We start from the raw sequence: 72,089 nt of genomic DNA, 5'->3' as shown, positions 1-72,089 counted from the left end.
GAAAAAATGATTCCGGCACCCCTACAAGACCGTAGGTAATTCACTAGAATGTCACAATAAATGGAACTGCAACAACACACATTGACTCTAAACAGCGTAGAATGTTATAATTTGATTTATTCCTCTCCAATCTTACATAAAAAGTTGTGTAAGAGTTGAGCAAAAATCAGATTCTTAAAGGTTATCAAATATTTCTCGGCATCCTTGAGCATTATAAATGGCACCACGGGGTTTCGCGGCATCCCGGTTGAGAACCACTGGAATAGGCTATTGTTATGTACTTAAAAAAGTTTTACCTATTACGCGGAAAAAATACTTTTCGCTAAAAAAAACAAAAAAAACACAATTGTCAAACTTTGAATGAAACGTGAGATCTTCTTTCAGAAACTTGCATTTAGAAGTGAGGAACAGTCAGCGACAAAATGCAGTAAGTTACAGACAAGCGAGGCAAGTGCTTTCAACCAAACCAACACACCAATGGTAAAGTCTCCTGTCGCCAAAAATCGCAATGATGTTGAAAGCTCACTTTCCGATAAAAAACAAGCTGGCGAATATCTAAATAAGGAAGAAACCCCAATATCTGATGAAGAGACAAAACTTATTGAAGAACCGAAGGTGACAGATCAGTCAAAATCTGCCGAACCCATCCAAATTACCGAACAGACGGAAATTGCCAACGGCCATGCAGACAATGAACTGGTACATCAACCCTTATTAAACGAGGTAAACGCTAGTGTAGTTTTCAACAGTTGCCTGAAACTGAAAGCAATCTATTACAGTTACAAAGTATACCAATTTGGGAACTTAAAGTAATAAATTTGATAGTTTTAAAAGAATAGAACTATTGCAACTTTCTGTTTGCTAGAAAAATCCTTAATAAAGCTTTTTTGTAGGTTTCCAAAACGCAACTCACCGAAGAACCCCTGGCACCATTGACCACCCAGGTAGCTAACTGTTAGCGTATTTGTTAAATTTTGAGTAAAGCAACAAAATATATTTAATTTGTTTTTTAGGCTTTTCACAAGCGACTTACTGACGAACCCCTGCCACCATTGCCCACTAAGGTGTTTACCAATGAAAGTTTTATTTATTGTGTGAAGTAATAATATATTGATCTAAGGGTGTATTGTACTATACTGCATATATTTAATGTGTTTTTGTGTTCAGGCTTCTTACAAGCGACTTACTGACGAACCCCTTCCGCCATTGCGAATTCAGGTGGTTATTATAAAAAAAGAAACTGGAAATTTTCACCAATATACGAAAAACATTTTTAATAGTAAAAATAGAATTTAAAAATCCGTATAACGAAAAACCTGTTTAAAAACGATAAACACTATTTTAAAACTAACACCACTTAGCGTTGCTAAAAAACAATTCTATTTGTTATTAGAATTCCATTATGGCATCTTCATCAAAGACCGAAATGCGGAAATTACCTCCAATTCAACAGGTAAACGTTAGGCCACATATAATTCGTTATATCTTACAAGATACCAAAATTCCTCATGATTAGTTCGTCGACTTTGTCGGTTTTTCAAGGAATTTTGCGCAAACTTTTCTAATCAAATTGGTATTAATTGTTTTTGTAGAAAAATGTTGTCAGTTTGAATGAGTTAAAGCGCGTGGAAACTGAAAAATGCATGAGCGGAAAAAAAGTTAAAAAGGTAAAATAATACTTGTTGTAATATTGATAAAAAGGGTTAACGAAGAACTTGATAAGGGTTAACGGATAATAACTATTTATCGATAATAAGGGTTGACGAAAAACTTCTAGAAATTCTTGTTCTCTGAATTCTAGTTTGGTGTTTTTTTTATGCAAGCGATTTTACGATGTGCCTCAGTCATATAGATATCCAGAAATATACTTAAATATACATTTTTTGATTGTTGATCTACGAATGTTTATGAAAACAGTCTTAGATCATCTGATACGAAAACAAGAATCTTTTTTTTACATTATATTGTCTGTGGGAGATTCCTTACTTCCTAAAGTTTTTCAGCTTTCCTGATTGTTGATTTAATTAAATTCAATATCGCAATACCATGTCTGAACTGTATAATTAGCCTATATTCAGACTGTAATAAAACTGATGCGACATTTTCTACATTTGGCAAACCTCATATTTAAAACTCACCGCCATCCGTAATAGGGATAAAATGTATTTAAATTGTATTTTCCCAGGGTTTGCCATCGAAACGAGTCTTTCCTAAAGTGGTTAACAAACAGCGAAATAAGGTAGGCCTTTATTTTTTAACAAGGTTGGCTATACAGTACTTTTTGACAACAAGTAAATGAATTCAAACGACTTACTGCCTTAACCAATAACGTTTTTCAATTTTCTTTTTTTAAGATTGCACCTTTCAATTCGCCATCTCCAGTCAAAGAAGAATTAGCTGTACTTGATGTAAGTTGAAATCAGTGTTTGATTTACGCAAACGACTTGACTTGGAATTCAGTCATTTTAAATTGATTTTACCGTTTTAAATTAAGTTTTTGACCTGAAAGGATATTTTGATTTTTTGTAAAAAGGCAGAGCAAACTAAATGTAAATAACCCAATTATCCAACTGCATTTTTTAACTTTTCTCATGAAAGTTGTTTTGTACAGATTGATGAAGCGATTCATGAACCGCAACATAAAATTTGCGAGGAGCCAGAAGAAATAAATGCACAGGTAAACAGAAATCACAACGTTGTATACATATATATGTGAATATATATCGTTTTGGCACCCTTTTTAACACGAAGACAGCCTTTTTAATGGAACAGCAATCGACCAATAATTTAATATTTGTTTTCAGAAGCCTTGGTGGCGAAAATGTCTTTCTTTTGGAAAGAGACAATTATTTGGCTGCTGCCTTCCCTCCAATGACAACGAGGTGCGTTTTAATTAAAATAAATATGCTTAGAATATCTATTTGCACTCGCTAAATATATTTCTTTTATATTAAATTTTCATCAGCTAACTAATATAGGAATTTATGTTTTCCAGATGATTGTCATCGAGGAAAGCAAGGCAACAAAACAATAATGATTGCTTGTGTGATGTGTTTTCTTCATATTTTTATCGCCTAAAAATTAAATGAAAATATATGAAATCGATTGTGTTTTTAAAATGTACATTTTTAATTCTGTCTTTCTCTTAAGGGATGAAACCTCAAAGTAAGGACGTTTAATTTTGTTCTCAAAGGTTTTTTTTTTAATTTCAAATCTATAATGTTACCTATTGAAAGAGAAATAGAGTGAAATCTTAAAAAAACTGTGCAACCTCTTACTTTTCTAACTATATGTTCAATTTGTTTTTGTTCATTTTTGCTATATGGTTAAGCAAAGCGTATTACCTACTATAGGCAAATGACAAAAAGAGCATTTATTTTGTCCTATAACATTTTGGACAGCTATATGCTAGTAGCATCCTGGCACTATATTAGAAAGCCAACATATATGACGTTCAAGCATTTAATTCATTACATATAAAATATCAGATAAGCATTGAAGTAAAGGGATAGACATAAGGTTGAAGTATATTTTGTGATCTACGCATGCTGAAGTGGAATTGGTCAACGCTCCTGACAAATCATTCACAATGGTCGGTAACCCTCGTTTGGCGCGCAGTGTTGTAAACTAGTCATGTAGGACGTGTGTCAGTGTGGAAATTGTCAAACGTATAATACTGACGACAGACCCACAAGAAGGTGCTTTATATGCGATAAGATAGAGCATCTAGCCAAGGATTGCAATAGGAGCGCAATGCCGCCGAAAATCTCAAACTTGATCGCATGCGCACCAAGGAGTGTTGTTCAGTCGGATATAACTTGCCTCTGTCGAAAGGTTTAGTTGGCGATAAAACGGTGAATGTATCAAGAGACCCGGTTGAACAGGTATTCTGATTGATAGAATTTTTTTGTTCGAGATGACCAAATGATTGACAGGCTAGGCCTCTTCAAGCTGGCCAACAGCTCTGTCGTTTCTGCCGAGGTGGCAAAGATAAAGGTCAATACACTATTTTGGACAGGCGAGGTAGAAGCTTCATGTCTATCCGATCGTTTGCATGATCTGTAAATCGGAAACATTCAGGGCGCTAGAGGAGCGGAAGACCCCCGATCCATTGTGGGAAGAAGCGAATGATGTCCAAACGCGTTTTTAATAGAGACCTAAAAAAGATAAAGAGAAACCGCTAGTGGTGCCGAAATGTGATGAATGGCCTGTGACGGACAAGGCTGAATTCGAAAGGGCACAGATAGAAGACACGTCAATTGATAAACTAAAGGAGGCAGCGGACGTAGTGATTAAGAGGGAACAAGCAACAAAATTTGTAGAAGACGGACTACTATACGAATATTTCAATACTATTTGTTTCATGTATGACGTAGTCGTAAAGCCTTCTATTCGTTTGAAGTAATCATAAAAATCAGCTAAGCCCACAAACACAACCGGGTCAACGTATAAACATGTTTGTAAGACGAAACGCAAAACCAGAAAAAACATTAACACCAATTAGAAGTAAAGCACAATTACAAAATGTCAAACAGACAAGATTTGGCCTGTGTCGTCTGTGATAAGAGCAATCTAACATAGGCAGAATACTGGGTAAAATGTATAGTTGAGGTAAATAATGGAAACAGGGCTAATGTGCCAAGAAAAGACATAACAAAGGTGTTAAATACTCATAATATGCCGTTTATAATCAGCAAACAGATATTAAATACAAAACAGTTTGCTAATATATGTAATACAATATAATATTACAAATAATAAACAACGTCTGTTTAAAGCTATTTCACAAGGAATTGTGATGGATAACTAGATGTACATATAAAACAAACAAAAACATGGTCCAAATACTAATTCTTCCTAAACGTTCCAGGACACTGACCTAGAAGTTTGTCCAAGGCTAGCGCCATTTCTGGTAATATGAAAATTTGAAAACTTAACGCATATAAGGAAATGGCGAAATACCTGTGCCTGGCATTACTACACGTTAGTCTGTCACACAATTACATTTGATAGACACACAGTTTTGATCAGATAAAGGTTATCTGCAAGTAATGAAAAAATGATTAGGGCGCACTGCACGGCTACATTGAAAGTAAATGCTATATAATAGATCGCAGCAGTTCACAACTAGTAAATGCTATATAATGGATCACAGTACGAATATCTAGGCCAAAATTGAATTTTAACTATTTATGCGGCCCGAAAAAAACTAATTTTTTTTTTGGACACATGTTGTTTTTGTCTGAATTATTTTTTTATTTTTCCGGTCAATTTTTTTGTGGCTCACTTTTGACACGGAAAAAAACATAGTTGGAACATAAAATTTTCACAACTGATGAATACCCTCCCAAAGTTGTTTCTATTTTTACAATAGAAGGAAATGATATAAAAATCTGAAAATTTTACAAATGTTAGAGAACCATTTAAAGCTGATGTTAAAATAAACATTTTACCTCTTGAAAAAAGGGGGGTATCGTAGGGGGGCAAAATTAAAATTCGGCCGTTTTTGTGTTTAGAGGCGTGTAAAAAACTAAAGAAAACATTGTTAAATAGTTTTCAATTGTAAAAACAAATGATAGGTTGCTTCACAGCAAAATTTTGACCTTCAACTCAAAATAATTAACCCATGGGGGAAAATAATTAACCACAAACATAGAAATTAAAGTGATTTTTTGATAAAATAAAAATTGCAAACAGAGTGGTGTACACTGCCTGGCAGATTTTTCATTTAAACTTGCGGCGGTAAAATATGTTGTTTTGTAAGAGCAATAAGTTAATTTCCTAAGAGAACCCTCTTTCTAAAAGGCAAGTCGCACGCGCTTAGTTTCAAAAAGACAAGACACTTTACACAATAAATGTTGCACGCGCTGGACAAAAAAAGCACAGCAGGCCGCTTCGAGGCCAGAATAAAGCAAACGATATGAACGAATTCTGTATTGAAGGTTTTCTGCTGCTAGATTGGAGTAGATAGCTGTAAATAAATAAATCGAATACATCACACTATTGGCTTTTGTCCCCAATTAGAGGCGTATAGATGTGCAGGAAAAAATTGTCAAATATTTTTTAATTATAAAGACAAGTTATAGGTTTGCTTCGCAGCAAAATTTAATTAAGACCACGGGCAATCAATCTTGTAAAAGTGCACCATGTCCAACCTATAACACGCAACTTCGGGCTCATCCACTTTTGCCTGCTAAAGCACCGAAACTGGAAGCACAACATTGGGAGTATATGGGCACTGACAAATAAGACCCGTTGAAAGAATATAGAATAACACCCTGGTAAAGTATAGTGGAACTGCGCTATACCCCCCTGGTATAATATAGTAGAACCGCACCATACCCCCTGATATAATATAGTAGAACCGCGCTAAACCCCATGGAAAAATATACAAAAACCGCACACCCTGTCTAGTTTTTTTGTTTTTAAGTGCCTAAAAAAATTAAAAATAAATATATTTATTTATATATATTTTGAATGAACTTGTCCACTGGCAACCTAGTTTGTGGCACAACACCATGCCCAAAAATGACACGCAACTTCGGACAACGTTCGTTTTTGCCTGCTAAGCATCGAAACGGAAAATAAGATTGTGAGGCAATGGAAAGCGACAAACAAGACCCGTTGGAGGAATATAGTTAACTACCTAATACCACTCTGACAAAATTTAGCAGCACTGCGCTATTGTAAAATACAGTAGTACCGCACTATACCCCCCAGGCAAAATATACAACAACCGCATAATCAGTCTAAATTTACAACTGTTTTTTTGCTCATATTAGGCCGGGCAACTGATAAAATAGCTATCAACCGACCAAAAAATCATGCATTACTTTTCAGGCCAATTGTAAACATAGGTTATAGAGATTGTGACACGTGCTTCAGCAAACCTACACAGGGATTGTATAACATAATATTTAAAAGTGCCTAAAGGGGCGACAGTTAAAGGCTTCTTACATTTTGTTTAACCACGCTAAATTGGGGTAAAACCTTCCGCGCTCATGATAATTAATTAATTAGTGTGGTTGCCTTATTTGTGTTTTCAACAGAAATCGTCTGATGCTGCTTTTGCATTTACATTTTACGCCGAAATTGTTTCCCAATCTTCCGGACTTTTGTTTACCGACGTAAGTTAAGCCGCATGCTACATTATAAATATATCTTGCGCGTATTAGTAAATTTGGCTTGAATGAAAAATATTTTAGCCTATAAGGAAACGTGATGCATAGCCACAGTAATTTACGCTAGAGATTCTCAGCATTTTATGAGTGGTAGCCTCCTTAAATGTGCTTTTGTTATTTTACGACCACTCTATTCACGGTTTAACAAACTCTCCCTACGGAGGCGCACATTACTGAATAATTTTTTGTCGTTCTGTAAAAAACACATCTGCCTTAATATGATTCGATCTTTTACATTCTTTAAAACCTTTTATAAACTTCATTGAACAGAAAGCTGATGGTGATTTAGCGTCAACTCTATCTGTCGAGACAACAATCCACCCTATACCAGAGACTCCTCTCCCGAGGTGAGCAAGGTTCGTTGACGACACAGCCGGTGACGTAGCATATTAAGATTATCAAATTATTTTTTGCATCGATCTTTTTTGGCAAGTGACGTTGTTAACAAGTATTGAAAAATACGGTTGGTGAACCCTTATAAACCTAAAAACTGACATACGCGGCCGTTTGTCTTGCAGAGCCCTTGTTTCTACCTTCAAAAGATCGAAGAGAAAAACTCGGGTTCTTCAAACGAAGTAAGACGTTAAGTTACCACACATCAACTGTGCAATTATATATTTCATAAATTACTGCGTTACTTTCTATAAAGAATGCTATTTTGTTGTTTTACGCGTTAAACTTATGCATTAAATCGTATATCATATTTAAATTTTAACACCTCATGCCAGAAAGGTTGTTCGGAAAAATTCCCGACCGATGGTGCCTGGTGAATTAGCAAATGTTTTTCCAGGCAACACTTTTGCACCCTACAGTGTTCCTCAGACAAGTTAATGTTCATTTTAATATGCAAATCTGGTTTTGTTTGTTTGTAATATGCCGTTGGTTTTCATACAATAGGACCCTTATTATCTACAAATAATATAATAAACAAGTAATATCTATATATTATTTATGCCCGTACTCCAACGCTTGGCTTAAACGCCGTGCTAAAATTTCGTCCAGTCCCTATTTGAACTGTGCGAACTACAGGTGTTTAAAGATTATCGCGATCGGTTATAAGTATGAATTTCGGATATCGCCAATTTAAACCAGAGGTTCCCAACGTGGGCGGTACCGCCCCCTTGTGGGCGTTGGCGAGTTACAAGGGGTCGTTTTGGGTCTGTTTCTAATTTGGGGGGGCGCTGAGCTTTACATAAAATAAATATTATAAAAACGGCCCACAGAGACCTTTCTAAGTTTGATTGTTACCCGTGACAAGAAAACGTTGCCGACCCCTGATTTAAAGTATTGGTGCAGAAAGTTGAATTTTTCCTGGTGACATAACCTGGTGAATTAATTAATCCATAAATTCCCATAGTGAATGTATGTTAGACAACCTAAAATTAGATTGACGGCTTATCGAAACGAATGTGAAGACAATATGATGTTATACAACGATCAATATAATACTTTACTGTAAAGCAAGGTGAAGGGGGCGTTATGAAATAATATTAAGCCCAAGGGGACAGTAGTGTCAAAAAGGTTGTGAAACACTGATTTAAACCCTTAACCACATAATCAGTGACATCAAGTGTAGCATCGCTACAAAGGTGAGATCAAGGCCTATCCCAATTTGTTGGTTAAACGGTTGGCAAATGTTTTTATCTTGTAATATTTGGCGAATAATAATATTCAATATTGATATTCTTTTAAGTTTTTATTTATAAAATATAGAACTGTCTTAGTGTGGTGGTAAAATATTTTTTCTTAAATTTTGAATAAATATGTTTTTTTATGCCATTGAAATTTTAGTATGAGATAGGGCGAGATTTTGTAGGTTCGCTAGCTCTTGGCTCACGAATCACATCATCAGAGAGGTATAAAAGGCTTGTAAAGTTAACATTATTGAATTCATTGAGGTGAACTCAAAAACAAAAATTGTCGACCGTCCAAAACTAATAAAACACGTGTTTTACTCGGCTTTGAATCGCTGATGGTATCCAACTCAACATTGAAAGTTGAGGTAAGTAGGTCGCCTGAAACACAACAATCATCGGGCCTCACTTCGCTTGCTGTTGCTTCAACTTGGTACACAGACGACTCCGCATCATTTTGTATAATCGGAAATAACTGAAAGCAAAAAAAGTAAGGTAAGCCCATGGACAAACATGTGTATGCGGCAGAACTGAATTGCCTGCTCCACGAACGTCGAACCGATATCAATTACGTCAACATTATCTTGCACTAAAGCCATGTGGCTACGTTTCTGTGTCGATTTATATAATGAAGTAAACATTTAACTTACCTCCGAACTACTGTATGATGCAAAAGAGTTGTCATGAAAAACAACTGTCAGTTTACCAGACACCAACGTTCAAACGAGTCGAGGTTTTTCCGACCAACCTTAGTAGAATGGGATGCTTCATCGCCTAGGAAAATTTGCTTAGATTTAAACAGGAAATTTTGCCATTATTGGCTGTTTTTCCTCAATTTTATGCGTAAAATATAAAAATAAACTTTGATATAGCAATGAACGCAATAATTTATAGTATGAAAAATAAAATTACAGAGTTGCCATGTGTTAGTTTAACGTCTTACTTGGTTTGAAAAACCCGAGTTTTTCTCTTCGATCTTTGAAAGGTTAAAACATTGCATTTATCATAACATGTTTGCTGAATTTTAGGCCATTTTCATGATAACCTGTATGGGGCGATGTAAGGCTTAAATGTTACAATATTCCAGCCTATATAATGGGTCAAAAACGATGGTTTAAAACTTTTTGGAAAACTTAAAGACGGCAACGCAAGCTGATCGGGTAAAACGTAGCAACTATAAAAACTAATGCTTTACTAATGGTTGTTTTTTCGAATCTCAAAAGACAACTTTACAATGAAATGAAAAAGGTCTTATTTTAAATTCGGAACAAAACTTTCGGAAGTCTTTATAGCTGGGTTAGTTGGAAGAACAGTACCAGCACTTATTTAGAAACCAACGTAACCTGAATGCACCTGCTATGAATGGATAATTTTGTTTAAATGTTTAATTGGGTGCTTTTAAAAAAACAGATAAGCAAAGAGTAAAAATGCATTTCGTATGAGTTCAATAAAATTTATCTAAAAATAAAATTTAAATGCGTTTTGTTTAGCCTGTAGATTGCATTTCACGAATTCCGTTGCAGGATTGCGTTAGCAGGTTGCCCTACAATCTTATGAAATATGTACCCATATGTCTCAGCAATAAGTATTTTCCTAAGAAACTGCGCTTACTTATTATAATGTGCCCGCTGCGAAAGTTTTACGACAGTCTACAATATCCCTTTCAGCAGATCCATTTCTTGCTGAAAAATTATTAACTGGAGCTGTTTTCAACAAAAAGCTTTGAACCGTAAACGTAAACATTAGTCGCATTTGAAAAACTTCAACAGAAAGAGTAAATCCGAACACGACCTTGTCGCCTCCCGATCGGACAAAAGCTAGGTTTTCTGTTTTCGTTCCATGTTTACGTTTCCAATGATACGAAGGAACATCGCTCTCTTTTGGCCACAGGCTAAGCCTGCGTTTTGAATTCTGAAGCGCAACAAGTGCTTTGATAAATCTGCGGTTTTTCACAGTTAAACACAAAAAAAATTGTTCACATCGAGGGTAGTCGACGGTTGTCATAAAAGGTTAAATTGTTTGATCTCTTTTGACAGTTAGACGTCAACCTAAATAATTAACTCTTCTTCCTTTATGAAAAAGAAATTAAGCCGGAATGATGTTTAATGAGAACAAAATACCCTCCTTAATGGGAATAAAGTAAACCAGAATGAGGGGCTATGTTTGTAAAAATCTGCCGAAAGGTAACAAAACATTGTAAATGCGCAACAATATGTGCGATCCGTTTGTCCAAATCCGATTTCTGTGTAAGTTTAAGGGTTGCCAAACGTCCAGATTTGGACGTGGCATTTCGTGAACAACATTTAACGATAAAATCTGTTTTAAAAACGTGTAACGGGTTGTTAGAACGTACAATAAGAATCATTTTAAAGCAGTGGTTCAACGTTTTCACATTGCGGACCCCTTTTAGGTTTTCTTGAAATATTGGCTGACCACTTGAATGTTTTTCAGAACAATGTTTAACAGCTGTTAAAAAAATATTTTTAATAGATTTTGAAAAGAGATCTATTGTCGCACCAATACAACTTTTCAGCCTATAAAAAGGAATGTTCTGCCGACGCCCCTTTCCCATGGACCTCTAATTTGAAAATCTCAGCTTTTAAGTTCAAATTCTAAAGCTAGAGAAAATTTGCAAAAACTACGTCGAAGCATTCTACTTTAATTTTGCAGCATCACCACATATTTTAGTTTTGTTTATTGCTGTAATCTCCATTATTGTCCAAAGTATTTCCCAAGATCAGTAACTGTTGTAACTGTGGTGTTAATGCCATCCAGAATAAACTACAAGTTTTTGTTTCCCTTTTAAACAATCGCTCTCCAAATCAGAAATCCATATATATTTCTGCTTTTGGCCTATAGAGGGATGACCGACAATATCGGTTTAAAGTTAATACCTGACGGAGTAATGTTATCGGAACTGGTCCAATACTAGGGTTGTATTGTTGTAATCCAATACAAAATTAATCCAAATATTTCAGCTGTATTTTGCGACGGTTTAAACCCTTGGTCGTCACTGGAGGTAATTAAAACCTCTTATCAAAAAGCAAATAGTGACAAAATAATAACTACGAAATCTTATTTAATTGTCAACTATGTCGCTTGTTTGATCATGGTAATGACGTTATTCAGTATCAAACGGCATCGCGGTACATTTTCTCCAAAGTTTCGAGTCGTAAAACTTGTAAATTAATTATCGGATATCTCTAGTTGGGCCTAAATAGTTACTGGAGTGAGCGGCAAGAAAAAGTAAACTTCGCAAGCCGTTGGATCCTTTTTGGAGGACAGTTGCGTGCCTCGATACTTGAGAGTGTAGTTTTGAAGAAAAACCGAGCCTTCGAACGTCTCAAACAAGCCACGGACGTGTGTGTTGAATTCGGAGATCACCTGTAATATTGACAAGTCGTCCAGACGAAATAGGTAAAGGTTAAGACTACATTGGCTAAATGATGAAATTCAATAGAAAACAGGTTTTGCTCACCTTTATTGAGTACTGTTGAGGACCAGATTTTTCATTTAGAAGAAAAAATGCTGTAAACAATTTTTTATTGCAAAACTAAGGCATAGATTATCCGGTGGTAATCAACAACTAACAATCTATATTCTGTCAATACATTTAAAATGTTCTGCTAAAAATCATCCAAATAAAGGACCATGCCACTTTTCTAAACAAACCCCAAATTAATTGTAGTTAACTCATCATATACACAATGAACTTTTCCTTCCGGAGAGATTGTTTTTTCTTCAAGATTATTTAATTATTAACGCTACATCTAATTGGCCAACATTTTACTGACCTGTGAGTTTTGTTGTGCACAACAAGTTGTCTAGGCTCGTCACCAATTTTGAAGTACAATTGAAATGCAGAAGAGTAACGTCTTAAGCAATGGTAAGCAAAACATCTATCTAAATTGCGTTGACTTTATTCATATCGTTTCATGACTAACTTCGCTTTTTGACACTGTAAATTACCATTAGCCTTCCGCGTTGATGATGACATTTTTTTGGCACTTATAACGTGACTCGTTTGTGTACCACACAAAATGTAGGGCACTTGTTAAAATCCTAGCAATCCGTTTTATTTCGCCTTGCATACTTTACATATACATATATATTTTTTGTTAATTTAGTTAAAATTGAATAAACATATTTGTGCAGCGTTCCGACGGCAGTTAAGTTTACATGATCTAAAAATGTGTTAGTAAACAAAAAAGGGCTTTAAAGTCGCAATATTTCGTGATGGTATTGCATCATACAAGGAAATGAAAATGAAAAGTTAATTAAATTAAAACTAAATATTGAAAATATCCGTTTTTCACCATTCAATTTAGCCTGTAGATTTCTGGGTGAAATTAGCTATAAATGTTATAACCAGCTGGTGTACATTTACCAAGGGATCAATAAAAAAAGAGAACATGCACACTTTCAAAAAAACAAAACACGTGAGCTACTTTGATCTCAAAAATCGGTGTATCAGATAAGAGCAAAAATTCATTGAAGGTAACCAGTAATGCTACCCGGTTCGCTGATCTCATAAAATGTTGTGAGAAGGTTCTACACAACCAGTGAGAACCGACTGAATCGCCACCACTGGTTAAAGCTATAGCAGAAACGACTTTAAAATTAAGACCGCTTTCGCTACTTGCCAACATACAATCAAGCCTGTGGGCTATAATGACGAAGCGCTAACAGGAAAATCCATAATGACTGTTTCGCTTAGGAATGTTATACAGCGCTACAGAGGACAAACATGTTTTTCAGTCATTTCTTTAGGCACAATGTATAGGAAGGATACAGTTTTCGTGGAAATACTGCTCTTGATTTGTGTTTTCGCAACTGGAACAAGCAAAGGTATATATTTGCGATTTTGAAAATTCATAGAAACCTATAGCCACTTTGTATTTACTCAGTTTACTAATGGCAAAAATTAGTTTTTTAATAAAAAATAATGTAGGATAGCCCATTTAATGTTTTTTAGTCGCGCAACATACCTTCAAGATTAAAAGAGTAGGTATAGCCTATACCTTATCAAAATGAATAACAATATGCTATTTTTAAAAAGTACAACAGAAAAGTATAGGATGTTGTTTATTATACAATTTGTTCGTATGTATCTAGTTATCGTTTTAAAAGAACTCCAGCCATAGGACCGAAATAAGAACAACGCAACGTTGGAATGAGACCAAAATAGAGCATATACCTTATTGTTGTATTGCCGTTTAAATCGTAAAAATGTCCCAAATCCGACGGAATAAGACCTAAATGGCCAGAATCAGGCCTCCACTACATTTTACCTCACCCCAAACCCCACCCCCAAGTAGGCTATATGACCAATTTCCCTGATAATTTGAAACCTAACCTATTTTCTCACCCTACCCATTACCCACCAATATTCCTAAACAGGGCCGAAAAATCCACTGCAAAACAGCGGCGCTTCAAATTAGCCATTCAAACTATAGGTCGCCCAAACGTCCCATAATCTCTTCCTTCAATTTCAGGCGTTGTTTTGGCATTTCACCTTTATTTCGATGAATTTAGGATTTAATCCGACAAGTTTTTTTGTCTTATTCAAACGATTTAGACCATATTCTCTCATGAATAATACTGGGTATGGATTTTTTATGTCGTTGATCTTAATACTACGGTTTTATAGATTTTTCTGCTTTAGATTTTGTTGCTTTTTAGGTTTTATTGTGTGTCCCCCTTGAAACAATGAAATTGTGCGGCGCATCTTAAGTAAAAGTAAAAAAAATTGGACAAAATGTGTTGGTCACCGCGGAACTAAACAACTAATAACTTATTCTGTACCGGTCCACACTTTGTCGATTGTCTAGAACTGACGCAGGTGTATATGAGTCCGTGTTTATGTGTTTGTGTGTTAGTGTGTGTGTGTTAGTGTGTTTGTGTTTGTGTGTGTGTGTGTGTGTGTGTGTGTGCTAGTGTGTTTGTATGTAAGTGGTGTATGTGTATACGCGTACGGCACGTGCATACCACTTTTGTATTTGGTACCAACCTACTTCGTATTTTGTCAATCAAATAATTTGAGTGAACGTTCATACAAACCTTAACATTTATGGTAATTTGACAGAAAAATACAGTTGAGAATACAGTTGAGAAGCACGCAGAATACAGTTGAGAACCACGCAAAATAAGCCACTTTGAACGATAGTCCCGCAAATGATTCAACATAATTAAACTCAGCGAAATACATTTTTCATACACCCGAGGCCACATTTATAACGTGCGTCGGTTATCGAATGGTTATATTTTGAAAAGTGTGCCCTGACGTGTTTTCTGTTTTCATGAAGACTTCTTTTCGCGTCTTTGTGTTACTGTATTGCGTAAAATTTCAAATAAGTAATGGTTTTCGTTACAGCAACAAAAATAAGACGAGCTAAATCCAGCAAAGTGGCCATTTGGTGGAACGTTACTGGTTTACAACACTATAAAATACAACGTCTACAGGTATTAAGTGACCGCTCGGTTACAAAACAGCCAAACACCCTATGACAATTGTTTTGAACTTTTTTGCGCAGTGCGCACCTTTTACGCAGTATACCGGTAGTTATCGTAAATTTCATGCTCGTTTTTATTGTATTATAGGCTTTATCGTTTTGTTACTGCGCACTCAGCAAAGTAAGCCGAAATAGAAAGGAATAAATATAAATATATTTCGAATATTTTTTCGACGGGCTTGGGCGCAGAATACAACCTTCTGGCGCACCAATTGAGAAATGCAGCTTATACCATAGTTTTGTATTTCAAGTCATCTTTTCTTAATTGTCAATTTGATTTCTTCATGCGTGGCAATTATGCAGAAAAAATAATTGTTTCTGTCATGATTGCCACTAGGAAAACGCCTACAGCGGCTAACAGGCTAATAATAGACATCTTTACGCGTCGCCATAAAACACATGTAAACATATTCGCGGTTTGTCTTAATAAGAAAAACACCTCTACGAAGAATACATTGCATCGTTGACTAAACATTTTTCATAATGTCTGTTCAATAGCGTTATCACATATTAAATTGTTTGATCTTTATTTTTCGTTTCTAGCATTTGCGTCAGAGACCACTGCAACATTCGCGAATGGTGAGTATAACGTTCATAAAACCTTTTCTGAACTGTAAGGTGAACATGAGGCCAAGTTACGCTATAAACAATTTATACATTATGGCCTCGTGAGTTTTTATATAAACAAATTTTGTTATAATTATTTTATGTTTGAATGAAGTGGTGGACAATTATTTTACCTTCCTCCCAAATATAGATAAACATACTTTCTGTACTTCCACACCCTAATACATATCGTGTGACCACACATAATACCTTTATGCCTTTGAATTCCTAAAAAAGACGCCCAGGATAAACTAACCTTTCAAAACGTGAATTTGTCATTTTTTAATCCAAATAAATCTTATACAAATAAAAAAAAAAACACCAGGGTCTGAAGTTGAAACTGTTAAAAGCAATCACTAATTGTCCCACGTTACAGCCGAATTAAAATTTATACTCACATGTGTTTGTTCGTAACTGGCATCATTCACTTCTTTGTATTATCAGTATTCCAAATTTAGGTTTAAAACCTCATTTTGTTATCATAAAACAAAACGAGAATGTTATAGTTGCGTTTTTTTGTTAAACAGTTTTATTTTTTATTTTGCTTGGTAACATGTTTCTGCAAATATGAAATGGTTACCCGCGCGAAACCGTTCAAAAGTTTGAATAACCCATCGCGATATTTACGGGTTAAATGTGTGAACAATTTGTGCAATTAAGACTAAAATTATACACACAATACAATGGGGTTTAGTAGCATCTGCTTTGACTATACTGTGATCAATTACTTCGGTGGCAGTGGTGCTTAAACTTTTGTAACGGGGACTACTAAAATTTTATTTTGGTTTGCGTAGAACATGGTCGGCAGGATTTTCTAGTAGTAGTAAACATGGCAAAACTGCCGTTTGCGTTCCAAATTTTTTGCAATTGAAATGTAGTGTAATAACATTTAAGGAGAAGGTTCCAAGAGTTTTGTTTTAGTTAATATATTTTCTTCAAAAAAAACTTTAAATCATTCGTTTTTAAAATAATACACTAATATTTCAGTTAGGCCTACGTGGACGCCTTAAACTAGTCCACGTACCCTCAACGGATCCTCGGGCCCCTGGCTTAATCGGTTCAAAACTCCAATTTAATTACAAACAAAATGTATAACATATATTTCAACAGATGTCGTCGAGCGCCTTCGAAGCAACTCTGCTAATCTGACAGGGAACGTGGAAAACTTTTTCTTCTACAAGTTACCCTCATCCCCGGGAGTTTACCAAATAAGCAAGGGCGGGCGAAGAGATGGAAACCATGTGAGCACAAATCCCAGACGCTTATTTATTTCGGCTATCTAATAGTAAACCATAAGATTGAATTTTAAACAAAATTTTGATTATTTATGTCTGTGGTGTTCAAATGGCGGATCTCGATCTGCCATTTGTCAACTTCTTGTGCGCATCGTCCAATTTAGTCTCAAAAAAAACTTTTTGCATTATTTCAGATTCAATGCTGTTGTGAGTAGATCTAAACCAACTCATTATAAATATTTTTCTCACTGAAACAATCTTGCATACTTCACTTTTAACTGTTACAAGGTTATTAATATGTTGTACGGTACTATAATAAAGCACACTGAAAATACCATGTCCAATATATTTGCTATTGCGTTTAGCGGATCATCATGTTGTCAGGTTTGACTGTTGCGGACAGAAACCATTTCAACACATCTGATCTATGTTATTGGTTCTTAACTTTCTTTATATCGTTACCTCAAACAATTTTTTTTTTGAAATACTCTTTTCAGTGATTGAACAACACTAGAATGGCCTACTAATTTGTATTCCTTACCCAAAAATGTTAAACAATCCCATAGGTTGGATACTACATTTTGCTTAACAGCCTTAACATATAGCCATATTACTCCATTGTCAAACTTCTATTTTTTATCTTTAAATTATGTTGTATTTGAATAAACATTAAATAAATTAAAACTGAAAAGCTGTTTACCATATACTTTTTGAAATTTGAACTGCGGTTAAAAACAAACATTTTCACATAATGGATTACTTACTCCTTTGGTAAATTAAACCCCATTAGTCGTAACTCGTAATTATACCCCTATAGGATTAGGTTAACAAGAGCTGCCCGAACTAACGCTAAAGAAAGTGTTTCATTAACCCATCGAACGCGTTTTTTCAGGTATCTTTCGAAGGAAAGAAAGGACCAAAACGTGCAATTTACAACAAAACTTACACGTGAGTTCAAAGGGAACGTCAGTATTTCGGTTGGCGCATCTGCCACAAATTAATTATCCCATGAGCGTGGCAAGTTCGGAAGAATCATGGAGGATAGTTAAACTGTGCCAATCTTGCCTATTTCTAATATAGCAATTATAGTGAGTTTATTCAGTCGTTTAAAAAGCGGTCGGATTCCATTGACTCTATAAGCTTGTTCTATTTATTTATACTTTCACCAGATTAGTAGGACGCTTTTAAAGGATGCCCCAAGTTTGGTTAATATATCGGAACCCGGCCTTTACATCAAAATGATCTGCAACATTTTTTATAGCCACTGGTCAATATTTGTGCGACCCTGAAGTAGCTTATATTCTTTATATTGCCTGACGTAATCAAAGTCAGGGATTTTGTAAGATTGAACGAGAAATGTATTTCGCTAATCTTTCTTTTATTTGTTGCCAAATATATCTCTCTGTAAGCGTAAATACAAACTGACTTTCATTTCTTATCACTTATCTTAATTATGTCACTTGCCGTACCTGTAATACCTGTATTGGACATAACCACTTATCGCTTGGCTTGGAAATGGTTCGTTCCATATTATCTGGTTAGGACGTTGTATAAAACCGCATATATAACATTTTTTAATTGGCTGTAGTAGATTATGAAAAGCATCGTTTAATCCAGTTCATTTCAGGGAACCTTTATTCACATTTACATCGTATGGTGTCACACCATTCACAGCACTCTTTCTTCTCGGTGAAAAATCTGGTCCGGAAAAGTACGAAATAAAGGTCAGTGTTTATACTATTATGAAACATTGCTTCATGATTATTTTACGAAATTAGATTACGCATGCCATCACTGAAATAGTCCACTTAAACGCAATTTTGTGACCAGGTGCAGAGTTTCCCTACTTACATTAGCGTCGAAGAAGTCAAATTTGAGACTTTTGCGGGCTTGGTTTCAACGCGAAACTATACAATGCAATATGGAGGCGTGCAGGATTTCGCGCCCCAAGAACCAACGTTTTGCGAAGTTTACTTTTTTCTACCACTTTTTCCGGTAGGTATATGTGACAACTCGGATAACTTACTTTGACGGTTGTTGAAAATAGCAAATACATTAATTAATTGCAAGTGTAAAACATAGAAAAAAAGACTCGTTATTCCATGTACATTTTATTCAACATTTTTTTCGCATTTATTAAGCTACACAAAAGATTATTTTAATAATACTTTAATTATTACTGCGGCGAAACGTCTGTCCAAATTTGTACCTAACGAATGCAGAGGGAACTCAAATACCATCTGGAACCACACCTTTTGATATAATTGTTTAATTGTTGAAGGTTTCATTCAAGAAAAAATAAATCTTTTGATATTTTCAACAGAACTCGAACCGTACTTTTGTTGTGTCGACGTCATACCACGATACTGGACGTCGTCCTCGTTATAAAGATTATTCGAGAAACAGGGCTACGGTGAAGTCTGGTGGTGGTCAAGCTGTTCTTGGTTACATACTCTTGTCAAAGTAAGATAGCATTTAATAAATCTCGCAAAATACTAAAATTATAGTTTCTAAGCTCACGTAAAACTCGTTTGGTCAAAAAAGTGTCTAAGTCAGGTGGAAATGCGAAAGTATTCGTTTGCAAAATTAAAATAACCTAAATAGAGCTATTAGCTTTTCTAAATTTTTCTATTTATAATTTCTACTTTCTTTTGCAGACCAACTGGTGAAACAATTTCGCAAAAAGAAATCAACGCAACAATGATGACGATGATGCATATCATATTGGATGGCGATCGAAGCGGTATGTTACGCATTGAGTGTTGCGAGTCGTAAGAAAGTTATCTCCCAGTGATGATCGTAGTTTAACCAATCTTTTACTCACACATGAGATATTTCAGTGGTTGCATGTCGATTTTTTGTTTAGTTTTACTTCTATACAGTGTAATTTATATGTCGACATATTCTAGAGCAGGGGTCGGCAGCCTTTTTCTAGTCGCGGGCCAAAACCAAACTTAGAAAGGTCTCCGCGGGCCGCACAAATGTTAATTAAGAATTGTGGTATTAAAATGTTAGAGCAACTGTCAATCAGGCGGGCCTTGGACATTTTTTGCACTTAAAAACGTTTAATCACATTTACAGTGGCAGTAAATTGTTGACGCAAAGCGCGAAAAAAAAGCGTTCGTTTGGTTAAAAATTCAAGTTCACACGTCGTCATCCGTGCTACTAATGAAGAGTGTAATAAAACTACTTTGAGGGAACGCGATAACATTTAAAGTTAATCTAGCTCAGTGTTTGTTAACCGTTTTAAGTCAAGGCGCACCAGGTGAGCGAAGCGAGCGCGATTTTTTTTTGGGGGGCATACAGATATTTCTTTTAATGTTTTTGCAAGTTTTGTTACATTGCCGAAAATAAAAAAATGTTAAAAAATATATGTCCAATAATTTTGAATACGTTTTCCGTTTGTTTGCGACGCACTTGGCAGCCTTTTACGGCGCAACGGTAAAGAATCGCTGACCTAGTTAAAAAGGTAGCTTCCATGCGTATACAAACCAAACATATAATGAACATTCGCGCGAAGCGCGAACATTTTTCGCAATTACATAGTTAAATTAATCAAAAAGTATGTCAAATAGACTCGTGTCTGGTTTGTCTAGGAGACGGCGGGCCGAATGGATTTCATCGGCGGGCCTCATCCGGCCCGCGGGCCGTAGGTTGCCGACCCCTGTTCTAGGGCGTCCACAAAGTTAAGCCAGGGTTGACTTTTTAAGATTAATCGGTTACGAATGACGTTTCAATTCTTTTTTTAACTTCCTTGTCAAATCATCGCACGTAGTCATTTGGCCGACTTGCGACTTCACATTGTATCATTTGCATATAACAGGTAACGCAATACCAGTAAGTTAACTGCCCTGTTTAACGTGATCTCTTATGTTCCGTCACTGATGTCGCTCAAGTGTGACCAATGCGCATGAGCTGGATGGGTAAAACGCATCACCACTCTAATATGTTATTCTAATGTGTTGTGGTCCCGCTTCGTTTACTGTCCTTAAGGCAGTAATCGCGTACGCGCATTTTACAGTCACGTGTTTCGTTCATTGTACCGCATTTCTTTACTGTTTTGCCTGTGGTGATTACCACTCGTGTGTGCTATGTAAATTGCCAATTATCCAAGCTTTATAAGCTTCTGCCTTTTTATTCTTACGCCTTTTTCAATTCTACTCTTCGAGCGAACAATACAAGAATACAACAGAGTTATTGGTGGCCAGTACTAAACTCGAAGGGGATTCTACCAACTGAACGAGTTCTACGCAGTTTGGTATCGAAGATATTCTTTTCAACGATGGAAAAAGTTGCAAAGCTGATGCAAGAACAACTACAAGAGCAGCAAAGGCGCCATGATGAACAAATGAAGTTAAATTCTTGCCCTAGTCGAGAAAGCCGGTTCAAGTCAAAACGCTGCACCTTCCGTTGCTACACCAAGCTTTACCTCATTCGACTCCACGTCGAAGCTGTGGGACGACTACTGGTCCAGGTTTACAACGTTTATACAGGCACATGCTGTACCAGAAACGAGGGTGGCTCAAGTTTTTCTTACCAATCAAACCCCTACGACGTACAAGCAAAAGGAAAACTTCTTCAACGGCTTAACGACAAAGGTCTACGCTGTCGTTTGGAAAAATGTAAATTCGCGCTAGCACAAGTGGAATACTTGGGACACATTTTGTCAAAAGATGGTATTTCCAAAGGATCAAAGGTGGATGCCGTTATTAAAATGTCATCACCAAAAGATGTGTTAAGCTTACGTTATTTTCTTGGTTCGGTCCAATTCTACTGCAAGTTTCTGCCTTCACAATTTTCAAGCGTGGCAGAGCCACTGTATCGACTTCCCCGGTCAAACATCGCATGGGAATGGGGTCATAACGAGCAAGCTGCATTTTGCAGATTAAAAGAATTCCTGACAGCTGATACAGTTCTGATACATTTTGACCCAATGTTACCTATTGGGATTTCCTGCGATGCATCAAACGTTGGTGGTGCAGTTTTTCCGCTATCATGATGGAAGCGAGAGACCAATTGCCAACGTATCCAAATCACTAACTAAAAGCCAGCGCAACTACAGCCAAATTCAGAAGGAGGCTCTTGCTATCATCTTTGCGCCGAAGAAATTCTACCAATATATATATGGTAGGAAATTTATTCTACTGACAGACCACAAGCCACTATTGGCATTGTTCTGTCCTACTAAAGCTACGCCTGCTCTAGCTGCAAATCGCTTAGCACGGTGGGCACTTTTTCTTCGACATAGAGGAAAGTGCACATGACACCGACACGGTTTGTGCAATCACCAGTCTTAGTTTGCAAGTGCAACCCACCGATTCGGCGTTACTCCGAAAGGAAAGTGGAAAAGATCCAACCTTATCCAAAGTCATGCGTTTTACGAGAGAAGGTTGGCCATCTACTATTGAATACAACGATCCAGTTGCAAAGTTTCGCAAGGTTGTGGATTCGTTGAGTACAAGTTTTGGGTGTCTACTGTATGGTTCACGGTTAGTTATACCGGAATCACTTCGTTCTGCAGTTCTACAGATCCTTCATCAAGGACATTTTGGGATTCAACGAATGAAGCAACTAGCAAGAACTGCAGTCTATTGGCCAAATATCGATGACGACATTACTGTTCTTTGTCACAAGTGCCAAACTTGTGCTGAACATCAAAACGCTCCACCAAAGGCGCCTGTACATCCATGGATGATGCCGGAAAAGCCATGGAGTCGATTACACATTGATCATGCAGTTAACTTTCTGGGAAGTAATTGGCTTGTGATGATAGATGCTCACTCAAAATACCCATGTGTACATCAAACGCAATCTATGTCATCGAGAACAACTATGGAGTTGTTGGAACAAGATTTTGCCCATTTCGGTTACCCCCATACTATTGTTTCCGACAATGCGCAAGCTTTTATGTCCGCCGAGTTTTAAGACTTCTTCAAACAAAGGGGCATCGTTCATCTGACCGGAGCTCCATACTTTCGTGCTACAAATGGTGCGGCAGAACGATTAATGCAAACTTTTAAAAAGGCACTTAAGAAGTCTTCTAAACCTCCCAAAGAGGCATATTTTAAGAGTTTCTACTGCAATACAGGCGTATTCCGAACGCCAGTGGATTTTCACCAAGTGAACTACTTAACGGCAGACAGATTCGGGCCAAAATAGATACTCTGTTGCCTTCGCCAGCACACCTGATGCAACGTAAACAAACACAGGGAACACGAAAACCCGTGAAGATCACTTCTTTTAACATTGAAGACCCATGTTACGCTTTGTATCTTGGTCCAAGACGTACCGAGGATGCTCGCTGGGTTCCTGCCACCATTATTAAACGATGTGGCAGCCGTACTTTTCATGTTAAGGTTCTTCCACGTGGTCCAATTTGGAGACGTCATATCGACCAGCTACGCGCTCGATACGCGTCCGATGAGGATTTGGAACCGGGAGCGGAAGCAAGTATTCCGCAGGGCCTTACTGCTAGTGCAGATTCAGACATGTCACTGAATCACAGCTCTCCTTCATTCGGTCCCGACAATCCTCGACGAACGAACAGATCGCGTAAACTTCCTGAGCGATTTCACTTCTGATGAGGGGATTTCGATCTTCGAAGGGGAGATATTGTGGTCCCGCTTCGTTTACTGTCCTTGTGACTGTAAAATGCGCGTGTTTCGTTCATTGTACCGCATTTCTTTACTGTTTTGCCTGTGGTGATTACCACTCGTGTGTGCTATGTAAATTGCCAATTATCCAAGCTATATAAGCTTGTGCCCTTTTATTCTTACGCCTTTTTCAATTCTACTCTTCGAGCGAACAATACAAAAATACAACATAATGTATGCTTTGTTGACCGGAGTCGTTGAAAAATATCGTTTATGCTGTTGTATTCTGAGTATTTCGGATAGGGTTGTAATTGTAATTGCATTAAAGTGAGAATTAAATAAGTAAAGTGACGTTGCGTAGATCTCACTAAGTCGTTTCTGTACGGAATCCAAAACCCGATTTTTTAAGAGCCAGATGTATACGACGACCAGCCTTACCTCGTGTAAGAGACTTCAAGTTCCAATTGCCACATTAAGGGTCCAATTGCCACATTTAAGTTTCGATTGCCACAGATTCGCTAAACGCTACAATATAAAGGTATTTCTTTAAATAGACATTTGAGTTTCCGAATGTTACGCCCTGCCGCGCCCTAGTATATTAGAATCTACCGCCTAACCTATACTTGTCCGACAGGACGCAACCGCAATGAGTTCTTAAAAAGATAATGGGGAGTTAATTTGCCTCAATGCTTAAGTTTATTCTACAGACCACACAACTTAACCCAAGCAACTTAAATGTATTAGATGAGCCAAAATGTCAAACACCACACCAACGCTTATAATACGTGAGCAAAGATTACTTACAAGACAGAACACTACACAAAACGTGCTGACCTCTAAACGCAATGGCCCACTTCCCAAATACTGGACAAAAGAGACGTTCAGACGCCGATTAATATAGACACCTTCTAAACAGCAGTTACGTAAGAACTGAAAATGCCGACAAGGGCGTCGACGGAATAAAACCCAGTTATTGGAAAGTACGCGATTTAATAAAGTTAGTAAAAATAACGATGGCACGCGATGCAGAAAAACAAATTAACTGTCCGAGGACGGCTGGCGCCAGCGAACAGATTAGATCAGAACAAGGTGACCATTATTTGCGAGATTGGCAGTCATTAAATTTAAAAGTCCAGTGGAAAATCGCCAGAGGTCAGATTAGAAAGATAGCTTCACGAGAAAAACACCATTAAATGTCCCGTGTGCAGAGAATGTTAAGCTGGCTTAAAAGGGCCGTGTGCACAAACAGATTACTCTTAAAAACACATACCAACCAAAATAAGAATCAATGTTACAGTTTAATACATTTCGAAATATGAACCCAAGTCCCTATAGACCCTATTTTAAAGTAAGGCGCAAATTAATAATTAAAGTTAGAATTCGCAGTTGACAAAATGACAAGAAAAACACGCTACACCGAAAAGCACAATATTGGTTGTATTTTGGTAAAAATGTTTCAAATAACTGGGCGAAATATTTTTCTTTATTAATCTACAGAATTTTGCTGTGGCTCTAGTTATTAAATGCTATTGACGAGGCTATTTTTATGTATATGTTTTCAGAAATCTTCCAGCGTATTCGGTCTAACATTAGCAATCTTACAAGGAAGGTCGACAACTTTTATTCCTACCCGATAGCAGATCCTCCCGATGTATATAGTTTTCCTGGTGGAAATCAAGTGAGAGCGTTTAGCACGTGTAATCTTTTTACCTTAAAAGAATGGTTAAAGTTGGGGTCACTAGAATTTTTTTTTTTCTCTAAAGCAGAACAGATAATTTGCACGAGAAAGAAACCTTTAAATAAACTGCTTTAAAACAAGCTCCGAAACACAATGAAGTTAAGTGTTGTTTGTATTATATATATATTTTTTATACAAGTTTTGTCAGTTTTGGGTCAAACTTTTATATTTCAGTAATAAAATAATAACTTGTTTTGGGTCAAACTTGTATTCAGCTGTTATGCTTGTTTCAAAGTAGTACACGTAAAATACTTGCTAATAACTGTTTTTCTATAAAAATTACGACGTATGAATAACACATAAAACAAGTTATGATTTCTTTCAGATCTATTATAAAGTTGGAAACACTTCCCGTGTGAGTGCAGCATACAACAAAACCTACACGTAAGTTAACACTCAGTAATTGAGGTGTCTTGTCAACGTGAACTATTATCTATCGAACATCACAAACTTGTGCTTACATCACAATTACACGTTTTCGATAATTTTTTATCCACACTTAAGAAACACCCGGTTGAGGTGTTTCAAATAGCGAGAAAATGACTTGAATTGTTTTACACATATGTTAACAGACACTTAAATAAAATGATTTGATGATGAAAAGCCAACGCGCACAAATGACACAATAAGAATCTACACTTATGCGAGCTTTTCGGGGCAGTTTTTATTACCTTGTGGTGTTTTTTTTGTTTTACCCTGTTTGATGTAGTAGGATTATGACACAAAACTCTGTAATAGGTTATCGACTGCCCTTGGAATGGCCACGTAAACGGGCTTTTTTTAGTCATTTATCGTTAATTAGTTTTTTAACATTGAATGCGATTGATAAACTGTAACACAGAACCTTGTGTAAACTTTTTAAGTCATTTATCTTTAATATATTTTTTTTAATATTGAGTAGCCTAAGATTGACAAACTGCAACACAAGACCTTAATAATCCGGTGAATCTCGTCTTCATTACTTTCAGGGGTCCGTCGTATATCTTTGCCATTGTCGCAATGCACCCCATGACAGCGATGTATTTTCTTGACGCCAATTCAGGCCCAGAAAGTTACTCGATTGAGGTCAGTGTATCTGTGATTTCTAACATAGTTTGTCTTATTTGTCTTACGATATTTAATTGCCCGAATTTAAAACAAAAAAATTGCTTTTTGGAAATAGGTTGATTCCACGCTGTTAATTCGCGGCAAAGGGATTCTTCGGACTTTCAATGGTTCGGTTTCTTTGCGAAATTATACTCTTAAATACGAAGGCGTTCAAATTTACATGGGGCTGCATGTCTCCAGCGTTTGTGAGGTTTACTTTTACCTTCCCCTAACATCGGTAAGTAACAGGCTACATGTGCGACTACATATGCTAAATTTCGTTTATAAATTATAACAGTTTTTTTGCTCAATCACACACAGGTAACCTTACGTTATAGCAAGTTAATAAATTTACTAAATATATAATTTGAGCACGTTTGGTCAAATTCAATTTACTCTCGTGAGTCAGTGTTTCCTGATGTTAACAAGCAACTTTTCTTTGTAGAATTCAAACCGCAAGTTGTCAGTGCTAATACCAGATCGTGGGAGATGGAGTTTTAAAAACAAGGCGTCGGTCGAGTCCGGAAAAGGCGAAGCCGTCTTCGGATACACACTTTTATCAAAGTGAGAAAAAAAAACAGTTTCCTATACTACTCTTCATCAACTTAACGAATGACTAATCTTGTTTAAAACAACCTCTTTATTCTGCGTTAAACTGTATGGCCAAATGTTTACTTAATGTTAGCAAACCGGTCAGGCTCCGATCTTTATAAAGTTATGGATTCTCCGTTCACTTCATTTGATACTAAACACATCTATACACCAGCATTGTTATAACTTGAATAACTTTGTATAACGCAAAATAAGCAACATATTTGGCTTAGCGGGATAAGTTATCCCTCTTCCAGTTTAACCAAATAGAAAATCAATAGTCTCGTATTATTTGCCGAATATATTCATGACATTACAGACAAAAAGGTGAACAAATTTGGAAAGAGGAAATCAAGGCAAGCATGCTGACAATGCTTCACCTTATTTTGGGAGTTGACCAATCAGGTAAGCCCATGGACGCCTCTGTTGTATTTAATAGTTCCAGTTACAGCTTTAAAAAAAATCGAGTTTCGGCTTAAAAAAAAGATAAACAAAACAAAAGTTTTTTTTTAGTTTTTTTCCTAACCAGTTGTTACACTTGTTGAAAAAATATAATTTCCACACTACATCTTATTCTGACATGCGTTGTTATAAAGTGCCCTATTACAAATTTGAAACACCAAAACACGGTTTTAAAGGCAACCTATATTGGATCATTTAGAGCTTTATATTTTGCATTAGTCGCCAGTACTTGGACCACCTGGTCAGCTGATGGCTCAAGTTGTCGACAAAAGGGAACTCAGTCAAGAACCCGAAACTGCACCAGCGGACATTGCTTGAAAACGTCCAACATAGTTGAAGTGCAAAAACGACCATGTAGCGCACCGGCCTGGGTACAAGGTAAGAGTGTTGGAAATTTTTTGTCAAGATTAAATTCCAAGTCGACTCATTTTCGAAAAATCATTTTTGTTACGTCAGATTCCGATACAAGTCATTGGCCTAAAGTGAGATCCATGTCACGTCACATTCTAAATTATTTTTTATCTACAACATCGTTGAACAAGACCAATTCTGTAGTTTGCATAGCAAACAACAAGAACAAAACAAATAGCAAGTTGCGACTATTAGTTCAATCAAGTAATTTGAAACATTGATTTAAGTGCACTTAACACTATAGGTACGACTTTACGCAATAACCTTTGCGGTTCATGTACGAAGTTAGTTTCTTGATTAGGATTTATATATGTTTATTGTTATGGTATCCGAAACCTTTGAGAGTAGATTCCTGTTGTTCGATTATAAAGCTTGACTTACTGGTATTACGTAAGTAAAATGTAAAGTTAAAATACTCATCTAAAACACACGATCAAATGTTTGATTAAATTTGGGGGAATATATACGTATCAACAACCTAATGTTTTTTGTATACCAGTAAAAGCGAACATTCAGATTAAATGCGCTGTTTTTTGTATTTATCTCGTTGTAGGAATCTTCAAGCGTGTTCGAGCCAACTCCCCCGATATCTCGAGAAACGTCAAGAGGTTTTACGCCTATTTTTATAACAAAGCATCGTCGAATGTTAATTTACCTCATTATGGTATAGAGAGAGATTACGTGAGTATTGCCAAATCAACGGGATAAAAGTACAATGTTTTCCAAGTTGCTTCACGATTTTATAAGTTGTGTGTGTCCGATATAATTGCTTATTACTTAAAAATTGTACATAAGAAATATTTTGTACGTAATGTATAAGGCCATAAAATTGTACGTTAAGTATTAGGCCCAAATCTTAATTTAAACTGTACGATGTTTAGAAAGACTACTATTAATTGGGCGGTGCATTTGTAGTGATTTGCATAGTCATAAATTCCTAGAAGCATTCTGTGTGTAAACATAATCGCACTGTGTTCGCGTACACGAAAATACCAAATTGAATAGTATCATGGAATTTTCGTTGAGCAAAGAAATATTTAGGTAGCGTTATATATTGATGTCATAAAACATATATGCTTTAGAAGAAACCTGCTGTTTTTAGTCCAACAAAAATGGAACTCCAATGAAGTTTAACTATACATCAAGGAAATTCAGCTTAGGACTTTTTTTATTACGTCCTATTTGATAAATAATATACTAAGTTGTTGATAAGCCTGGACCACCAAAACTAGTTTACCTACCCCAGTTTATAAACCCCAACCCAGAATGGTATACGCTCCCAGAGTGCCCAAATCTGGTAATTTTGTTACTATATAGTTCAAAGGAAATAACCTCATTTCACGAACTCTTTGTGATGAATAATATTTCAGGTGTATTTTAAAGTGGGACAAGAGCCTCTGCGGCGTGCTACGTACGACTCCAGTTACTCGTAAGTACAGGGAAACAACATAAATTGAACCAAGAGCCTTAAATAGTGTTTAACATCACTAATGGTATAAAGATCTAAAAATTTAACTGAAATCATAACAATACTTACGCCAGGGCTGCGGAGTCGGTTAAAACTAACCCGAGTCCGACTCCTGTCAACTGTGCGATTTTGTCGAGTCCCGAGTCCGACACTGACTCTACAGCCGGTTTTCCGACAATTTACGTAACTAAATAAGGTGGATATTCAGCAATGCACTTATAGGGGTGTCGTATAATTCATTCACTCACAATATATGGTTGGAATATATTCACCACATTGTATTAGACCTTTAGAATTTCCACCTGGCGGCTATATCAGTTAAAAAAATTGGCACTGTGCATGCGCACGTCAGACTCGGGTAGTTTTACGTAGTTTTACTCGAGTCCCGAGTCCGACTTCGACTCCGCAGCCCTGACTTAAGCTACTATAGCTTTTTTAGGCTTGCTTTATATGCTAATACGTTTACTACTGTTTGCAGCGGACAGTCGTATTTTCTCGAAACCTTTGCAATCCATCCTTTTACGGCAATGTTTGTCTTGGATGGCAATTCCGACAAGAAAACCTATTCAATCGAGGTCTGTAAAAGCTTTCTTTGGGACTGTAAGTCGTTAGAAGTTTGTTTAGAATTATTGCTTATATTGTAGATAGCAATATCTGATACTTAAATTTGATGCAGCATTAAGAAATTAAGTTACCGCCCGTTGTATAACAACAATTTGTCAATAAATTTACATTTTAAGGTGACAACCGGTAGGTTACATCGCAATAGTTGCTGAAATGCCTATATTAGGTTGGTATTGGATCGGCAGTGATGCCATCCTAGGATCGGACGAGTAGCAATGCTATCACAATATGAAATCGGGTATCGTCTCCTATCCGATATTATCGGACATATTAAACGTAGACACAATTTGCATACAATTTTTGTCTCGGCAGGTGAAGTCCGGACTTGATAGACCTGGAACCGGCAGATTTCGAACGTATCAGGGGTCAGTGTCCCTTCGAAACTATACGCTTCAGTTTAATGCAGCGCAGCATTACCGCAAACGTGCGACAACATTTTGCGAAATTTACTACCTTCTGCCACTAACGTCGGTAAGTAAGTATAGAAAACGAGTAAAAAACTTTTTCTGAAAGGCTAAATGTTATCCAATGCTACCCACCAACAACAGACAAAGTACAGAACCTTAGACCAGTTAAAGATTTGAAGCTTTGAGCTGTCAAAAATACATAATTTCGACTCAGCGGGTCAAGTACATATGAAATACAACACTATAACCTGAGCTGAGATGGGTTAAAACAAAACAAGTTTCATAAGTGAACCGTAAACCTTTGAAAGATTAACCGGTCGTGAGTCCACTGCAGGCTAGTTGTATTTCTAGCCTGTCTTGCTTGCATTTTTATCGACAGATTTTGTTGACCTGTCGAAGCTTGTACTATGATGCTATGATGCGTAAGCCGTTATGGTTTATCAAAAATGACTTAAGATAGGCTAGATCACAGTGTTTGTCCACCTGTGTGTTCCTTTCATTGAAGTTTCAGAAGTATTTACTAAATTGCCTTATTACTATAAAAGAACAATAATTGAAATTGAAGTGAACTCATGAAGAACATCGATAATTGAATGAGCGAAATCGTTTCTTACGTTTTGGTCAAGACTACAACCGTCGAAAGTTCGATAAGAACGCATATGTTGAGCATTTCAAGAATAATGGGCAATATTCCAAGTTACGAGAAATGCAGATTACTGTAAATACAACAAGTCCGTATTAACACTTTGTATTATTTCAGGCATCTAACGACAAACTCGTCTTTCTAGCAAAGGATCATGAGAGAAGATATTCGGAAAATAAGGCGTCGGTCCAGTCAGGAGGTGGCCCAGCTGTTTTGGGATACACACTTTTATCGAAGTGAGAATATGTTTCAAAACGAGTGCTTTGTTATTCAGTTTGCTTAGATCTATGTCAAACAATCGGGCATTTACATTATGCTTTTATTTAGAAGAAAAATAGTTGTTTTAAAAAACCTTTCTGCAAATATATTTGAAACAACAATCTACCTGTTTTCCCGCTCTTTTTTTGAAGAATTCGTAGAATTTATACATACTACTAGGTGTTGTGTACAAACTTGTTAGATCGTAAATATTCAAGTATATTCTGTGTTTAATTTAAAATTTTTGCTGGCTAAATACTTTCCATGCCGCACGAATACATTTTTGGCGCTTATCTCGACTTTGCAGATACGACGGAATTGAAATTACAATGGACGAAATCAGAGATACGATGATGTCTATGATGCACCTTATTTTGGGAATTGACCAGCAAGGTATGAGCTGCCATAATATCAAGTCCAAGTGGGCGAAAGGGATTGCGATAAAAAAGGAATAACGTTACAAAACATTAAACTGACCCTTTATTAAATTTGTAAAAACATTTTTTTTTCAATTTTTCATAACTGATTAAAGATGTCAAAAGATTACAAGTTAGTCATACGTGGTTATTGGATTATGGTTTGTTTTTCTTGCCACTGAGATTTAAACAAATGTAACAAAAATTGCAATATGTTTGAATACGCGAATCTAATTGGAGTGTTTTATTGCAACATAGTTTCTGTTTTTAACTTTTGTATTTTATTGAGTTTTGTTGGATTATTAGGAAAATCAAGATCTTGAATGTTTTCCACAATATGAAATAGTATTTGCGGCCAAACTAAAATACGTACGCCATGTATTAGGCTGCGCTTAATTGCAACACGAAGTCCCATATAAGGTACGATGATTTGTCTTAAGTTTGGAGCCACTGGTCCCAGTGGTCATCTTGTCCCGACAACTGCCCTGGGCAACAAACACAAATAAGACTCCGGAATTGCATTATTGGCCCCTGTCCGCAAAACAACAGCAGAGTTGAAAGGGAGACACGGCCGTGCAGCATCCCGGTTTGGGCCGCAGGTATGAATAACGTAAAATGTTGACGCTTTGGGTTTTTTAATTGGTTATAGAAAGTAAATTGGCTTTCAAACTGTTTGATCAACTTTATTGGTGTCAAGTACTTTTTTCGAACTTTGTATTTTTTGAAATTTTTAATAATATGTTAAGTTTCGATGTCCCATTTAAATACGCTCTGGGTGAAAAAAGTGTGATTAGTTTTATGTAGATTTCGTTGGGGTCTTATACTCTAACAACACACATGTGACTGAAATTGACTTTTACACAGACCGTATTGATCCTTTTAATTTTATTAGATGACAAGTAAACAACACGAACGTTTGCTGCTTTTTGCCACTATTCTAACTTTTCCATATTCAGCTTGCTGTCTACCAATCAATATTATGGAAATTGCCTTTCTACAGAAATATTCGAGCGCTTTCTATCAGAACGTGGCATTCTTACATGGCTCGTCGAAAACTTTCACCGCTACTTGCTGCCAATTCCCAAGGAGGTGTCTCATTTTATCGACCATTTAGTGGAGAAACACAACAGACGAAACTATGTGAGTTTGATTAAACGACTTACAAGTGCTGGTTTGTCCCTTTTTTACCTAAAGAAATGCCAGTTAACATTAAACGGCAGACATCTTGCAATTTAAAGTGCATATAAGTGACACAATTCACCGGTGCATTCCGAGAGCGTACATACATATTGGAAATAAAAATAAGAAATTTGCTTATTTGTCGCAACACACGTTTTCTCCGATCTATCGAATCACTTTTTTGTTAAAGACATTATTTTATTATGTTATGTTACTCTACATCAAATTAACGTAGGCCTATATACTATGTTTAAACTTGTAAGAAAATAGCAAAAGTATGCAATGCAGCTTGACAACAAAATGTAACCTAAACTGAAAATAGCTTATAGTCAATTCGTAATAATTATTAACGTGGAATAAGCTTCGGTGTGCACCTTCGGCATGATCCGCATCTTTATAACTGGCAATGTAAAGCCACCATAAGCCGCATTAACAAATGATAAAATCCTATAATTTCACCTGTTGAAGGATCGTCTCGGATATTTAAATTAGTTTTTATGCTTTCTAACCCTCCTATCGCATTTAACCTACCAGCTGAGAATCTCAGTCAGATCATAATTCAGGTTAGTTTATATTAGCCTGCATGCGGTGAGTCTGCCTAAAAATCACGAAATCTTCTATCTACGTGCAACAGTCACATGTTCAAAGCCAGTCAATGACAGCTTTTGTGTACTAAAATACTTTCGTTCCAGGTGTCATTCAAAGTGGGAGAAGCGCCATTTAAAACTGCTATTTACAACAGGAAATACACGTAAGTTAGTAAACGTAAAGCAGTTACATACACTGCATGTGTTTTTGGCCAATCAGGCGATCAACTTAAATAGAATGCATCATTGAACAATTTCTAATGTTATGTCTTTTAAGTGGGCCGTCGTATACCTTTACAACATTCGCAACACATCCTTTTAGAGCAATGTTTCTGCTTAAAAGCAATTCTAGCCTTGAACGTTACGTAATTTCGGTGAGCATACGATTTTATATTTTATTTGTTAAAATTTTTAACAGATTACTGAAAATGCTACATTCTTAAAAGGTATATTCAGATTTCGCTGGAAGTAGCAATGTTGAAGATTTCCATGGATCTGTTACTTGGCTTAACTATACGATGAAATATGGAGGTGCGCAGACATTTTCCACCAGGATTTCAACGGCTTGTAAAATCCTATTTTTCTTACCGCTGACTACGGTAAGAAGTCTGGAATAAATGTTTTGTGAGCCTTGTTAATTTTCGTTTTTTTTCTCCATTTTAAAAATTGCCCTAAACATGCAAAATAAACTTGACATGTTTTCATTAATTAGGCTATTCAATCAATTCAAAAATATCATACAGGGTTAATGTGATGTTCAAAATAAAAATGCGCAGTAAACTTTACCTTTTGTAAAGAAGTTTAAAAAAATAATGTGAATTTATTTTCTTTCTTGACCATCTAAGACTGTTTATAAGACAGATAAAACATAAAATAAATTCTTAAAATTTTACAGAAATATATATTTCGCCGACGAACTGACGATGCCTTATAGGCGAAAACTATAATTCTGTAAAAAAAATTTTCTGTTTTTATCAACAGTCTTAGATCATCTGAATCTTTTAATTACATTTTATTGTCTGCGGCAGATTCCTTACTTCCTAAAGTGTTTCAGTTTTCTTGACCACATTTTAGTCTTTTACAACAAAAATCATAATGGTTCTACAGAAACTCTTTTGAGAAGCACATAAATAGAAAGCTAGCGAGAAGTGACCTTGTCAAATAAAATATTACTGGGTAAAAATACAAAGTAGTAGTAATAACTAACGCATATTTATTGTTAATAACTGTGAAAATAATGATTTCCAAATACAAGTTTCTCTTATAAAATCTAAATAAAAAATAGTGGATACAAATCATCAATTATTGGAGAGATATCAGCTTTTCTAAAGTAAATATAAAAATTCAAATTGAAGACCATAATAAACATGACTTGTCCATTCCACTGATCCTGATCCATTAGGGGAGGTGCGGGACCCATGGAACAGATTTGTTTTTTCCGTAATATCTTTCGAATTACAACTCAAAAACACTCGCTGTTATTTCCTTTGGAAAGCTTACAGCTATGGATACCTACAATCCTACATGGAAAAAATAATTTAAATCTGACATATCCTTCTAAGTTTTTTTTTATATATAAAAAAACAACTTTTTGTTCCATCGGTCCCACCCCACAGGACCTATGGAATACCCCACAGGACCTATGGAACAGAGCATGACTGCATCTAAAACACTGCGTAGAGTATTCCTGAAGTGCATATAACTATACTCAGTTAATGGTGTATTAATAGTGGCACAAGAAAATCTATTTGGAGAAATTAAATAAAAACACAGGGAAACAAGCACAAAATGCTGAAATGATATTTTTTTTTATTTCTGGTATAATTTGCCACCCAGGTTTATTATATCAATTGTTTTTATTTTTTAGGAGAACATATCTAGAAATATAATAATAGTCAAATGTGCGATTTCGTCGAGTCCTGAGTCCGACTCTGACTTTACAGCCTATATTCCGCCAATTTACGTAACTAAATACTCAGCAATCCACTCATAGTGATATCGTATAATTCATCCACTCACAATAACTGGTTCGAAAATATCCACCATATTCTATTCCGCTTGTTAAAAAAACTGCAGTTGACGGTAATATTAGTTTTTAGTACTGCGCATGCGCACGTCGGACTCGGTACTCTGTTATTTTACGTGGTCTGGTCTTACTCGAGTCTCGAGTCCGACTCCTTCGAGGCCCGAGTCCGACTCCGCACCCCTGGTCCTCAGTGAACAACCCCTTATTAGATGATCTTGTCTTAAAAGTTGGCATACTAATATCCTTAAAATCTAAAAATATGATCACAAAATGTTCAAGAGACCAATGGAACAGACTGTTCCAAGGGTCCTCTAATCGCCATTAAAAAAATACTCATGACTAGCCAGTATTCTGAACCAAATTAATCAAATAAACTTTCAACCTAGATAAACCCTCGTATGTACCTAGATAAACCCTCATCTCCACAAAAAATATTCACTGATTTACAATTACCTAAAGACTATCAAAACACCTTACGAATGTCAAGCTACAAACTATATTTTTCACCTAGAAAAGTGAAAAATGAAATAAATCATCCATTTCCAAAACCATGCTATAGCCTTTTTGGAAAAAGTTCTGAACACAAAATCTTATTCCCACAACCTAAATTTTATTTAGTTCTGCCAACAGGGGGCGCAATATGCCATTGTTCCATTGGTCCTTATGTTCCATGGATCCAGCACTTCCCCTACGTGAAGGTTTCTATGTAATATTAACAAATGATGCTCACGAGTGTCATATGTCCCAGCCATGGAAGTACGTTAATGAAAGATCAGCGATTGTTTTCTACCTTCCAGAAGTCTAATCGCGAATTCAATTTGTCGTACACTTTTCCAACACGACGGAGTGAAGCAGTTAATGCGTCGGTTTGGTCTGGCGATGGGGCTTCAGTGCTTGGATACACTCTCTTATCAAAGTAAGATTTGTCCGCATTACGCTTGACGAACTGATTTGCTCATTAAATATGTGATTATACATCTTCTTGTTTGCCAAATGTGAACATGTGTGAAGCTATCCTTATTTTGATCAACAGTGTTATACATACTTTTTATATTGGGATCCATAATGCAAACAAATAAATATCCTGCTAATAATGTTTTAGATAGTAGGCCTACAGTTATAACTCTTGCCTCCTGAAGCAACTTTTGTTGATTTACATAAACGAACTTTGCAGACCCGTCGGAATAAAATGCTCAGAAGATGAAATTAAGACCGCAATGCGAACAATGATGCATATCATTTTGGGAGGTGATAAAGCAGGTAAATTAAGGTTTTGTATTTTAACATCTTTCAGTTCAACATTCCACTTTTACATTTAACGATGTGATTGAAAATCATTTTCTAATAAATTGTACGGCATATTTAAATCTAGTTAGAGAAGCAAAATAACTAAGTGTACAGAAAGCTTAAAACATTTCTGTAGATTTTACCAAAAATTTCCAAAACGTACACGACACGTTCATTCACATTTAATTTGGCGTTTTCGACAAACTGTCTCACTAATTACTTCACTCACATGAATTTATTTCAAATTCCCAGTCTTTATATTATTTGATTTAGATTAAATTAGACTATAGGTCATATTGTCCAACATGGTTTAATGGAATGGAAAACCTTTTCCACTACGATAACAAAAAGAGAAAATCGTGTTTATTTTTGCTTTTTGTCCATGCACCTAAAACAAATTTATATAGATAAAAATGCCCTGCTTTTTTTGTTGGGCGCTAAATTTTTAAAAGAAGTATTCTGTGTCTTGTAAATTGCATGTTTTACTTTATAAAAGAAATCCTAGAGCGGGTTCGATCCAACTCGTGTAATCTCACAAGGGGCGTGGCAAATTATTACCCCTTCCCGTTGCCCACCCATTCTGAGGAAACCCTAATGAAAAAAGGTGGAAGATATTCAAAGGTGGAAAATGTATTCAAAACAGGAAATCAGGTGAGCCGAATACAACCACGAAATAATGCGAAGAGCCTGACATAAAAGCCCGTTTTTGGTTTACCAACATATTTTAGATCAGTTTTTCTTAATCGGGTGAATCGATCACCCCAGGGTGAATAAAATTTTTGCAGGGATGAACCAACCAAATGGGTGAGTAAGGGTGAACTGTCAGAAATTGAATATAGCTCGCGAGCAGGGCGGACATTAGGGGTGTTCTGTTATATATAGACGAGATAGTTTTATTATATCATGAGACAATGGTGAATAAAATCTGGAGATAAATGCTAGGGGTGAACGAAGCTAAAAAAGTTTAAGAAGCACTGTTTTAGATCATGTAAACTTAACTGCCGTCGAAATGCTGCACCAATATATTTATTCATTTTCAACTAAATTAAAAAATATGTAGATATACATTATTATATAAATGATATACAATGCGAAATATAATGAATTGTCAGGATTTTAACAAGTGCCTTACATTTTGTGTTATAAATTGTCACCACCAACACAGGCTAATGGTAATTTATCGTATCAAACCTTAGTTCAAGTCAAGTTAGTCATAAAACGAAATCAATAAAGTCAACGCAATTTAAATAGATGTTTTGCTTACAATTGCTTGAGACGTTACTCCTCTGCATTTCAGCTGTATTTCAAAATTGGTGACGAGCCTCGACAACTTGTTGTGTACAACAAAACTTACAGGTCAGTAAAATGTTGGCAAATAACGATACAAATTAAATAGTCCCGACGAAAAAACAATCGCTCCGGAAGGAAAAGTCTATTGTGTATTTATTATGAGTTAACTACAATTAATTTGGAGTTTGTTTAGAAAAGTGGCGTTGTCCTTTATTTGGATGATTTTGTCTTCAGCGGTAAATTTTAAAGGTTTTGTTAGCTTTTGACTACCGCCGGTTTTCGTTAATCTATACCAGGGGTTCCTTAACTGTGGTCCATGAACCCCTTGGGGGTCCGCGAACTAGTTTTAGTGGACCCATAAGGGCTTAATTGAAATATAGTGAATTATTAAGAAATATTTAAAGTTTCAAATAAACAGTGTCGAATTAAAAATAAAACGTTTTAGGCCTGACTGCATTTAGACTCTATTTTACTTTTACATTTTTGGACTATCTATGAACTCTATTGTATTGTGACGTCATTTTTGAAAAAAGTTTCGCCCAACGAAGCAAAACTAAATTTTAGGGGTCCGCAGCACAAATGTTTAAGAAACCCTGATAAATACCTTAGTTTTGTAATAAAAATTGATATCGAAATTTCTTAAATCTTTTTTACAGAGGTCCATCGTATACATTTGCAACCTTTGCTGTACATCCGTTTACAGCAGTCTTTCTTCTAAATGAAAAATCGGGTCCTCAACAGTACTCAATAGAGGTGTGCAAAACACGTTTTTCGATGGCATTTCATCATTTAGTCAACGTAGTCTTAGCGTTTACCTATTTCGTCTGGATGACTTTGTCAAATTTACAGGTGGTCTCCGAATTCAACACACACGTCCGTGGCTTGTTTGAGACGTTCGAAGGCTCGGTTTTCCTTCAAAACTACACTCTCAAGTATCGAGGCACGCAACTGTCCTCCAAAAAGGATCCAACGGCTTGCGAAGTTTACTTTTTCCTGCCGCTCACTCCAGTAAGTGGTAGCTGGGCCCAACTAGGGATGTCTGATTAATTATTTTTTTTCTACTCGGCAAGTTGGAGAAAATGTATCGCGATCTTATCCCATACCGAATAACTTTATTACTAAAATCACATAAGCGATATAGTTAAAAATGACATAAGATTTCTTCCAGTTTTTTTTGTCACAATTTGCTTTTTCATAAGTTGTTTCAGTTTCCTCCAGTCGCGAACCAACTTTTTTTTAAAGTGCACCTTTCAGGGTAAAATCGAGTACATTGCGGTTATTTTCTGGATAGCAATAACACCTGACAGGCAAGGCATTTGGGAACACTTTATGTTCCGCTTCAGAATTCCAACCGCAGTCTCGTCCTTTGGCCAAAAGAGCGCGATGTCCCTTCGTATCATTGGAAACGTAAACATGGAAGGAAAACAGAAAATCTTGCTTTTGTCCGATCGGGAGGCGGCAAGGCCGTGTTCGGATATACTCTTCTTTCGAAGTATGCTTCCCAAATGTGACTAAAATTTAACGGTTCCAAGCGTTTTGTTGACAACAGTCCCTGTAAATAATTTTTCAGCCAAAAATTGCTCTGCTCAGAAGGTAAGGGTGTTAAGAGTGGTAGGCTACGACGTCCGCAGCAGGCACAATAGGAAAACGCAGTTTCTTAAAAAAAAGATTTTTGTTCAGAAACAGGGGTAGCTATTTCATGAGATTGAACAGAACGGTAGTCGTGAAATATAATCTACAAGCTAAAGATAAACAAAATTTAATTTTCTCTTTAACCAAATTTTAATAAACTCACACAAAGTGCATTGTTACTCCTTGCTTATCTGTTCTTGAAAGCACCCAATTAACCATTTAAACAAAGTTATATATTCATAGCAGGTGCATTTATGTTACTCGTTTGTTTCTAAATAAGTGCTATTATGTTGAGAAATAATGGTTGCTCGACCAACGATATATCAACTTCGCAGGCCTTCTGGTGAGAAAATAGCCATAAAAGAAATCAATGAGACGATGTCTGCCATGATTCATATCCTTGTGGGAGCTGATTACTCAGGTAAAGTCGCTCGTGTTACGCTATACATATGTTTGTGTACAATGTTTCACAATCAGTCTATATATACGTGCTTTTATGTAATTACTTATATACCGGTGCATTGCTAGATAATACTGGTACACTTTAGACGCGCGTCTACATTAATGCGTAAATTAAAATAAAAAAATAATACAATCTACATTTAATTTAGATTGATACATGCCGTTTTTTTTGTGTTTTTTAGTTGAATTATTGCTTAGAATCGGACGAACCAATTTTAATGTTTTTTTGTTTTATTGTTATGTCGGTGATTTGACTTTGAGTTGACTTGCTCTAATAATAATGAATTGACTTGGACTTTATTTTGGAAACTGGTGACTTGGACTCCGATTTGACTAATTATTTTTTGGAAAGACCTGACTTGATCTTAAGGCATTTCACGAATGACCTGACTGAGACTTGGAAAAATTGAAATGACTTGTTTACAACTCTGTAGATTGAAAATCATATTTTTTGCACAATTATCCGCTACATCTTGAAATTAAAAATAAACGATCCATACTCTGCACATCTATAATTATAAACTAGGCCTACCACATAAATTATCGCCTTAAAAGAGGCCAATTTTGTACACACATTGCAAATGGAATTTTACTTTATATGGAATGTATAACATCTTTTTGGATGATGTTTGGATATATTTAAAAAAATTGACAGCAAAGGAACACAAGATAACAAGGCAGATTATTTAGGAAATTCACAACATAAATATTGGATGTTTCCATTAATTTGTCAATGGCAAACATTCATTTAAAAATGAATAATGCCGAAAAATCGCACAGAAAATTTATTTCGTTAAAAAGACTAACAAGAAAACGCAAATTACAAAACGATGACATTTTTTTTTAGTGTCCTCCAAAGACCATGCATTTTTTTGAAAAAGAGGACATATGTTATTCCTATCATGGATAAACCTATGTGCAGTATACAATTTATTTATATAATTAGGTTTCATTTTGTTGAAGTTGGAATATTAAACTGGTTGGAGATAACTGTTGATTGTTGGTAAAATGTTATATCAAATTAAGTTTGGAGTCGTTGGACATCTTGGTCGGCCAGCCCTATCAGTTGTCGCGTGTACGGGATCCAAATAAGAAGCCGAAGTTGCACCAGCGGCCCTTGTCTGCAAACTTCTAGCACTTATCAAACTCAAAGTCGTCCATTTAGTGGTTTAAAATGCGTCGCTAAAGGTATGCATTAGTTTATTCTGCGTAAATCGAACCACTTTGTTGGTGAACGACTACTGACATTTGTAACTTTAATCATGTAATTTTTTAAAGAATAAAATAAGCATGACAGAATCAAGTCATTTTGTGTATTTCATAGCTATCGTTTCATTGGGTAGCATTGGTTCATTAAGTGTTACTACAAAAAGTTGCATTGTTTTAGAACTGTTCGAGAGCTTTCTAAAGATGTCGTTCAGTCTTACAAGGCCAATCAACAATTTTCACAAGTACAGGTTTCCAAAAGGATTTGCAAAAGCTTCGATGTTTAGCGCGGGAAGGTATATGTATTCAAGAGGGAATGAGGCAAGTGCTGTGTTCTCACTAAAATATAGTGTGTAAGAAATATTGTTAGAACAATGGGTTAGAGCATTTTTTAGGATGGCGTTTCGGTTTGCTTTGAATTGATGAGGGGCTTTTAAAAATCAAGTAAATATTTGGTATTTTTTAAGCATTATTACCGTTCTATGGTAAAGTATTGTAGTGACTCCATAGTTTTTTTTTTTTTTTTTAATTATCTAAGTACCTTGCCATAACAACCACTAGTTAATTCTGTGGACCAGAGCCCAAGAAAAAATAAACCCGCGGTAATATTTGATTTAGAGATAGTACAGATACATTCATCTTTGTATAGCTTTTTCGTTATTGTTTATTATGTGTTTTTGTCTTAACCACCTGAGATACATGTTTCAAACACTTTTCCATATATGAAATACAAGTTGATACTGAGTTATATAATATAGGCCTATAGTCTGAACTGTAATTGTTACTTTTTGACGATATAGTTGCAAAAAAAATACAGGGTGTCCTAAAATAAATCAAATATTTTTAATTTAGTACCAAAACAAACAAACTTCACATAATAAAATCTTCAGTTCCATAATTGAGTTCTAAAAAATTAGTGCTGTTGTGGCAAGCTTGTATTCGATCAGCGTGTTCTGATGAATGACACCAGTTGCCACGTGCGCGACACGCAAACAAAAAAACGAACGAAAAAGACAATTGCCAAAACGTACGTAAAAAGGCACAAGACACGCTTCGGTTAACATGCTGCAGGGGCTACATTACTCGTTCGTAAACTTTATATGGGCCCTCATAAGGAGGATTTAGAGGGGGGCGGTAACCATCTGTGCGAACAAAAACATATGCACAATTTAACAAGGCATACAGAACATCAACGGTAAAATTACGATGCTTTTACATTGGCGTAGGGAGAATGTTACGAATTGAGTTTAGAAGTGTTTGAAAAAACTCTGAAGTTAGTTGCGTGGGGAATAAAATCCCCAGGCAGGAAATAGTTGTTCCATAGACCATCACCGCGCTGGATGCTTTTATATCTTCTTTTGGCGTAGCCCGAATTTCTAGTAGAACCCGGGGCAATTCGTCTGTCCAATTTGCTGCCTGCATTCGTGGAATTAAAACGCTTTTTCAATGCCGGTGAAAGCGTTCGACGAAACCGTTGGCTTGGGGATGGTAAGCTGTAGTGCAACTATGCTTAATGTCACTAAAATTGTGGTCCTCTACACTGTTAGCAAAATTGGGTATTCAACTATTCAATACCAAAAGTCATTGGGTACTTTTTTGTCAAACAGGGTATGCTCGTGGGGATTCCCAATAAATATTTTTGGGCAATTTATACCCAAAATACCTTGGGTACCACTGATATCTACCTAATCTAAATTATTGGGTATCACATTATTTTACCTAAATTATATATTGGGTAACATAAGCCTGTACCTAATTTAATTTCCTGGGTACGCTCGTGGGGATTCCCAATAAATATTTTTGGGTATCGCATTGTCCAACCAAATGGTATTCTTAGGTAACATTAGGTTGTACCCACTTTACTTTTCTGGGTACGCTCGTGGGGATTCCCAATAAATATTTTGGGTATTACATTATTTTACCCAAATGCTATATTGGGTAATTTTAGTTCGTGCCATACATAATATTCATGGTACATTTTTCGAAAAATTCAACATTGTTGGGTAGAAAAAGAATTCACCAAAATAATTTTGCGTTCACCACAATTTCTAAAAAGCAAATAAGAAAGTTGGCAAAAGTAACAGGATCTGATAAAAGGCTTGATCTAGACATATCCACCTTACTTTTCTTTTTTATCCGAATCTTTTAAAGTTGAGAACACGATAACTGCAACTGGCTGATGTTTATCACACTTCTCACATAAACATAACTTATGTGGTTTGCAAACTAAATTTTAGACGCGCGCTTGGCGAGACAAAGGCGTAACGGAGTGTGACGTCTCGCGCCAACTTTCAAAATTTAAAATCGACGCACCACTTTGCCGTTATTTAAATATTTGTACACCTAATAAGCGTTATAACAAACTGGAGTATTTAATGTATGTTAGGCTCTAAGCTCTAAGCCATAACTATTTATATTTCCAACCTAACCACTATCGAACAAGTTTTGTGTTGATCATTACGATGAACAATAAAATGTATGATCGATTAATTGGTATTTTTATACCCGGTGCTAAACATATTTCTTTTTAACTTTTGGATTTTACCCAAGTTTGTTTTGGGCTAAATCTAAGAATACCCAAAGTTCCCAAACCCAATTATGTGAACATTCGTTACCTAACATTCTACCGATATTATTTGGGTACATGTTGACTATACTCAATTTATTTATATTGTGTACAAATCTCGGCTCTGAATTTGGGTATGAAATCCTACAACCCAAAAATATATTTTTCTTTAATTGGGTAGCATGTGTTTTTACCCAAGAAAAAATCAAAATTATATTAAGTAATTTTACTTGGGTTGTTTTTTAGGGTACCGAAATTATTTTGCCGTTTTTCGGAGTAAACTCATGCACTACCCAAACTGAATGAAGTAACCATTATTTTTTTCCTCGCCCTTTATGTATAGTATCCCCATTTGGTTCATTTGAGGATTTTGTTTGTCCAAAATTTAGGTTAGAATCCTTAAAACAGTCTGCTTGTTTGTATTTAATTTTTAGGAAGTCATGAGTACCCAATTTGTTAATTAGGTATTTGTTAACTTTACCCAATTCACCGATTTTTGTGTATTTAAGTTGACTTGATTTTGTGAATAAACCAAACTGTACGTTTTAAAATTTGCTTTGGAGTCTTGTTTTATGCTAAGCTGAAACCACTGTTTTTAGGAAGTTAAGAGTACCCAATTTGTTTATTAGGTATTCGTTCACCTTACCCAATTCACCGATTTTGGGTACATGCGTTTTGGGTATAAAAGCTCATACCTAATTCTTTTAGGGTGTTATGATTACCCAATTCGAGAAATTGGAATTGGGTACTTGTGATTATTACCCAATTTTCCTGTTTTGGGTAGAAACGTTCCATGAATATTTGGGTATGAAATCTTAATTACTACCAAAAAAAACATTTTCTTCCAATTGGGTAGCATGTTTTTTTACCCAACAAAAAAGGAAATTTATTTAGGTATACACGCTACCCAATGGGACTGATACACTCCTGGAAACTCAAGATTAAGAAGTACTTATTGTTGTACTAATATTTTTATTAAATTGTAATTTGTTTATTTTGTTATAGTTTAGTAGACTTAGAGATGATAATTTAAAAATATTACTGTCTTTCAATTTTTTTAATGGCCCCCTTGAAAAAGGCTTGTGCACCCCTAGGGGCCATGGCCCCAGGTTGGGAACCCCTGCTTTAGAGAAACGGCGCTTGGCGTGCTTGAATTTTGATGTTTAAACAATAAACTCGTTTATAGCCAAGAAATTTTGTTTCTTGGACCGGGGTCACCAAATGTAGTGGCAAGCTTGTATTCGTTCAGCTGTTGCTGATGAATGACACCATCAGTGGCAAACACAAACACAAAAACAGCTGACAAAGTTACGGCTCTGCTTAAGTCTGAGTTTTGACAAAAAAACGAACCGATATGATTCGGTTGCGATGAGTGTTTTTGTCATAATTAAAATCGCATTAGCAACCCATTTGCACGGTTAAATTTGGGAGCTGTCTTGGACAGAATAGCCTACATATATTAAATATGCAACAGATGCAACAGATGCAACCGGGTATATTGTTAGTGTGATTTTTCTTTGTCCTCGATAACTAACACGAAATCAGATGCCTACACGGCATTTATCTATACTTTTGCAAAATATATTCATTGCCCATTGACAATAACTAAATGTTCAGCGATAAAATTATATTTCAAGGTTTACTTCAAAGTGGGAAATGCGAGACGTCAACAAGCAATTTACGACATAAGTTACTCGTACGTGAAATATGTTATTTTTATTTTTGGATGTCCGTTTAAAATAGGAGTTCCTTTTTTGTTTGTTTTACCCTTTTATTAAAAATAAATATCACATTTACCCCAATATATAAAGTGCTGCTCATGTATTAAAAAATAAAAATAACAAATGGCCTCAGGCCCTTACGGGTAAATTTACCCCAGATAAGAAAGGCTGTTTTTTAACATATGGCCTAACTTTTTTTGACAAAAAATGATATTTAGAGGTGCATCGTACATCTTTGAAACCTTCACCGTACATCCTTTCACCGCATTTTTTGTTATTGATTTTGAAGCTGGGCCAGGACAATACTCTATAGAGGTAATTAAATTTGGTGAAGGTGATTTACCAACATTTGTATTGAGGGACTTTGGTTAAAAACTTTTTCTAAATTTTGCCCAAACTTTAACGATGCTCTGTGTTTTTGAAAGGTGGACTCAAAAGCCGGAGCTTTTGAAAGGGGCAAGTTTGGTACTTTTGATGGTTTGCTTATTTTACGCAACAATATCTTGCAATATGGTGGCGTCCAAGTACATTCTGCAGGCGTAGCAACAGTTTGCGAGGTGTACTTTTACTTGCCTCTCACTGGGGTAAGTATATTCGAAACGATCGTTTTCTATCTGAAAAATCAAATTATGAAGTCTGCCAATGTTTTCGGAATGTGACAAAAGTTGTTTCGCAATTCAGCAAATGTACTAAAGAAGGTTTATTTCCCGCTAATACGACCCATTTGACTTTTCTATCAAAAATTACACCGATTCTAATTCAAATATATTGCACTTTAAACAAAAATTCGGTCTCTGTTGATTGTGTTTTATGATACAACAAATTCGGCTTTGATACCTGATGCGCCAGAATATTAATAATCGGGATTTGTCATTAAATTAATTATCAGGCCAAAAGGCCAGGTAATGGAGTAGCTAACGATTTAAGCCGACTTCCTAACTTGCTGGTATATTTTTTGTTGATATAAATCTTTTAAATTTTAATCATTCTGTGAAAAACGCTGGTTTTGTTTTCAGGATACGAGCCCCAAACTAATTGTGTCGCATTATCGAAAGAAATATTCTACGAAAAACAAAGCGTCAGTTCAATCCAAAAGTGGCCTAGCTGTTTTCGGATACACTCTCTTTTCAAAGTGAGAATCGTCCACTTTAACAAATAAAATCAAACAAAATAAAACGATGCAGCAATTGAAGAAATTGATAAAAATATTTTCATCACTGTTTGTATACCCAAATTACACTCACTACTAACCTAAAAATATACCAAGCGTTTTGTAAAAAAAAGTGCGTTATATGTTTGAATACTTGGTATGTAAATCAAAACTTTATTTTTGCAGAACTAATGGTGCAGAAATTTCCAAAGAAGAAATCAAGGCCACAATGTCTAAAATGATGGAAATTATTTTGGTTTAGAAACGGGGTAATAATTGGATCTAAAATCTTAGTGTGGTAAACCAATCATTTTGAAATGTCTTAAGTTCAAGTCAAATCTTTTTAAATAAATAACAAGTCTTAGTCCAAGTCATTTTGTGCAAAGTCATCTCCAAGTCAAGTCCTTGTCATGAGAATACAAAGTTAAACTAATAAAATTGGTCAAATCATCCGAGTATAAGCAATATATCATTTAAAAAATAATAAATAAATTTAATGCAAGTAAATTGTTTATGTGTAAATGTTAAGATAAATACGTCCATTTTATAAAAAATGTTTAATAAAAATATCTTATTTCTTTTTAAGCCATTTTTCCGAAGGTCTTATAGTCACACGAATCATTTGTCTCAAGTTACGTCATTACCCTCATAAAACTTAAGTCGAGTCAAGTCATTTACAAATTGTTACTTGCAGACATGCAGCATGGCGTTTTCCATTGAAATCTATTGAGACAGATTAATAAATAGGCTGAATACGACCACAAAACAACGTTTAAAAGTTCAACTAAACAAGACAAACAACAGATAGTAAAAATAAATTACCAACAATCATTTCATTTTTGCCTTAGCTCATGTGGTGTTTGTTTCGACTAAATTAATTTTCTAAATATAACTTTATTTGTTTTCTAGAATTAAAAGAAGTGTTACAACTAGAATTATATAAAAAGTGAAAGCAAATCAATTCACAATGCTTCGTAACATCGTCATACTTATCATTTTTGTATTAATTTTGCTCCATCTTGTTTTTGTTGATGTCTGCTGCAAATACGACAACCAAATGTCATGGAGTCTCTTGATTTGAACCACAAAAGCAAGATATACCAGTCAATGATGGAACAAAATGTTTGCGGTGTAAACTGAAACTAGTTTTAACGTTTTTTTAAAGCGAGCCCGTTAAAAATACCTTAATAAAGACAAAGCAATTCCATCCGTATACCGCGCACTTTTTGTACGAAATAATGGTGTAACAAGAAAACCTAAAATAGTGACCATGTGGAATGTCATGATCAGCCATAATTAACTGCCAATTTAGTCCCGAATTTTATACAAGAGAATCCTCATTAGCTAAACATATACAGTTGCAGCATGTTGAAAACAACCAGAAGTGTTGGATATTGTATCTTTTGAGAATACGAATTATTACCATTTTATTTATAGATGTAAGATTAGTCTATGAACGAATAAAACTGTTCTACACACTGTTGTAAATTTCACCTTTACATGGTCAAACATATGCCTTGTTCTCCCTTGGAAACAATGGGTATAGTAAAGGCTGTCAATTAAATAGGGGGATAGCAACTTAGCCCGCTTTGAATTCTCTTGTTAAGTGATAATGTTATATTCATCACGAAAGTTGCGACTTAACTTGTTGGTATGATAGCAAAAGTTTAACTGCGAACGTCCCATGCTTTAGTGCAGGGGTCGGCAACCTTTTTCTAGTCGCGTGCCAAAACCAAAATCAGAAAGGACTCCGCGGGCCGCACAAGTTAATAACTAAGAATTGTGTTATTTTAATGTTACAACAACTGTCAATCAGCCGAGCCTCGGGTCGTTTTTGCCCTTAAAATGTGTTTAATTACGTTTACGGAGGCAGTAAAGTGTTGACGCGAAGCGCGAAATAAAGCGTTGGTTTGGTTTAAAATTCGAGTTTACACGTCGTCATTCATACTACTAATAAAAGCGTTATAAAAATAACATTTAAAGTTAATGTAGGTCGGTGTTTGTTAGTTTTGAAGTGAAGACCCACCTGGCGAGCGAAGCGAGCACGATATTGCCGAAAATACAAATATGTTAAAAAATATATCTCCAACATTTTGAATACGTTTTTCGTGACGCACTTAGCGGCCTTCCACGGCGCAACGGTAAAAGCGTTGATCTTGGTGAAAACACAGTAGCACAACGTAAACAAACAGGAAGTAGAATGATGGTTCGCGCGAACGCGAAAATTTTTTGCCCTTATGTAGTTAAAATAGTCAAAAAGTATGTGAAATCGACTCGTGTCTAATTTGCTTACACGCACTAGTGATCATACATTGTGTTAGGGGGTTGCGACGGCATCCTAGATGTGGAGTAAGGGAGCGTTATGGCGAGTGTGAAGTTAACGGTGTTCGTTGGAGAAACTGTCTGTGTTTGTTTCTGGTCAAACGACTTGAATCGTTCCAATATGTCACGCCAATGACGCAAGGAGAAATGTGTGATGAATTAATAGCTCAAGAATAACCTTTAGGATTTCGTACGACGTTCAAGACGAGCCTGGGGGGCTATAGCTCTATTAGATAAAATAGTTTACACTGGAAGTAAATGCGTCGAAAAAATGATTGTAAAGCGGACTGTATCTTTAGCGAGGTAATAATGTGCAACTTATGTAACGTAACAATGCTATTTACTTTCTTGTGTGACGAAACAGTTCATTTACTAGCTTGCTTCCGGCGTATTGCTCCGGAACCAATCGACGATATTAGTGAGAGCTGTTAGAGCTTCGATACAAATGGATGTACACTGTTAAGTCCGCCACAGTCTCTTATATTTGAACTTTTATAATTTTGGGATTATTTGACAATTCTTGGGATTTTTAGACAAGAAACCTTGGGATAAATTGAAAATCAGAGTGGCAGCCCTGACACTGGCTAGATTTTTAGTAAAAAAAGTTACTCATGTAAGAAAAATTGTCTTCGTATTAACTAGTGAGAATTAACATGAAATGCGGAAAGTTTAACGGGCCACATTTTTAGACAAGAAACCTTGGAATAAATTGAAAATCAGAGTGGCAGCCCTGACACTGGCTAGATTTTTAGTAAAAAAAGTTACTCATGTAAGAAAAATTGTCTTCGTATTAACTAGTGAGAATTAACATGAAATGCGGAAAGTTTAACGGGCCACATGTGGCCCGCGGGCCGCGGGTTGGACGCCCCTGCTTTAGTGTTTGTATATACAGTATGGATACAAGATACCAATGTAGGGCAATTGGGTTCATTGCCGTATATAATTTGGTTGCAGTGTGTACACAAGAATAAAGCAATTATTACAATTTAAAGGGAATACGGTTTGGAAGATAAAGCTACTTCTGGTACAAAAAATAAGAATATATTTTGTCCTAGTTTTAATAGCACATTCGGGCAAAACTTTGAAGTCTAAGTTAAAGTGTACAGCTTAATTATTTATATGTTGTCAAAAAATAGCCTAGAGTCCATCTTGTTTATAAATAAATGCCTACCAATAGGCCTACCTTATTTGTCTTTTTGTTAAACCCCTTCAAAGAGACTCGTTTCTGCGATAAACCCTGATAAAATATCTACGGTAATTAATGTTATTTTACAATTAAGGATTGGGGTGAATTTAAAATATTTAGTTTTATCAAAGACAGGTTATACTGTGGAGTATTTTTTGGAAGAGTAAATAGTATAAATATCGACTTTGAAATGAAACAATTCAAGAAAGTTCGACATTCGATGCGCTTCATGTAGAAGATGAAGTCAGTCACATTTATCAGTGGGACGAGATTGTTAAGAAAAGGAAATTAATAAATCGTACTTAAACAGCGGAAATATAGTGAGTTATGGCGACCATAAAAATTTTAAACGACCTCAGTTTGGATCGCGACCAACAGGTTGAAGACCACTGACCTACACAGCTAAATGGCGACACCCGCAATCACGTAAAAAATACATTACGTGATATTGTTTTAAAATTTGAATAAATGTTACTCATGACACAATAGCTGCAAAGTTGAATAGAAAATTATATTAAACTAGATATATTTTGGTAGAAATTGCATTTTGCGGGGAGTCTTAAGTGCCAACAGCGTTAAGCGGGATTCCCACTGGTTAACGATACGACTACGATCGGGGAATCCCCATGCTTCCTCCGATTTTGAAAAACACGACTGATCCGACAGCGATGTTGGTTACGTACGGTCGATGCCCACTGCTACGATTGTGAAACGACCTTATTCTAATATATCGTACGCCTACAAGCCCTACATGTAAATAAATTTTCAGTTTGACAAAGACTTGTAACCAAGTAAAAAATGATTTATTTCAATACTTATAACGGTGCTATAGTATGTTAAGCTGTATCTATAAAAATGTTTTAAAACAACACCATACCTAATTTTAATATACTATGATCGTAGGATCAGCATAAAAGGGTATTATGCAAAAAAACAAGGTCTAACTAAAATAAAAGAGCTGTTATATCTTATTCAAGCAGGGTTTCTCAGTGCACGTGGCTTACTTCACGCTTTGGATATAATCATATACCTCAGAAAATAAGACTCAGTTTCATTTTTCATTTTGATTTTTTTACACAAAAGAAAAAGAGGAGCAACAGAAAGCAATCATCAAGGAAAATACAAAATGGTATCAAAAATCAGAAGATATATCAGCATAAAGTACTTGCGTCATGTGTTGCATGTATAGAGTTACATGCTGTGGGGACTTGGCTCTCAACTCTGATGCTATAAAAGCACCAAAATTGTCAAACCTATCATTCTGCCTGGGCTCACTTAAACTTGCCAACCTTGAGTGTGACGTTTCTAAAACATTGAGCATTTTTCTCTGCAAAAAAATACTAGCATGGTAATATTGCAATAGACCAAACACCTAACATTTTCTTTACATACTAAACTGCAAAAAAGACTACATGGTAATTAGTAACAATGTATTTACCTGGAATTCTCTTTGATCACTTTCTTTTACTGTCTTCCTCTTCTTGCTGCCGTTTGCATCATAAACTGTCTCACTGCATGTTGGAGTGTCACTGTTGTTTAACTGTCCCTCCAATTCTCCATTTGAAAAGGCACTACAATCTGTATTGTACTTGCAGTATATAAAAGCAAATTCATTGAAATATAAAGGAAGAAAACTATTTACATTACAACCAGAGCTGTGGAGTTGATTTAAAACCTTGTGCCTGAAACCTTCAATTATAACTCTGATAAATAGTCATACATTTACTATTTGTGCTTTAAATATTTGTGTAACTTAGAACTCCTTTTTTCATTTTAATGCTACTCCTTTGTCCGAAAATTACTACCGATTCTCACTCCTCAGACTCGAGAAATAAAATGTGTGATAGAGGGTGATAGAGGTTCAATAAAGTAGTGTTTTTACCAAAATTTTCAGAAACTGTAACCATTTCCTCAGTTTCTGTGACTTCTTGGGAGAAAAAGTTGTCCTTTGTGCTAGAAAAATGATGCAGAAATATTTGTTGTTTGTCAAATGAAAACAATGAAAAAAATCTGTCTAAAGCTCTGCATATTTATATGGTTTAATGTTGCTACCTATCTTTTATGGCTGAATTTGGTGCTGGAATAGAACTTACAATTTGAAATTTTTTAAGGAACAAAATCTGTATGAATATCAATGCATGAATTTCCAACAAATCTGTATAGTATTTAAAACATGCTATTAACACTGATTTTAAAGGCATTCTAATAACTCTTCCTTGAAGTTTTTCTGGGAGTACAAACAAGTCACACCTTCTGTGTTTTATATAACTTTCCAAGAAAGACAGCTGTGAAAAGTATGGCCAGGCTTCCGGAGCCTGCACACCAGATCCACTTAAAGCACCAGATACCTTTTTATGCTTTCGTGCATAGGTGCTTCTCAAATTTCCCCATCGCATCTGGCAGAACTGTACTGCGTATTGTGAAACAAATAGTGGTAAGCATTGCTTTAACTTAAGAATATCAGTAAACTGATTTGAGCAGTAGATAGTGTATAACAGTAATATAATATTAAATGAAAAGTTTTGAAAACAAAAGTACCAGATGAATTCATTTTGGCAGCGACTTCTTTCCAGGTACTTTCATTTTTGTTTTTATTTTTTTTGTCAGGGTGAAATTGATTGTATATAATAGGTAGGCTTGACACAATGTCAATCAGCTTCCGATTCCAAGTCTCTTCCTCCATTATACAGTACTTAATTAATTATTATGCTGTGAAAACCAAAAACAATTTTACAATATGTCAAATATGTTTTATAGTAAATATTCTCCACAAAGAAATAAAACATCTGCTGTTCACTTTTATAACATTGCTGTTTTCAATTATTACACTGTCTGAAACTGCAATAATGTTAAAGACTGAAAAAAGTACACTGTCTCGGTGGTTATTCATTTATAACATTGCCTTTATAAGTGTAAGGTCTAATTATGGTCTCCTATGGTCCACTGCCATGGCACAGCACCAACTGTGTTAAAGTGCTGACACAGTTCATCCCTAATAAATCTTGCTTCTCTAGCATAGAAGTTCGATCCGATATTTGTGACCCTGCTAAGGTTGACTGAGGTGGGAATCGAACTTCTCCAGGATCCGGGAATGCACTCTCCAGACTCATCTGGGATGTCACCAAAATTACTGGATGGTGACTGCAAATAATTATGAAGTGCAATACTTGCTTGGACTGCCATTTCTGCAAGCTCAGGTTTACAATTTATTAAATTGTAAAAAATCTGCCATCTTACAGCTAAAATACCAAACGCATTTTCCACTACTCTGCGGGCCCTACTTAGTCTATAATTGAATATATTTTTTTCCTTTGTTAGAAATCTTCCAGGATATGGCTTCATCAGATACTTTTTTAACGGAAAGGCATCATCACCAACTAGCATGTATGGAACTGTTATACTGGATTGCTTTAATTTGGATGGAGCTGGAATACCCAGGAGATTGCTCTCAAGTCTTCGTCCTATTTCAGAATTGAAAAGAATACCTCCATCGCTATGACGACCAGAGTCCCCAATGTCAACCAAAATAAATCTGTAGTGTGCATCACACACAGCCAACAAGACAATTGAAAAATAACCCTTATAATTAAAATACTCTGATCCACTATGTGGTGGACTTTTTATTCGAATATGCTTTCCATCAATTGCACCAATACAATTTGGAAAGTTCCAAAGAGTTTCAAATTCAGAAGCAATTTTGATCCATTCTTCCTGGTTTGGTGGTTTTAAAACTTGTCTGCCAAGGACATTCCAAATTGCTAAAAGGGTTTCTCTAAGGATTTTCCCAATAGTTGAATGACCTACTCTAAAAGAGTATGACAACTGCTTTTGGGAAGATCCCGTTGCCAGATACCTGATGAATTTATATTATTTAGTTTTTAATTGTTTTATGTTATACTTAATATATTGATGTCATACCTGATAGTCAATACAAGCCTCTGTTTGGGAGTTATTGGTTTTCGAAAGTTTGTTGTAATTTTTGCTATATGAGGCGATAGCAATTCCAAAATATAATTAAATTGATCAGGGTTCATTCGCATATATTGCCTAAATTTTTCTGGATTTTTTTTTGCAAGTAGTTTGTCCACAAGAAGAAATTCTGATTGACTATCTCTTTCCATGAAAATCTCATCGGCCCAGAATTCTCTGCTTACAAAAAAACTGTTTTTTTGTGAAAAACGATAAACTTTATTTACTCAACATACCTGGCTTCGTTTGTTTTCAAGAGACTATACAAACAAGCTGCTTCTAGTTGAACCAACACAACTTTTTCACGCAATAATTGCATTTGCCATTGATAGGATAAAGACATTTTTTATGTAAAATGATGCAAACTAAAGGTGTGTTTACTTTTTTATAAATGTATGACTATTAATCAGTTGTTGACAATACAAGTTGTAAATACTTTTACCCTGTTTGTTTGTCCTGTGCTATTATTATGCTTGGTTAAAACTAAATACAAGTCAGACCATGATTTGACTAGCCTACTTCACTCCCGACGTCCTTACGTAGGCCCGACAAAGTTTCTACTTTGTCGTAGCGTCGTTAGCTCGTCTTAACGCGTCGTAAGCATCGCTAAAAACAGCCGCTCTGCGTATGCTCTGACGCAGTGGGCATAGGCCGTCGTTAACGTTCGTCGTTGTCGGATCAGAAGGCCCTAACGACGAGCTTACGACGCCAGTGGGAATCGGGCTTTAGGCTGTTGACACAAAAAATAGGTGAAATATCACACGGCAGTAATCTCCCGGTTGTCCTCAAATTGAATCTCAAAAGCTTGTGCGGACTTACCTGGTAGGTATACGGACTTTTTTTTTCGGGTGCACTCAGTACAGTAGGTAGTACAAAGAAAATAGGCCACTTCTCAGCACAATCAACTCTTTTACGTATAATTAGTGCTTGTACACATGTCCAAATTATAATTCAGCCAAACCTCACATTAATTAATTAATTAATTAATTTACTGTGCGACACGTAACGCTGCTTTATGGCGCGTACCATAACGTGAGCAAAAAATACTGTAATTAACAAGCGCGAAATCACGTGAGCACAAAAGCAAAACTTTAATTAAGCAACAAAATACATTAATTAGTATTTCAAGTTTTTTAAAATGTTCGAAACGGACAGGCTGATAATTTGTAACAAATTAAAATCAGTGTTTCCCCTATTTAATCCTAGAACGCGTGAAGTAGTGTTACACAAAAATTCAACTTAATACTGCAATTTTAACTGCACGAAAAGTCAGAAAAGGGCAAGCGTTTAAGTGAATCTCAGAGACCAGAAATCATTATTGCATTGAGCCAGAACCGGATTAAGGTTTTCATGGAGCTGGGGCTGTATGGTAGCCAGAGGCCTATGGGTCTATTTTCGTTCTGTTTACTGTTCCAACCACAATTAATATAAAATACCACTGCTTTATTCACCTATCAAACAGATTCAATTAGCATGTTTTCTAGCTTAACATAAAGCAATGCTGTGGATAACTTCATAGCTGTCTATTTTTTTCTTTCCAAAACCTCGTTTTTAATGCAGAGTGGAGCTAAGGAATGTAACCTATTTTGGCCCATACAGTAGACCAGGGGTCGGCAAACTTTTCTAGTCCCGGGCCAAAACCAAACGCAAAAAGGTCTCTGCGGGCCTCACAAAATGATAACTAAGAATTGTGTTATTGAAATGTTAGATCAACTGTCAGTCAGGGGAGACTCGAATATGTTTTGCATTTAAAAACGTGTTTAGAGTTACATTTACAGAGACAGCAAAATGTTGACGCAAAGCGCGAAAAAAAGGTTTTGTTTGGTTTAACATTCGAGTTCACACGTCGTCATTCATACTACTAATGAAAAGAGTAATAAAACTACTTTGAGGGAACACGATAACATTTAAAGTTGATCAGTGTTCAATGTTGTTAAGCGTTTTAAGTCAAGGCGCACCTGGCGAGCGATTTTTAGCGCGATTTTTTTCGGTATACCGATATTTCTTTTAAATTTCTTGAAAGTTTTTATTACATTGCCGAAAACAAAAAATGAAAATTCTTAACAAAATATATTTCAATATTTTTGAATACGTTTTCCGTTGTTCCGCGACGCACTTCTCAGCCTTACGGCGCAACGGTGAAGAATCGCTGATCTAGTTGAAAAGGCAGCATCAAAACGTAAACAAACCGGACGAAGAATGGTCATTCACGCAAAGCGAGGAAATTTTTTGCAATTACGAAGTTAAAATAGTCACAAAAGTATGTGAAATGAACTCTGCCAAATTTGTCAAAAAGGCGGCGGGCCGGATGAATTATATTCGCGGGCCGTAGGTTGCCGACCCCTGGAGTGAAACGCATTTTGGTACTCTTTTAAGGACCGAAAATAAGCGTTCGCCTAAGGCCCTAAACAATTGGTAATCATTAGATAAAAGATGCATCCTTAATACAATAGACAGGTCACAGAACGCATACATGAATTCTTTTTCCCTAACAAATCTAAACATTAGAGCTTCTTTGTTCCTTTCTACGTTAAAATGGTGTTCTTTTAGCAGTGAAGAAAATTGAATCATCTCTTCAGGCAGTGATTTTTCCAGATCATCTGTGTAAAATACTGAAGCAAAGTTTTAGCACACTTTTTAATATTACGGTTAGATTTGGTATCTAGTTCCGCCAGAAACGGAAAAAGCAAACACGATTCTTCTTCAAATCTGTTTGGTGCGTCAGGTGATGTGTTCAGATTTATCCTCGCTCACCAATTGCACTTTTTCTCTTTTCTAGATTCTCGCTTTTCCTAACCACTTCTGTATTTTTTGATATTTTAGTCTTATGTGTAATTTAGCATTAAACATGACTTCGTCAAACCTTATACTTACATCACATTCTAACATGTTTTTGTAACACTCCTCTGCACAACAAATTTTATTAGCGTGGCCTATGAGGCTTGTTACCTTACGAAGCATTCTGGCACAACACCGAAAATATTATTCGAAACATTCACCATTTTTGGGTATTGTAACAATCTGGCTGAGCTAAATATAACTTACGGTAGCTCGATTGTGGTTTGTTATAAATTTGTAATCTTTGTATATGGCCGTATTTGTCTAATTCTAAATAGAGGAATCAAGTGGCACTGTATAAATTTGTAGTAGCTTAATTTGTGTAGTAACAAACAATCACAGGCGTCACAAGTTTACAGTCTGACGGCCTTAAAACAGACAAGATGTGGTGATATCTCTAGAATATAACTTTTTATACAAAGATAACCTCGGTTGGTCATATTAAGTTGTTAGCGGTGGGCCTGGGGCTGCAGCCCCCTCAGCCCCCGCCTTAATCCGCCCCTGCATTGAGTTACCCAGGCCACCCTCGTAAGCGAAGTCTTGCAGGAAAGTACGTACGATGTAGATGAAAATGCTATTCGAAAAGTTTGGCAAATTAGAGAAGATATTCAAAAACGATCTGCTCTGATGTCAGAAGAAAGTAAAAGTAAACAACTTCGAGCATAACTTTGAATCCCGATTTTCTTGTGGACTTGAACGGGTGCGGATTTAAGCGGGAGATTCTGTAATCTCTTTAAATTGAGTTATCCAAGTCCAAAATATTACATGCAAAAAGGAACTTAGCCATACGGCGGAACTATAAAAACAACATCAACTTAAAAAACACACTTCGGAGTAAGACTAAACTAGGTGTAATAACCAATAATCGGAATACCGTCTCAATCGGAATAAGTCCGAAACCTGTGGGAACAAGACCAAAATGGCCAGAATAAGGCCTATACAACATTTTACCTAATCCCAAACCCCACCTCAAATACATCACTAACTCCCCTAATATTTTAACCCTAACCCAATTCCGAACCACCAACGCAGGACAAACAATGCGATTGCAAACAGCAGCACCGGTCAAACTAGGGCCATTATATGTCATGTATGACGTAAAGCAGGGACGGCAACCTTTCGTATGCAGTGTGCCTGTTTATGAATAATTTCTATTATCAACAACTCGCGTGTAAAACATTTTTCTTTGTTTGACTTTTCACTGGCAACCAAACACAACAAGAGTCCTGCTCAATTAATTTCATCGAATGCCGCATCCTGCTCAGAATCTACAGCCTGTATTTAACCGATTTACGTAACTAAAATAAGATGGATATTCAGCAAACCTTCGTAGGGCTCATATATATGCCACCGTTTGATATTCCACCGTAACAATTTACAGTTCGCTGCCTTATCAGTTTCGAAATTTGTACTGCGTACGCGCACCCGTCGCACTCGGGTAGTTTTACCTATAGTCTTTCGCGAGTCCCGAGACCGACTCCGCAGCCCTGCTGTGATCTGCTAATTTACTAATGATCTGACATCTAATTTACGCATCTTCGAAAGCGCCATTAAACCTAATTTCATAAGTTCACACGTGCTACTTTTATTGTAGAATATCCTGCTTTAACGCAGTAAACTACTAAACATCACGCCACAAAAAATAACGTCCAATACAACAGTTAAGACACTGAATTGTGACACGAGCAAAAGATCGAACTGGAAAGTGTGTGCAACCATTTATTAGTTAGCGTTTGTGATAATGATATGATATGTTAATGATGTGATAGTGATGAAATAGTTGCACTTTCTTAAGGTGGTATAACGTGCGCGTCATTTGGCGTGCCCTAAAAAATCATCTCGCGTGCCACTTTTGGCAAGCGTAGGGTTGCCGACCCCTGACGTAAAGCCATCTATGCGTTTTAACTAATAAAATTCAGTTTTAGGCCCCAAAACACAACCGCGTCACAGTATAAACATGTTTGCAAGACAAAATTCAAATCCAGAAAAACATTACTAAACAAAACACACCAATTAGAAGTATGAGGCAATGTTAATTTTCAAAAAGTCAAACAGACAAGATTTGGCCTGCGTCTTGTGTGTGCTTAGAGCTATTTAACATGGGCAGAATAGGCTACTGGGTGCAATGTATAGTTGAGTTAAAAAAAGGAAACACGGCTAATGTGCAAAGAAAAGACTTAACAGAGGTGTTAAATACTCATAATATACCGTTTATAATCAGCAAACAGCAATTAAATACAACACAGTTTGCTAATATATGTAATACAACATAATATTACAAATAATAAACAACGTCTGTTTAAAGCTATTTCACAAGGAATTGTGATGGATAACTATGTACAATTGTACATATAAAACAAACAAAAACACGGTCCAAATACTAATTCTTTCTAAAATTGACCTAAAGTTTGTCCGAGGCTATACCGCTATTTCTGATAATAAGAAAATTTTAAAACTTAACGCATATAAGGAAATGGCGGAATGTCTGCGCCTGGCATTACACGTTATCTGTCGTACAATTACATTTGATAGACACACAATTTTGATCAGGTAAAGGTTACCTGCAAGTAATGAAAAAATGATTAGGTCGCACTGCACGGCTACATTGAAAGTAACTGCTATATAATAGATCACAGTTCACAACTAGTAAATGCTATATAATGGATCACAGTTCGAACATCTAGGCCAAAATTGAATTTTAACTATTTTTGGGGGTTTATAGTGGCTAAAAAATTTAAAAATAAATAGATTTTTCAATGAACTTCTCTCACAAAGTCCACTGGCAATCTACTTTGTGGCGCAACACCATGCCCAAAAATGACACGCAACTTCGGGCCACGTCCGTATTTGCCTGCTAAAGCATCGAAACGGAAAATATCATTGGTAGCATATGGAAAGCGACAAACAAGACTCGTTGGAGGAATACAGTTAACTACCTAATACCAATCTGACAAAATTTAGCAACACTGCGCTGTTTGAATATACAGTAGTACCGCACTATACCCCCCAGGCAAAATATACAACAACCTCATACCCAGTCTAGTTTTACAACTGATTTTTTGTTAATGTTCATATTAGGCCGGGCAACTGATAAAATAGCTATCAACCGACCATGAAAGCATGCATTACTTTACAGGCCAATTGCAACCATAGGTTATAGAGATTGTGACACGTGCTTCAGCAAACCTACACAGGGATTGTACAACATAATATTTAAAAGTGCCTAAAAGGGGCGACAGTTAAAGGCTTCTTACATTTTGTTTAACCACGCTAAATTGGGGTAAAAGCTTCCGCGCTCATGATAATTAATTAATTACTATCGTTTCCTTATTTGTGGTTTCAACAGAAATCGTCTGATGTTGCTTCTGCATTTACATTTTCCGCCGAAATTGTTTCCAAATCTTCCGGACTTATGTGTCCAGAGGTAAGTTAGCCACATGCTACATTATAAATATACATCTTGCGCGTATTAGTAAATAACCATGAGACTGTTATAAACGATTTTATTAAGCATGTTTCCCAGCGTTAATTAATTCAATAAAAGTATATTTATAAGTTTTTTCTGCGGACCCCCTGAAAACGTTTTGCGGACCCCAGTTGAGAACCACTGCTTTAAAACCGTTTATACCCTTCATTAAACAGAAAGCTGATGCAGATTTAGCGTCAACTCTCTCGGTCGAGACAACAGTCAACCTTAACGGAGCCTCGTCTCCCGAGGTGAGCAAGGTTCGTTGACGTCACAGCCCGTGACGTAGCATATTAAGATTATCAAATGATTTTTTGCATCGATCCTTTTTGGCAGGCAACTTTTTTAACTTTACTATAGTTTTAAATTGTTAACAGATATTGAAAAATACGGTAGGTGAACCCTTATAAACCTATACACTGACACATGCGGCCGTTTGTCTTGCAGAGCCCTTGTTCGACCTTCAAAAGATCAAAGAGGAAAACTCGGGTTCTTCCAACGAAGTAAGACGTTAAGTTACCACACATCAACTATGCAATTATATATTTCATAAATTACTGCGTTAATTTCTATAAAGAATGCTATTTTGTTGTTTTACGCGTTAAACTTAATGCATTAAATCGTATATCATATTTAAATTTTAGCAACTTTCTCGTGGCGATAAAACACCTCATGCCAGAAAGGTTGTTCGGAAAAATCCTTGACCGATGGTGCCTGCTAAATTAGCAATTGCTTTTCCAGGCAACACTTTTGCATCCTACAGTGTTCCTCAGGAAAGTTAAATGTTAATTTTAATACTCAAATCTGTTTTTGTTTGTTTTTAATACAATATGACCCTTATAATCTAAAAATAATATAATAAACAAGTAATATCTATATATTATTTATGCCCGTGCTCCAACGCTTGGCTTAACAGCCGTGCTAAAATTTCGTCCAGTCCCTATTTGAACTGTGCGAGCTTCAGGTGTTTAACGATTATCGCCATCAGTTATAAGTATGAATTTTGGTTATCGTCCATTTAAACCCTAACCCAATAATAATAAGTGACATCAAGTGTAGCATCGCTACAAAGGTGAGATCAAGGCCTATCCCAATTTGTTGGTCAAACGGTTGGCAAATCTCTTTATCAGGTAATATTCGGCGAATATAAATATTCAATATTAATATATATATGTATATATATATTTTTTTTTTTGATATTTATAAAATATAGAACTGTCTTAGAGTGATGGCTAAATATTTTTTTTCCTAAATTCTGAATAAATATGTTTTTTATGCCATTGAAAGTTTAGGATGAGATAGGAGATTTTGTAGGTTCGCTATAGCTCTTGGCTGACGAATGACACCATCAGAGAGGTATCAATGGCTTGTAAAGTTAGCATTATTAAACTCAATGAGGTGAACCCAAGAACAAAACATTTAAAATTGTCGACCGTCCAAAACAAATGAACGAAATATGTGTTTTACTCGGCTTTGAATCGCTGATGGTATCCAACTCAACATTGAAAGTTGGGGAAAGTAGGTCGCCTGAAACACAACAATCATCAAGCCTCACTTCGCTTGCTGTTGCTTCAACTTGGTACACAGACGACTCTGCATCAGTTTGTATAATCGGAAGGAACTAAAAGCAAAAAAAGTAAGGTAAGCCCATGGACAAACATGTGTATGCGGCAGAACTGAATTGCCTGCTCCACGAAGGTCGAACCGATGTCAATTACGTCAACATTATCTTGCAGTAAAGCCATGTGGCTACGTTTCTGTGTCGATTTATATAATAAAGTAAACATTTAACTTACCTCCGAACTACTGTATAATGCAAAAGAGTTGTCATGAAACACAACTGCCAGACACTAACGTTTAAACGAGTCGAGGTTTTTTCCGAACAACCTTACTAGAATGGGATGCTTCATCGCCTAGGAAAATTCGCTCAGATTTAAACAGGAAATTTTGTCATTATTGGCTGTTTTTCCTCAATTTTATGCGTAAAATAAAAAAATAAACTTTGGTATAAGCAATGAGCGCAATAATTTATAGTATGAAAAATAAAATTGCAGAGTTGCCATGAGTTAGTTTAACAGCTTACCTTGTTTGAATAACCCGAGTTTTTCCCTTCGATCTTTGGAAGCTCAAAACAAGAACTCTGCAAGAAAACCGACGCATAACTTCAGAGTGGTTAAAACATTGCATTTTTATCATAACATGTTTGCTGAATTTTAGGCCATTTTCATGATAACCTGTATGGGGCGATGTAAGGCTTAAATGTTACAATATTCCAGCCTATGTTATGGGCCGTAAAAGAACTTTTTTGAAAACTTGAAGACGGCAACGCAAGCTGATCCGGTAAAACGTAGCAACTAAAAAACTAATGCTTTACTAATGGATGTTTTTTCGCATCTCAAAAGACAACTTTACAATGAAATAAACAAGGCCTTATTTGAAATTGGAAACAAAACTTCCGGAAGTCTTTCTAGCTTGGTTAGTTGGAAGAACAGAATAAGGCAAACGGGTGTTCTAACAACACAAGTCTAACGTTATATGGAAACAATATTGGCTTTTGTGAAATAACTAAAGTTAATGTGTAAGTATATGTCAACCCACGCTGGCATACTGAAGCATATTTGGTAATCCTAACATATAATGTCACAGAACCTTACTCACCTCAGGAGACGAGGCTTCGGTAGGGTGGACGTTGTCTCGACAGAGAAAGTCGACGCTAAATCACCATCAGCTTTCTGTTTAATGAAGTTTAAAATGAAAAGATTGAATCATAATAAGGCAGATGTGTTTTTTACAGAACGACGAAAAATTATTCAGTAATGTGCGCCTCCGTAGGGAGAGTTTGTTAAAACGTGAATAGAGTGGTCGCAAAATAACAAAAGTACATGTTAGGAGGCTACCACTCATAAAATGCTGAGAATCCCTAGCGTAAAATACTGTGGCAATGCATCACGTTTCCTTATAGGCTAAAATATTTTTCATTCAAGCCATAAAAGGTAATTTTGCTCTCGGAAGGGCGTCACTTTTTTTGCTACTTTGCAGAGACCTCAAGACTAAATTTTGTTACAACAATTTTGTAAATTAATTGGAACTTGTGTTGTGCACATTTGCGTTACATCAACAGTTTTGTCTGAGATTTTGTTCACGTTTAACAAATCGGTTATAACAGCCTGTTGGTTATTTACTGATAGGCGCAAGATGTATATTTATAATGTAACATGTGGCTAACTTACCTCTGGACAAATAAGTCCGGAAGATTGGGAAACAATTTCGGCGGAAAATGTCAATGCAAAAGCAGCATCTGATGACTTCTGTTGAAAACACAAGTAAGGAAACGATAATAATTAATTAATTATCATGAGCGCGGAAGCTTTTACTCCAAACAAGCGTTGTTAAACAAAATGTACGAAGCCTTTAAAACTGTCGCACCTTAATAACTTTTAAATATTATGCTGTACAATCCTTTACTTAAAATACTACACAATACAAACGACGCTATAATATTTACGAGGACTCAACTTATTTATTTATATAAAATAAGCAAATGCCAGTAAAGTCACAATGGCAAATGACATAATAGAGTGGCATTTGATTCGCTTTTAATTTAATTTTTACTACTCAACCAAGAAATAAACATGAGTATATTTTTGGCAATTTAATGGACAGGAAAACCTAAAGAAGTTTAACAGCCACTACCCAATTTTCAGATATAGTTTTGAAAGAACTTTGCTAAAATTACAATATTTTTAGTGCCATATAACAAATAAACCAAAGTGTAATATATAATAATAAAAAATTAACCTGGTAATCAATCCTATTTATAATAACCCAATTATTGAACCACCCATACAAATAGGGCCCTGAAAAATATACGACAACCACAACCCCATAAAACGATGCTGGATTCATTTTGCAACAATTAAGCAGAAATTACTCACAATATAACCTATGATCTATCACACAAAGCAAATAGTTAAGCGTTACTCGATAAGTTGCTAAAAATTATGCGAGTCACCGGTGGGTCAAATCGCACTGGCTACAATATAGTTTGTATATTCTTTGTCTGTTTTAACACCATATTCTTTGTCTGTTTTAAATTACATCAATGCAAAAAAATGCCTCGTGCGTACTAATTGAGTTTTGCTATGTTCCTGTCCTGTCTATGTATTAGGCAAATCTGATGAGCACAAAAGCGCAAAGCAGAAATGAAATGATTTGTTATGTAAATCAGAACTTTCAATTTCCATTAAATTGGACTATAAATACCTATATTTCCGGCAATATGCGAATCTCTTTTATGAGCCTAATGTGTCGCTTCAAAATTTCTACCAATTTAACCAAATAAAAGCCATTTGTCTTGCATCGCAAACTTATACTGGATTTCAGCTGCATGTTTGCACACAAGTTCGAGTAAAACCAACCTATGAAACAGTGTCCATGAAAATCAGAATTGTGCACCTACAGGTTGGAGTTTTGCATCCCCATATGTAAATAATGCCACAAAATATTATACACCTGCTTCGCAACTTTTGATTAAATTGCCATAACTTACATTCAAGTGAGGGTTATGCTTCACACATAACCACAGTCACCAAAAAAAGCTAAAATTTTTTAGAATATAGAAAGGTAAAGGACTGAAAATATATATAATTCATTGTTTAGATCAGTGGTCGGAAAACTGTGGCCTGGCAGCCCAAATGTTGGTCTTTTAGGCTTTTTTTATATGTAAGGAGCTATTTTTTTATAGTATTTTATTTCTATTATGCATTTGTGGGCCATGTTATAGTCGTACACTTGTTCTACTGTAATTAGAGTTGGTACAGCGAGTTTTTATCTTTGTACTTTGTTGCATCACAGGGCCACCAGACTATACCACTCCCCTATTCTCTCAGCCAAGTTTAACTATGTAAGGATAAATTTTATTGCACAAATTTTAATCTGTTTACTTAAATCCATTCATACAAAAGACTATACGCATTCTATGGCATTACAAGTCATATGATTCATGAAGTCTACAGTATAATTTCTGTTAAAATAGAATATAAATACCGTTATTTATATCAATATTTAAATGTCTTTTATGATCATTTTAATTAAAGTTTTTAACAAAAACAGTATTTTTTTATGTTACTTGTGATTTAACTGCATTTGAGCTGGTTATGTGCATATAAGTTTGCTCAAGAACAACAGGTGTTGTAAGACTAATGTTTAATGTTGTACCTTTGTAACATTATACTCAGCATGGCAGAAAGCTGGCGACTTAGCGACTATGTCGGCCAAAGAATCAGACAGAAAACCGAAGAAATTGGTCAAAAAAAAAATGTGGAAAAAAAATTTTGAAAAAAATTTTAATTTTTTTTTAAAACCACCGGTTTAGGTATACATCACACATGTATTTAACAAAATCTACTAAACAAAATGATTTTCGGTTGTTTTTAAACAAAGCTTGGAGTATTTCCAGCCAATGTCCTAAACACAGTAATAGACTTGGTTTAAATGTCATGGATTTGTTATTCTTTATAATAAAAACCTACAAGGTAAGAATAGTAAGGAATTTTATTTTGAACAAATTTTTTAGCATTAAGATATACGTTTGGACAAATAACTGAAGATACATCAATAATACAAATAAATACAGCCATCCATGAAACTTAACTATCAGTTTCTAACCATGAAAGGTTCTTTTTAGGTATGGAAACCCTCAATTTGGGCACAAAGAAACAAAACAAACTAGATGAAAAACTACTCAAACATTTACAATCTGTACCTTCGGATAATACCCTTTTCATTCTTCTGTCAGCACCACATGAATTCATCTAAATAACCAGGATTGTGTTTCTCTTTCTCTGCTTCGGTTTTAGTGTTCTGCACAATTTTTTATATTACTTGTGTTAAGCCATACGGTGAGATAAATTAGAAAAAATGGTTGATGGCCTGACGACAATAACAGAATATTAAAAGTGAATTTCACTTATCAAGTGACATTTGTAATGCTAAGGGTTAAATTTATTTTAAACATATACTTTATACCTATTTAACAGGCGCGTAGCGTAACCATTTAAAAGGAGTGTGTTCCGAGTTTTCAACTTAGGGAATTACCCTATTTTACGTCTGAAGTTACTGAAAAAAGATGTCATAAAACAGTGTCGGTGTGACGTCATAAAACAATCTAATCAGAAACAACTAATGTTCAGGAAAAGCGAACACGTGCGTCGTCGACACTCCTGCCAGGCGAAACGAAGCTTATCAACAAATTTGGTGATATTTGTAGTTTAATTTCGCCGATGGTATGAAGCGTGGCTTCAAAATCGCAGTTTTGAATAATTAGTTTAAATTATTTAGCTGAAACTGTTCAAGAAAAACACAAACGTGGCTTATTACTGAATTTACGGTAAGACGGCCGTTAATTATCAGTTTAGCGGGAAGCTATAGTTCGCCGACGTTTTAATCTATGTTTCAAACTGCGACGGCCAAGCGCTCCTTTTCGAGATTGAGAAAGACGTTTGTTGTAGCTTACACGCTCGTTTTTTTACGTTGTTGAAAATGTTCTCTTCAACAATAAAATACATTTTCGTTATCAGGTCTGTTTAAGACTACTTGAGTTGGTGGCAGGCGAAATGCTAAATACAACCACGATAACGAGTGATTAGGCGATGGCGGCGATAAGCACCGGCGTGTTTTTAATGCCAGGTGCAATGTGACTGATGCAATGTCGCAGCAATCACGGTTTTAGTTTTGTGATCATTGTTTACTGTGATTTCAAAGGGGGGTGTCAAGACTCCTAGACATTTTTATGCCAACATTCAGCGGTTCATGCACACTTATTTGTTAAGTAGGCTAATAGCAACGCATTATTAATCAAACGAAAATTGAGAAATAATCACGACGATTGTAGTGACATCGCTTGGCATAGTACAAAACAGAGCCGAATATAAAAAATACCTTGGGGGCGTAGAAGAAGATTTGTAGTGACTATAACTAGGTTAATTTAAATTTAAAAGTTAGTGCATTTATTCTTTTATTAACGGCTGTATTTGTTATTAAGGTGAAGAAGTAAAACAAATAAATACGTTAAACACAATGCTTGTTATTTTTATAAGCAGGGTGGCCATCGAGAGTCTTTCAAAGGGGCGACGAAGCATAAAAGGGTGAGAACCACTGGTCTAGATCTATAGATTCAAATAATCTAGAATGGCAACTATGGCATAATACGTCAAAAGGAAAAACGTTGTAATGTCGAACCATTGTCTCAAATGCGCAAGACGCGAAAACATTTTGTGTTTCTGGATTCAGTAAAAAAACTTTAATTTATTTAAAAAAATCACAAAAAAATTTTGTTGAGTAAAACACAGTAGGGTGAAATAAGATTCCAGTAAAGCGAAAAGTTTGTTTTTTCGGTAGTTATAGTTAGGCAAAATGCGTTACAAATCTTCGTCCCCTTATCTGTGTCAAAGCAAGTTCAGTATGTATTTTAATGAGACTTATTGTATTGTGTCATGTGACAATGCTCAAAGTAAAACTAAGAGGGAAGGTGATTATTTTGCGTAGGTACATGTTTTCGTTTTTGTGTACTATAATTCAAACCAGAAAAATGAAAACCCCTGCTTTACATTTTGTGGTAATGTTATTTTGGATACGTTACATTTTGCTGTCAGGATCAAATTTTGTTTTATACCCGAATCTAAACATAATAAAATGGAATGTTTGTGAGTCGGCTGCATGTTCGCGTATTAGGGAGACAGACAGAGAAACCGTGACTCATTTTGCTCCCTCTTAAGCGAGTCGCCGAGCAAGTGGGAAAAATAGAAAGAAGTCGTGTGCTCCCAGACAGAAAAAAATTTGTTTCTTTCCATGAGAGAAAGTCTCGCATCTCAAACGAGCGCCGTCGCAAAACGGTCATGAGTAAGCAACTTTTATATTTAGGGCGTTTGTTAGCAATTCTGGATCGATAAATGTCACTACATATTTTGTTGCTGTGTATAAAAAACCGTGTGAAAAGAGTAAATTAATTTCAATCCTTATAAAACAAGGGACGACCAGCGCTTTGGTGTAAACACTAGGCTCAAGGCAAAAAAACACAACATGTTATGAAATTTATTGTAACCGAACGTGTGCAACGTTCCAAGTAAAGACTTAAGTTTAAAACTTTAGCAGTATATTTAACCACGCAAAATTTAGACAGAGTTCGCAAAACATCGCATTTGTTGTCGCCGTTTGAACACTAAGCAGATTACTTTTCAGACGAGGTTTTATTTCGTTGGGCGTCAAATACTGCTACCACGCGCATAGGCGCCGAACTTTCGCATAGGCGCCGAACTTTCAAAATTCCAGGGCGTTTTTTTTAATCAGTACAAAATGCGTCAGTAATCAGTAATCACCAACAAAACGTACCAATACTTTAAACCGATTTAGCACTTACGTGTTTTGTCATTAAAACAATGCGTTGTGTGACGTAACAAATAGAAAATGCGCGCTCTAAAACGATTAAGGGCAACATAATGATCTCTGTCAGTGAACAATATAATACTTCCTTGGTACACGATTATTTATTTACCACACTGCATTGGTAAAGCGTTAAGTTATACTTGCTAACAGAGTCGTAACTTACCTGAAACTCACACACATAGACCTCATTGTTGCGTTACCTTTAAAGTTTTGATCGACAAATGTGTTTTATGTTGGTTGCGATTGTCAGCTTATGCATAGGAATAATGTTTTCTTATAAGCGATCAAGCTTCACAGCGTCTTTTAACAATTGGAAATGTTACGTCAGACGAAGCAGTGTGGGGTATAAAAATAGAAATGGGGTATAAAAATAGAAAAAAAAAAACAGGTTGACAGTTCTACCGATTTCAGGCTCAGTTGATAGGTTGATGCACATTTTACCAGATGAGGTTTTACTCCGACAGAACTCTTATAAGCCTATAGGTCTAAGCCTTTGACCTAGATCAGAGTTCGGCAACCTTTTTCTATAGACGCGTGTCTATAAGCTAAACCTAAAATGTTTCGGCGGGCCGATATTAAATTTTACCTGACAATATATAGTTTAAAATTGAAAATGGGTTTAATTAAACTAATAAGAAACGATTAAATTCAATAAGATATTCGAAGTTGGCGAGTAGGCATGGCGCGGGTGCACGAATAGAATTCGCGCAAAGCGCAAAAAAATTCGTTACGTTGTTAAAATACCTTAAAAATATATGGTGAACGGCCTCGTGGTTATTTTGTACAAAGGTTGCAGGCTTTATGTTATACATTGGCGGGTCGTATTTTGCGAGTTTAGCACTTCGTCTTACATATATATCTGCCAACAGAAAGTGTCCCACGCTGTCAGTTTCGCACATTATTTTGGTGAACCTAAACTGTACAACTGGTATGGCGTATTTTTAATATAATTAGTGGAAATTGCACACTAATTGCAAGTTCGACTTGGTCAAATTCCAGGGCGTTTTGACGCCCTGCCAAAAATCCAGGGCGTCTAAAAACGCTCTGCACACCCACGTTCGGCGCCTATGGGTACACGTATATCGTACAACAAGCCTTCCCAGCAATGTTGTGATGGTGATTGAGTCCAAGTCTAATGACTTTTTACAATGGGTGTAACCACGCAATACTTGGCAGAGGTCGTGAAATATTGCGTTCAAGCATTTGTTTTTTCAATGAGGATTTCTTACGTTTGACACAGTTTAGCACCGGGATTACGTATTTGCTTAAATATCACGCTATCAAGCAAGTCTAAACAAATTGCTGCTACAACCTAAAGTTTAACGTTTGAGAGTTATTGACAAATGTCAAGAGTTTTCGTTACTTAAAAGATGTATGACATTCTTAGCCAAGTGTTGTGTCCTATAGTCAATTATTTAGTCGGGCAATTCAAAAACGTCACACAACAGTGGTTGCATGTTAACTCAAACTGGCGGGCATGCGGCTTCTCGCAAAATCTATTTGACGAAAAGGGTAAAGCGTTTTCACACATTTATAAGCCAATAACCTGCGTAAAGTGCATTGCATTGGTAAAAATAAAGTTTCATGTGGCAAAATTTATACTTTTATGTTTGATAGCTTTTTGCAGTTTGTTTAACTACGTAAAAGATAGTCCAAGTACGCAAAATATTGCGTCAAATTGCAGCGTTTGCCCTAACATTATTTTATGAGGCATTTAGACACTTACACAGACAACTTACAACAATCCTAACCGAGTATAAACTACGCAACATTTGGACTGAGTTAGCAAAATATCGCGTTTATTGCAGCGGTTTAAACACTAAGCAAATTTACTTTTCAAATGGGATTTTTTTTCGTTGGATGCAGTATGGTATTTACCGTGATGACGTATTTGCTTAAATTTCGCACAATTTGAACAATTGCTGCTACGACTTTACGATTGTTAGTGATTTTCGATCGATATATAAGTCACGAGTTTCGTTACGTAAAATCTGCAAGACGTGTTTAGCCAAGGTTGTGTCTTGTGTGTTTAGTAGCTCAAATTAAAACGAACACACAGCGTTGCAATTTGGTTTGATGTTAAATACCCCAAGTTTTTTAAAACCATCGGATATATCACGCGGCTTCAGCAAGCTTATACAATGCTGGTTGCACGCGAATTAGTAATTAAATGGTCACAGCGCGTTCGCGACTTTCATTTAGTGACCTATTTCACACACAAAACTGCTTTTTAGGTTATTCGTTAGATTGTTTTAACCAAATGAAAAAAGGACTGGGAAATTACGGAGACAAAGAATAAGAAGTCACACAATTAAACACGTCATTCCGCTTTCACATCAATGCCGCTTTCACGCAGGCTATAAGCGTTACTCTGATTGTGAAAAGGCATAAATCAACCGATTTTGACACACAATATGACATGATTAGATATTTTTTTATTTAGTGACACGCAGTAGAAACGTTTAGGCAAAAGCAAATTTGTTATGACATTAAAAAAATATGTTTTGCATTATTTATGCCACTTACGAAGATCTTACGCTATCCGCAACATTACTAACATTACCACCTAACTTAGCTTCCATAATTATGGGCTTTAACATGAGGCTATCAGTTTAACATGTTACAACGTAATGTGCAATAGTAAAAAAGAGCCACAGTATGATGATTATTGTAGGTGAAATTAATTTTTAACCAGCAAGAATAACTGGTAAATATTCTATTTAACCAGGGCAACGCCGGGTATTTCGTCTAGTAGTTTAATAAAATAACTGGTGGAAAATATTTAAAAATTTGTCACATAACAGCAGGATTCGTCGCGCTTGAGTAGTTTTGAATGGTTGCACTTTTCAATTTGTTTACTTTGATGATTGACATTTTAGAAGTTTGTAAAACTCG

The 72,089-nt window shown here is 35.9% G+C and overlaps 2 protein-coding genes across 3 annotated transcripts; both read left to right on the top strand.

Annotated features, from left to right (window-relative positions):
- Positions 1 to 13,556: 13,556 nt before the first annotated feature.
- LOC146135656 (uncharacterized) lies at positions 13,557 to 41,891 on the top strand. The gene is made up of 36 exons (XM_083396108.1): positions 13,557 to 13,663; positions 15,871 to 15,906; positions 17,044 to 17,174; positions 18,061 to 18,116; positions 18,796 to 18,892; positions 18,999 to 19,163; positions 19,492 to 19,631; positions 19,826 to 19,911; positions 25,324 to 25,439; positions 25,825 to 25,883; positions 26,468 to 26,564; positions 26,662 to 26,823; positions 27,031 to 27,149; positions 27,496 to 27,581; positions 27,858 to 28,016; positions 28,603 to 28,730; positions 29,420 to 29,478; positions 29,996 to 30,092; positions 30,454 to 30,612; positions 31,309 to 31,427; positions 31,757 to 31,842; positions 32,306 to 32,464; positions 32,866 to 33,005; positions 33,737 to 33,795; positions 33,909 to 34,005; positions 34,078 to 34,230; positions 36,455 to 36,573; positions 36,832 to 36,917; positions 37,441 to 37,595; positions 38,242 to 38,300; positions 38,891 to 38,987; positions 39,084 to 39,242; positions 39,578 to 39,726; positions 40,202 to 40,287; positions 41,355 to 41,516; positions 41,716 to 41,891. The coding sequence occupies exons 1-36, from the start codon at positions 13,591 to 13,593 to the stop codon at positions 41,889 to 41,891; spliced, it is 4,086 nt and encodes a 1,361-aa protein (XP_083252234.1). The 5' UTR covers positions 13,557 to 13,590.
- Positions 41,892 to 45,735: 3,844 nt separating this feature from the next.
- On the top strand, positions 45,736 to 47,315 carry LOC146135655 (uncharacterized). 2 transcript variants are annotated; one of them, XM_083396028.1, is made up of 4 exons: positions 46,025 to 46,136; positions 46,247 to 46,405; positions 46,838 to 46,953; positions 47,158 to 47,315. In XM_083396028.1, exons 1-4 carry the CDS (start codon positions 46,029 to 46,031, stop codon positions 47,231 to 47,233), a joined length of 459 nt encoding a protein of 152 aa, XP_083252154.1. In that variant the 5' UTR covers positions 46,025 to 46,028; the 3' UTR covers positions 47,234 to 47,315. The 2 variants fall into 2 exon arrangements, 1 of the variants encoding a protein (XP_083252154.1); XR_014501624.1 differs by lacking the exons at positions 46,838 to 46,953; positions 47,158 to 47,315 and adding an exon at positions 45,736 to 45,796 and having other exon boundaries at positions 46,040 to 46,136; positions 46,247 to 46,277.
- Positions 47,316 to 72,089: the final 24,774 nt, after the last annotated feature.

The sequence above is a fragment of the Ascidiella aspersa genome, chromosome 8, assembly GCF_963924565.1.
Source record: "Ascidiella aspersa chromosome 8, kaAscAspe10.2, whole genome shotgun sequence".
Classification (NCBI taxonomy): domain Eukaryota; kingdom Metazoa; phylum Chordata; class Ascidiacea; order Phlebobranchia; family Ascidiidae; genus Ascidiella; species Ascidiella aspersa.
The sequence above is the reverse complement of the archived record's forward strand: the minus strand, read 5'-3'. Positions and strand labels throughout refer to the sequence as shown.

Bases quoted from the DNA above. Each gene is read 5' to 3' on its own strand.
- LOC146135656 (XM_083396108.1), top strand. From the start codon at position 13,591: ATGTATAGGAAGGATACAGTTTTCGTGGAAATACTGCTCTTGATTTGT. The intron at 31,843-32,305 runs GTATGAGCTGCC...ATTTGTCTTAAG, and splicing joins TTTGGGAATTGACCAGCAAG to TTTGGAGCCACTGGTCCCAG. The intron at 33,796-33,908 runs GTAAGTTAGTAA...ATGTCTTTTAAG, and splicing joins ATTTACAACAGGAAATACAC to TGGGCCGTCGTATACCTTTA.
- LOC146135655 (XM_083396028.1), top strand. From the start codon at position 46,029: ATGATATTTAGAGGTGCATCGTACATCTTTGAAACCTTCACCGTACAT. The intron at 46,406-46,837 runs GTAAGTATATTC...TTTTGTTTTCAG, and splicing joins TTTACTTGCCTCTCACTGGG to GATACGAGCCCCAAACTAAT. The intron at 46,954-47,157 runs GTGAGAATCGTC...TTATTTTTGCAG, and splicing joins GGATACACTCTCTTTTCAAA to AACTAATGGTGCAGAAATTT.